Source organism: Balaenoptera ricei, chromosome 5 (assembly GCF_028023285.1).
Source record: "Balaenoptera ricei isolate mBalRic1 chromosome 5, mBalRic1.hap2, whole genome shotgun sequence".
In the NCBI taxonomy this organism is placed as follows: Eukaryota; Metazoa; Chordata; class Mammalia; order Artiodactyla; family Balaenopteridae; genus Balaenoptera; species Balaenoptera ricei.
In genome coordinates, this window is record NC_082643.1 from 142,790,985 (window position 1) to 142,861,895 (window position 70,911).

Below are 70,911 nucleotides of genomic sequence, written 5' to 3' on the forward strand. Positions count from 1 at the left end.
TAACCCTGGGCCCCCTTGCCGCGCCATCCCTGCCGAAGTTCAGCGGGGAGATCTGAGCAGTGGCCCCCTCCTCCCAGCCTGGCACCTTCTCAGCAGGAGACACGCTCTGCTTCAGGTGCCTCAAATGACCCCCGAGGGACCCCCAGTTACCAGGTGCTGCTCGGGGGGCAGCGGTGAGGCTGAAGGGGCCCTGGGGCAGGACTCTGGGATGGAGCTCACGTGGGTGCAGCTCTCCACCAACCCAGGCCCCACCCTGGACCAGCGGCCAGGTGGCAGACACCGCCGGCGGGGTGGGATGTGCACGCAGAACAAGAAGTAGAAACGCTTTTATTCGCGTGTCTTACATTTACATTTTATTAGCTAATCAACATCAACATGCAAAAATAAGCGTTGAATACAAACCTCTACGATACAGTTTCGTGTAAACTACAATGGTTCATTTGATTTGAAAAGTCATCGGTGGTTACTTCAACTGAACTATTGGCTTCTGTAATGAATAGTGTTTAGAGCTAAAGTTACGGAGCCGTCGGCAAGGCCTCTGCAGACCCCGGTCCAGTGGATTTCCACGGATACATTCTCAGGCAGGAGATAAGGCGGCACGAGTGACATGACACTGAGCCTACACACATCCTAACACAGCCCCGTGGGCGCGGTTGCAGGCAGGCGGCGGTCCTGGAGGCCGGCCCCACCCGCGGCGCTGGCGTTTTGGCAGCAGCTCTACAGAGAAGTGACAGGGTCCCTCGTGGCACCGAGTCGCCGCAGGTCAGTCTGGCATGGCCACCAACGCTCCCGGGCCACGGCCGAGGACTAGCCCGTCCCCCGGGGTTCCTCGTTAGCAAAAGGGAGGGAACTGTGAGAACACGGGGAAGGAATCAGTTCCTATGGTGAAAGGTTCTAGCCTCCCTCCGCGTGGTCAGTCTTTAAAGAAGTTTCTCTGAAAGGTGAAAGCGCTTCAGAAGCGTCGAAGAGCTGACTTGTTACAAAATCAAGTACGAGCTTGTTAAATCTTATTTCTTCTCTTCCCAAGAGTGTTTGTCGTTGCTCACTGATCTTTGGTCGCAAGAAACAGAAAGGCAGGCAGGCAGGGGCCCGCAGCCGCCCGGGCGCGGCGACCCGCCTACATGATGTACACCTTCTCGGCCTGGGAGAAGTGGAAGACCTCTTTGGTTCTCGGGCAGACGACTTTATCATCCTGCCGGATAGAGAGCAGGGACTGAAAAGAAAGACCAAGCGCATTAAGACGGGCCAATATGGTTTAAATCAACGTTTCCGTGAGAGAAACCCACACAACCAAGTCTCGGGAAACAAGTCACTGCATTTCGCAAAAGCTACTTCCGGCAGGTACCCCGGCCACGAAGCCCTAAGCCTTCAGGGCCCAGCCCTGCTAGCCCCGCCCCACCCTCTGACCCCGCCCGCTCTGCCTACAGGCCTCGCCCCTCCCTCCGCAGCCCAGGCCCCGCCCTCACGTTGTAGCCGTAGACGTAGCCGTTGGGCAGCATCATGGGCGGGTTGTTCTCGTTCATGACGTCCCCCGAGATCTTGCAGACCAGGCGCGAGTTGGCGCAGTGCGCCATGGGCAGGGGCTGCGCCAACTTGTTCAGGGAGCGGCTGCACACTGGGCAGTCGGGGCTCCGCGAGCTGCCGTCCTCCTTGTAGCACTGCCTGCGCGCGGGTTAAGGAGGGCGGGGGCCGGCCGAGGTTCTAGGGGGTCCCCCGGGCACCACGGGGGAGGCTGTTCCAGATGGCTCGATCCCTGGAGTTTGGGCAGGACCTGGAGGCGGCCCGGCTCAGGGCAGGTTTCCACTGGGCACCCCCTCCCCCAGTCTCAACACCGTGGGGCTGCAGCCCAATTAAGGCACGGCTCTGAAGTCGGGGGATGCAGCGCCCGCTCCAAGGTGGAGGACGAGCGTGCTAAGGAGCGGGGTCTTGGACGCCAGCCCCACACTAAGAGGGGCACACGGGGAGCCACTCCCAGCGCGAAGGATACGGTGTCTTTATGGCCGAGAGGCCGGCCTGCAGGGTGAGGGTGAACACGGAGTTGTTCCCCAGCTGGTGCAGCCGGTAGTTGTCGTACCGGAACTGCTGGATCAGCATCCGCCACCGGGCCGGGTCCAGCAGGTCCTGGAAGAAGCGGGGCAGAGTTGGGGTGACAACGGCAAACAAACGCGAATCTTCTTCTCTACAGATGAAAGGTGACGGGAGGAAGTCCCCCCACTAAGCCGCAGGCGGGCGGCTGGAGGGCAGCCTCGACTTCCGGCCCGCGGCGAGCCCACTGCCGACTCGCTTCCTGGGACACCGACTTGTTGGGAGGGGACTCGGACGCCCTGGAGCATGTGTCCTGTGGCCTCGAGACACGTCAAGGGCGTGGGGCTGAAAGGACAGCTCGCCATGGCGCGAGGTCCAGAGCCTCTTGCTAAGAGCGTTAAGGGCTGAAAGGAGAAGCCTTATTCCAGGAAACCACTTATTAGAAGAGAAGATTAAATCATGTCCATCCCTAAAACCACCCAGGTTTAGACTCAAGAAGAGAGCGCAGGGAGGGAGGGGGAGACACACAAACAAAAGCACAGTCAGAGGTTCTGTGTGAGCTCCTCAAGGGTCCTGGCGTACGGTACACATCACACTCCAACGTTTAAGAGATGCTTTTAATATTTCTTTTATCAAAGTCCACGGAGAATGAGGTCCACACCCAGGGGCTGGCACTGCCCAGTGCCAACTACGAGGCCCTGCGCAGCCTCTGCTACAGCCGCCTCTCAAAGCACTTCGTGCCGTTCCTGCCGTGACCCGTAGGGACACGCCTGTGACTTCCCACCACGAGGGACGAGGGTTTCGCTCCCTTAACCAGGCTGCTCTAGCACGTTTCAGGAGTATCTGGCCCCCTGCTCCTGCTTCCAGGACACTCCACTGTCCCAAGTCTGTTTCTGAGTTTCCCGCATCCGAGATCCCCCGCTTGCTCTGAGCCGAGGTTCTCCTGTGTCATCTCGGTCTTCTCTGTTGTGCTGCTCAATCTGTCTGACCGACCTTCAGAGGTGGGAGGCTGTGTCGGCGCCAGGTGGAGAGCTCTGCCCCGGGGAGGGGTGGCCCGCCCTGGCGGCTGTGGCTTCCGCCCTGGCCCGGAGCCCATTCTGAGGCTCGGCCCCTCCTGTTCCACAAGGCCATGATGGCAGCACTCGCCTGGCTCTTTACAGCCCCTGCAAGGCCGCATCGGGAAGGGAAGGGATGGGATGCGCTCCACGCCCTCCTGAGCTGGACATCTTGCCCCCAACGGCAGGCGGGCCTTTCTTGCACTTCTAACAAATCTCCAGAGCAGGAAGAGCAAACGCTGTGACTTAAAACCTGAGTTTAGACCTGAAGATCTGTGACCTGCTGACTTACATTCCCAAACACTTTAGAAGGTGTGAGTTCAGTCAGGGCGAGAAGCTTCCAGCCACCTCCCGAAGGCCTGCGCCACACACTCTGGGCGGCAGGGGCCGGGTCTGCCAGGGCCCCACAGAACTCTGCGGGCCGGCGGGGCTGCAGGGCAAACACTCAGGGCCTTGGACAGAGACCAGCTTCAAGGCCCGGAGCCCAGGGCTGGTTCACCACACAAAGAAGGGGTTTTACCCTCTCCCTGCACACGCTGAAATGCTGAGGCCCAAGGCGATGGTCAGGGAGGCCCTCTGGGAGGGAATGAGGTCACGAGGGTGGAGCCTCATGAACGGGATTAGTGCCCCTCTAAGAAGAGCTTCCAAGGGGCTCCCGACCCTTCCGCCACGGGAGGACACAGCAGAAGTCGGGAATTGGATGAGGGCCTCACCAGACCCCGCTGGCACCTGATCCTGGACTTCTAGCCTCCAGAACCGTTAGCAATACATTCTGCTGTTCACAAGCCCCCATCTGTGGTGTGTTGTTGCAGCCGCCAGAAGGGACTAAGACACAAACCGGCTACCGGAAGTGGATGCCTTAGGTAACAAATACCTAAACACGGGGGCGTGGCTTTGGAACTGGGCAGTGGGCAGCAGCTAAAAGCTTGGAGGCGATGCCAGACTGAACGGACCATTAAAAGGTGGGCCCAGGAGGAGGAGGGGAGAGCGGCAGGGAGCGCCCCAGGCTCCGCAGAGAGACCTAGGAGCTGTGGACCGTCAAGGCCACTGTGATGAGGCCTCAGACGGAACGAGGATCATGTTAGTGGGAACTGGAGGGGGGGGCTCCTTGTTACGAGGTGTGCCGAGCCTGGCCGAACTGTGCTCGTGGGCGTGGAGCTGTGGGTGACGAGCTGCCTCTGAGCAAAGTGCTGAAGGTGTAGCTTGTCTTCTCTTGAGTGTTTATAACAAAAACCAAGAAGAGAGGAATGACTTAAAGACAGAATCGTTCATCAAAAGGAAGCACAACTTCAGGATTTGCAAAACCCTGTTCACATTGTAAACACTGAGAAAGGCTGTTGAGGAGAGGAGACCAGTGGTGGGCGGCACCCAGAACTCAATGGGCCACCCCCAGGGAAAACAGCCAGTTTGAACCTCAGGGGAAGGAGACAGGAAGGAATGAAGGGGGGCTGTCAGACTTCTTAGGTGTTACAGGACGGGACTTGCGGTGTTTTTCCAAGAGAAGGGTCAAAGGTCATTAGGGCGGCCCCCAGGTTTCAAAAGGACCACAGCTGTGGGGGGTATGCCCCTGCCCAGACCCCACATGGACCCTCAAGGTCAAGGAGAGCCGCCCAAGGGGGAGGGACCAAGGGCAGATGTGCCCAGTGATCCTGGCGCAGGGAAGAGAAGGCAGATCAGGAACAAGCGAGGTCGGGAAAGACACTGGCAGAGCCGCGCAGAGGCCCCGGCCTGTCCAGCCCTGACCAGGCACTCCAGAGAGAGAGGCGCCCCCAGGGAGGGAAAGGGAGCGGTCAGGCACTTGGAGCTGCACTTTGCAGCTTTTCTGATTTAAGTTTTTTTTTTACCAGCATAATGGGAACAAGACGGGAAAAGTGACCCTGGGTCCCACGATCCAGGCCCAAGACGGGAAAGGAACAAGTCGTGCAGGGGCCATGCTCGACTGTGGCAGTGACTGCAGACCAGACCTTACGAGCGCCCAGGGCCCCCAGGCGCACCCTACCTTGTAGGGGGAGATGTGCGTGTCCGGCGGGAACGCCAGCATGCCCATGACCTGGCGGACCTCGTCCAGCTGGCTCCCTTCGGCCTGACTGAAGTGCTTTCTCGCGTGTCTGGAAAAGGACAGCGCGGTCTGTTGAAGTCTGCGCTCCCAGCGCCGGGAAGCTCGGCTCCGCGGGAGCTGCGGGATCCTGGGCCCCGCCCCCACCCAGACACGCGGAAAGCCTCGGTACTCAGGCACCCCCTCCTCAACGGGAAAGGGACGGGCTGCGAGGCACCAAGTACAGAATCCCACCTAGAAAACACCCAGAGGCAGTGCCTGAACGCGAACGGTACCTGCCCGAGCCCTTCCAGGTGACCCTGGGTGCCACGAACCGGGCGCAACGACATCCATGGCACCTGGATCCGACCCGCCCCTCCTCCCGCACAGCCCCTGGGGCTCCAGAGAGGGTCCAGCCTCGCGGCTCTGCAGTGACCCCCAGAACAGCCTCACTCGCGTCCACCGATCAGACCCCGGGCGCTGAGCCCTGGCTGTGCGGGTGGAAACAGCAGGAGGGGGCGGGGACCCCTGCCGCCACGCCTGCACCCCAGCCTCCTTCCCTGAGGCTCCCCGCGGAGAGCAAAACTGGCCCCGCCCACCCTCTAACCACCACATCCTGGGCTGGGAGCCCCCCAGCCCGGCGCCCCATGCCTCCAGGAGACGGAGCTCGGGGCGCGAGGCTGAAGCTGCAGCCGCGGGAGGACCGACACAGCTGCCCAGGGCCCTCTTGCCCTGGGGACGCTGCGCTCCCCGCTGCCCACAGCCTGACCTGGGACGGCCATTTGCTCCAGGAGCCACGACGGGAAGAGTGCGGTGGAGGCCTGGCCCTGTCGGGGGCGCCCGCGGCCTCACCCCCGCTCAGCAATGGGAGAGAAGCGGCCGTGCGTCCCTGGGCAGGGCCCAGCCAGCCAGAGAAGACCTGCCAGACACCCGCCCTGCCTGCCCCAACCCAGACCGGGAGGGGACCCGAAACGCCCGCCCCGGGAGTCAGGAGGAAGGCCTACCTGACGGCATCCAGCCTCTTGTTCTGCCGGATGAGCTCAATGAACTCCTGGATCCTGAGGCTGAACTCCAGGCAGCTCTGAGGGTGAAGACAAGACAATGGGCAGCTTAGACGGGGTCACTGGAGCCACGTGCCAGCTTGAGGCCACGAGCACAGCGACAGCCGCTGCGAGTCGCCATGGAGGCAGGGCTGCCACTGAAACCGCGATCTCAATCCGCAGCCGTGGCTTTCTGGGCTCTGACGGGCTGGGGCCCGGCCCCTCCCAGCGCAGCCTCGGCCAAATGTGCCCCCGAGTGCGTCCCTGGGGCCAGGCCGGGAAGGGCAGGGAGGGCCGGCAGGCGGCGCCGGGGGCGAGAAGCAGCGTGGGCCGTCGGCAGCGCAGGGGGCGGCGGGTAACCGCACAGACACAGCGGCCCGGCTCCTGTAAGTCAGCGAGCGCGCGCCCTCCTCGACCCCCAGCCTCGCCGGCCAGCAGCCCCCGGCCACACGGGGCGCCTTCCACCGCCAGGCGGCTCTGGAGCCAGGCCGCGGTGAGGCCTGGGCGCCAGGTGGGTGGGAGGGAGCGCTGGGCGAGGACCCTCAGGGTGGGGGCTGTGAGAGCTCCGGGAGAACGCTCCAGGCAGAGGGATGAACCAGTTCAGAGGCCCTGGGGGGCGGGGCCGGGCGCCTGGCCAGGACCAGGTGAAGGAGGCAGAGGTGGTGAGAGCCGGTCGGGGGCCGGGTCCTGGAAGAGGCAGGAGCCCCAGCATTTGCCGAGGGTGCGGGGGGGCTGGGGCTGGGGCTGCTGTGCCAGGGGGTGGCCGTCTCCCAAAGGCGTCACCTGGGAGGCGTCAGTCCCAAAGCTCCACGGGAGACTCTGCGGGCGGCTAACAGGGCCCCAACCAGGGGGGTCGCTTGTATGGAAGCCCAGACTAACTTTGAAATCTTAGCGATGTCAATCCAATTGGGGCTAAAACCCCTGCGGTTGGGGGTAGAGGGCGAGCAGGCAAAATGAATTTCGTGACCTAAGGTGAAAAACCTGGATTATTTTACAAAAGAAGTAATTTAGATGATCACATCTTGAACATGGTTTCCACCAGAGACAGAATACGTGGAATTAACAGAATAGGACGCAAACCTCACTGTCACTGCCACAGCGCCCAGGTTGCAAGATGGCGGGAACGGTGCTCTACGCCTGACGCTTCAACTCAAGTCTGCCAACCCCGCGACTCCCCACCCAAGCCCCGGCGTGCACACTGCGTTCTGGGGAAGCGCCTGGGTCGGACCCTGGGAGGACACCCTCCACAGAGCCCCCAGCCCCGCCCCCGGGACACGGGGTGGAGGCCGGGCTGACTTGACCGCCGGACCGCGCTGCCCAGGGCGTCCGAGGCACGGCAGAGATGCAGAGAGCCACTTACCTGGTGCCCACACATCCACCCCACAGGTGCTCAGGGAAGGCGGTCTCCCAGCCCGAGCCCCCCTCCCTGCCCTCTGCACGGGGGACTAAGCCCTGGGCAGCAGTCTGTCCTGACCCCCGACTGGGTGGGGCAGGGCGCGGGCGGCCTGGCAGGTGCCGCACAAACCAGTGAAGAGGACACGGCCCCTTCAGAGGCCAGACCCGCAGGGCCGAGAGGGGGCGCAGCGGGGAGAGGCCCCGCCTGCCTCCGGGGGCCCGGTGACTGCTTCTGCTTGGGGCCGCCGGTGGATGTGCAGCCGAGGAGCGTTACGGGTAAACGCTGGGTCACAGCTTTACACAACTGACACGTGGAAATGTGTTTCGTTATTTACGGTGGCTCTTTGCTCTCCAGGTTAACCTTCAAACAGTCCGCTGAGAGGGAAGCACACACGCAGGCGTTCACACTCGCCGTGGACGGCCGGCTACGATCTGGGTGACGTCATGTGCTGCTGGCTGAACACGCCCCGTGCTGTCTGAGAAAGGCGTGGCGTTCTCCCATTTATGACCCCTTCCGAGTTGGCAGACACGCAGCACACACGCTGCTGCCTCTGTTAGCCTGACGTGTCCAGAGACCCAGGTCAACTCCGGAGACTTTCCTTGCTGCGCCTACCCTTGGAAGTTTTTCTCAACTGCGGGAAACGTGGGTCTGAGTTTCTTTTCTCGTCTAGAATCTCATCACTGATCTGAGGGATCCCTGGCATCTGGCACGGGCACCCCTGACCCCCCGCCCCAGCTCCCTCCCCTCCGCGGCCTGCAAGTGTGATCAAGTGCAGGAGCTCATGTGTGCCCAACACGTGTACGAACTGTACACTGACTGCGTACTGACGTGTTCAGACGCTCTTTTGTACTGAGCACGTTCTGGTGTCGTCAGCTTGTCCTCCAAACGCACTTCTGGACGACTACGTATGCTCCTTCAAGTTACATGGCGAGGTCACAGGCCTGTGCCATCCGTGGATTCGGTCCCTGCCAGCCCACCCCCTGGTAGCTGCAAGGCCCCCGCTTTGACCCGGCCCACGTGGTGTGCCCTGGCCAAGCAGCAGTGTTCTCTGGGAGGGAACAGGGCTTGCAGAAACCGCCTGTCGCGACCGAGGCCTATTTTCCTTCTGCCCGGGTTCCCAGCGAGCGCACAGCCGTGGGGATGGAGCAGGAGAGCGGGCGCGTGTTACATACCAATTCTGGCTTTCCTTTTATGCTTTCCATACCAAGGTCCTCACTCTCTTTAGGGGAGCCACTGGCCACTCTACTTTTCCGTCCCGTCTTCGCGTCGTGCTCGCTTTGGCGGCCCTGAGTGGCAGAGAGTGTCACCCTTGGCTGGTGACTACGCGCACACGACAAGCTCAGCGGGGCGGGGTTAGCGGCACTCAGTTTAGAACACAGAAGACAACGTTTTTCTGACAGAGGCAGGAAAGGTTAATACAATCAAGCATTCCTGCAAGCCCTAAGGCAATGACACCTTTCAGTAGGCATGTTTAAATTCTGCAATTTATGTTTAAGTGCCTGTTTTTGAAGCTGCTTGTGGGTCTCAAGAAAGGCTGTATTGGAGAATACCCCAGCCTGGAACTCTGCACCCTGGCAGGTGGGTACCCGCTCCCACCGGCTTCCCCACGTGTGTGGGGGCCGACCCGGCGCCAACCCCCCGCAGCGGCCACGCGCAGCGCGAGCCCGGTCAACACCTCGTGCCTTTAGAACCTCGTGCTCATAACTTCTGTCCAAACCATAATGCAGAGGGGGTGCACTTTTCAGGGATTTTACCTAAAACCCAAACGCCACCCCCAATGAAACCCCAAGACCCACACCAAACCCAATAACCCTCCACTATGAATCAGAACCCCAGAACTCTGAACCGACAGGTGAAAGAAAGCACTTTGGCTCTACTGCAGGTGGTGAAGCTGCCTCCCCACCCTGCAAGCTCTGCCCAGGCGCGCCCTGCCCCCTCCAAGAGCCCTGTCAGGTGCAGCCCCGCCCCTCCAGGAGCCCCGCCCAGGCGCAGCCCCGCCCAGGTGCAGCCCCGCCCCTCCAGGAGCCCCGCCCAGGCGCAGCCCCGCACACCTTCATCTTTCGCAGCCGGGACTTGTTGTCGTGGCACCAGGCCAGGCAGGTGGCCGTTTCGCGCCTCTCCAGGGACTCCTCCACCTCTTTGGCTGTCAGGAACATCTCAATGTTCACTAAGTCCTGCAGGGAAGGAAGCACTGGCTCAGAGCACGGGACCCTGGACCCGCCCAAGGCCGGCCCGACACAGCACCCGCTGCCCAGCAGTCTCATCTTATAGGAGCACCCCCGCCCCCTGCCGGGGCAGCCCCTCCGCGGGCCGGGTCTGCACAGCAGGCAGGCCTGCGCCCCAGTTAGATGCTGGCTCCCAGGCCCCCCGCGAGCCCAGGCCCTGCCAGAACCTGGGGCCCTGAAGGGCAGAGGTCTGCCCCCCGTCACCTCTCAGGGCAGACACGGAGACCCCAGCAGGCCATACTCTCACTTTCTGTGTTTTGCTCTGCAGATTGATTTCAAGTTTAGATTTTTGAGAAGGGGCTGCAGGGTGGTTAGGGGCTGCAACTCTCTGCCCTCCGTTGTCTGCTCTCCTCTCTCCGTCCCTGAGGCCTGGCAATCTGGGAGGGCAGGCCAAGTGCAGCTGCATCTGCTGGGCTGGAGGATCCCAGTAGGGCCAGGGACCCGCGGCAACGAACCCACCAACTCAAGTGCACACCTGCTGCAGTCAAGGGGGCTCTGTGTGGTGCCAGGAAGTGCAAGGCCCCCAGCAAGAGGCTGGGTTACTGCCAGCAAGAAGGACCTCCCTGGTCACACACGGCAAGGCGAAGAGTGCTGAGACACGACAAAAGGAGGGGGGTCGTTAGAAGAACACGAAAACTTCAAAAGGTAAATCTCTCTTCCATCTGGAACAGACTCGAGCAGAAAACGTCAGTGAAGATCCTTTTCTCAGTTACCAGGTGAAACGCCCAACACAAACACCCCTGGAACCCCGTGTCTCCGGAGTCCCCACTCAGGCCTCACGGGCTGCTGGGCACTGCAGAGCACAGGACAGAGAGCTTTCTCGCCCACACTCTCTCGACCAAGGTCTACCACGGCAAAGCAAGCCAGGAGCTCGCCACCGAACTTCCGTACCCAGGCACCAGGGCCACGTCAAGCTCCCTGCGGGAGCTGTGCTGCAAAAGGACAGAGTCCTACTGGTGGATGCAGCGTTAAGGTGCAAGCTTTTAAGTAAGAGACACCTATTCTATTTCAAGAGAGTCACTGAATGCATACAGCTAATGATGTTGCAGTGAAAACCAGGCACTTACAGCAAAATTAACAAGAAGAAATAATCGAGTACAGTTACTCGGCAACAAGGCGGCGCCCATGGACCAGCTAGCTCCAGAAGCATCTCCTGCGGAACCAAATGGGTCAAGGGCAGAAGAGCAGCTGACCAGAGGGCCCGGGGTGCGCTCCTGTTGGTGGGGGGGGCACACTGGAGATGCCCTGTCAGCTTTCCAGCTCCTGCACAGCCGCTCCAGACAGCGGGCAGGTCAGGGCGGCCACGCAAGGGCGGCTCTACTCGCGTCCTCAGTAGGGACGGCGGCTGGGCCCGCAGGAAGTGCCCCCAACCTCCCCGTCCTGACTGCCGATTACAGAACAGGACCCGGTCAGACAGGGCTGGGAGTGTGGCGGGCCGAGCGCCACGGCCACTGCTCCTCCAGGCTGCCACCTGGCGTTGCCCTCCTGCGGGGAGCTCTGACGAGGAGATGCCCCGTGGCTGCTGCAACCAGGACTCACTAATCCAGTTCTCTGCTCACCGCCCTCACTGGAGAGGTGGGCTGCTTTCTCGTGCCGCTTCCTTGGCCATTTCTCCACTGTCTTCTTTCTCCTGAACCCTTCCGACTGGGCAAAGGCCAGGCCCCCAGACGACATTCTGGTCTTTCTTCTCTCCCATTTCCCATCTTTTCCAGTTCTGCTCTAAATTCCAAGAAGTGGCCTCTCCTGCCTGCACCCCCCGGCATCCCGGGTCTTTCCAGGTCTTTCCTTTCCTGCTGACGGTCCTCTGACATCCTCGGGCCCTCAGTTATGGGAGCCACGGTGAAGATGTTAAACCAGCCGGCGGGAGGTGGGCCAGAGTGAGCGCCACGCACAGTCCGCGCCCGGGAGGCGCAAGCATGCAAGCTGCTGACGCAGGAACCAGCGGACCCCACCGGGCGATCCTCCCTTCTGGGCCGTCTGCGTAGCCCGCACTCCCCCTCCTCGTGGTGTCTTTGGATGAAAAGAAGTTCTTAACATTAAGGAGCCCCAGCTGCAGCCTCTTCCTTGGAGGCCTCGCCCAACCCCAAGGCCACGAGGATGTCCTCCTGCATCTGCTTCTGAAAGAGACTTGGATTTCTGCGCTCTGTGTGAAGCTGGGGGCTCCTGTGGCAACCCCCTTCCAGGACTGTCTCCTCGACGAGGTGCATGCCAACCTTCTGGGGCTGCGACCTTCCTCTGAGGACCGCCAGCCCCTCCCCCGCCGCCCTCCCATCCCTCTTGGCACCTCTGCAGACACGTCACCTTCACCAAATCTCGTCTGGCTTGGTGCTTCTCCCCTCTACGAGGCGCACGTTTGGGGGCCAGGAGGCGTGGGGAGCTCGTGCCTCACCAGCCACCGCAGGTGTGCGTGGCCACACCCTCGCAGGTGCAGGGGAGGGGGCGCGCGGGAGTGAAGCCTGACGCCCGCCGCAGGTGGACGGGCCGGGCCAGGAATGTGAGGCTAGGAGAGCCCAGCGGTCAGAAGCTGGCCGTGCTGGGCAGGGGAGGGAGGGGTGGGGAGAGCAGGCACCAGGGACCACTGGGCACCGAGCTGAGACCGGTGGCCCTGCCGTCCACAGCAGGAGCCTGGGCACGCGGCACACGCAGCTCCAGGGAGCTGCCCGGGGCTGGGGTGCAAGAGTGAGGAGCCCCCGTCCCCAGCCCCGCTGCACGAGTGTGTCAGCCACGTCGAAGGAAAGGCCTGGGGCTGGAACTAGACAGGGACGCGGACACAGCAGGAAGTGGGGCCAGGGCGCACAGCCAGGACCTGCGGATGCCGGCGTGGGGGTGACAGCGCGATGCTGCCAGGGACCCAAGGCCACCTGCCGGGACAGGGGGCATGGCTCAGGCTGGGGTTTCGAGCTGCCAGGGCTGAGCCCCTCGACCCAGGGTGGGAGCCACGCACACACAGGTGACATTTAAGCCATGCCAGGGGATGGGACTGGTGGGGGGGGGGAGCAAGTGGGCCCCAGGTGGCCAGCAGTGCTCAGACTGAGAACTTAAGGGTGAGGAGGGGCAGAACCAGTGGGTCCCGAGCGTGTGGCAGAGGAGCAGGCTGAGACGGGACCCCACGTGGAGACGAGGGAGACACCGCCGTCCACACGGATTCTGCCGCCAGAGGCTCCAGTCAACACAGGACGCGGACAGGGTCGGGTGGCCACGCACTCTGGTCTGAGCAGCCCGAGCAACTGTTCCTTGCCCCCCCGCCCCCCCCAGTGAAGGCTGCCCTCGGGACACCAGGGTACCACTGCCCCCAGCCACGCCGCCCCAAAGGCCAGAGAAAGGTGCAGGCCGACCTGCAGAGGCCCGGCGGGGGGTGGTGACAGCCCCCTTCACCACTGGCCAGCAGCCTAGGGTATTGAGCACTTCCACACCTGCACCCCCGGGGCCACCACACACGGACAGATGGAAAACGTGCCTGACCCCAGAGAAAGGCGTCACCCCCAGGAGAACGGTCACAGGACGCGCCTGGCGGCAGGAAAGCGGGCAGCGGTGGGGGGAGGGGTCCCTGTCCACACTCTTGCTCCTCGCAACGCGTGCAAACCACTGCGGCAGGTGCAACACACCCCTAGAGCCGTCATGGGCAGGAGGGGCCCTCCCGGCTCAGGACGCACGAATGGCCGAGTGGAGCCTCCACGCAGGGCTGGGAAGCCCGTGGCCCTGGGAACCCGCAGCCCCGCGCCCACCTCGATGCCACTCTGGCGCGCCAGCTTCACAGCCGTGTTGTAGTAGCCACAGCGCAGCAAGTGCTCCACCATCATGCGGTCCATGCGCTTCCTCTTCCACACGCTGGCCGCTGCTGGCTGGTCGCTGCTGTGCTCCTTGAGGTGCTCGATCCTGCGCTTGCACAGCTTGGCGCTCTCATCCTCTGCCTGGATGGACTCCACCGCCTGTGACACGCGAACAGAGGGGGCGCTCAGGACGGGCAGCGACCGGGCACCCCACCCTGACCGCCGAGGACCAGGAGGCAGGGAGGTCAGAGGGGAGCTGGGGCCCAGGGCCACGAGCAGCAAGAGTGTGGGGGCTGCTGCTACCGAGGGGACGGCAGGGTCTGTCCACCTCCTCAGGGATGTTACTGCTTTACACACGCTGGGGCTGTGCTGCCAGAGGCGTAGAACTTTAAATTTGTCATAGCTTCCTGCTTAATGAAACTACTTTTCATTGTAACGTGACTTTCTATCTTTTATAATACTTTCCCTTACAGGCAATTTTGCTCAAAATTAAGAAAGCCAAGTGGAAGTGTTCTACACCTGCGTCACATAGCAGCCACTGTCCACCACCTGAAGTGTAGCTCGTGCAGCCCCAGCAGTGAATTCTTGATTTTATTCCATTTAAATGTTAATGGGCACAGGTGGCTGGTGGCTACACACTGGACAGCAGGTCCAGAATTCTGGTCGGCCCTTGTTTCCTTCCAGCACATTCCACTATGGTTTGGCTTCCAACTGCCATCAAGAAGTCAGCTGTCAGGATATTTGCTGCTCCTTGACAAGTGGATTTTCCTCTACCTGCTTTTAAGATTTTTCTGTCTCTCTTTTCTTCAGTCTCACTATGTGAAAATCCTAGTTACGTTTACTTTTATTTAACCTGTTTAGGTCTCCCCGTCATTCTCCCTGCACATCTCTGCTCCCGCCCGCCTCTGCTGGACTCTGGCCCACTGCAGAGGCCCTGCTCTGTTCCCTAATCTCTCACCCTCTCATGTGCTCTCGTCTTTTCATCCCTGTGCTGTATTCTAGGTAATTTCCTCAGACCCACCTTCCAGCTCACTAACTCTCTCTTTAGCTTGGTCTGATTGTTAAGTGTTAAAATGTTTGTTGTAAGCAAACATTTGAGTTTTTCATTTGCTATTTTTCACTTCTTGTATTTTTACTTGGTTCTTTTTAACTTTAAATGACATACTTTCTATTCCCTGCAGATATTTTCAAGCTATTTTTTTCATCCTTTAAGCACAGTAAAGTACGGTATTTGATAGTTTCTGTACCTGAAGTCTGTGCAGATCTCTTTCTAGTCCTGCGGTGTCGCAGTCGTGGTGTCTTGTGTACCTGTGCTGGTTACTGTAGTTGAACAATCTGATGCTCAGCTAGAAGGCATCCTCCACTCAAGAGAACTGCATTTACTCTACCTGGAGCCTGGAGGCAGCACCCGCTGGGACCACTCAGACCAGGTTGAAGGAGGGGGTGGGCGGCAGTGCTTCGCCCGGCAAGTCCACTTCTGGGCACCCTCACCTGAGGTGTAGTGCTGCTGGGTCCTGCCATCAGGCCCCCCACTCTAATGGCCCTGAGTCCCTGGCCAGAGAGGCCCTTGCTGGGGGCTCTCTCTAGGCAGCAGGGGTCCCTTGCCTTCTAGCCCCCCGACACCCTGCTCTCCAATTCTGGTGAATAAAATGTTTTCAAATATTTTATCTCACTTTTTAGGGCCTATCAGTGGGCATACCTACCACTCCCAGAAACAAGATACCCTATGCGCTGTTTTGAGGTGAAATTGTGAAAATAATAAATCAATCTACTACCCATCCTGGCCTCCCCCACCTGGGCTCCCTGGGACATCTGGAGTCAGGATAAGCTGGCCCTACAGGAACAGGAATGTGGGCCGGGAAGCCGGCCTTACAGCTGACATAGACTCCAGAGCGCAGACAACAGGGGAGGGGGGCCCCTCCACCGCAGCTCCCCCAGGAGGCAGCCCCTTCTCAGGACAGCTGGGTGAAGGGTGCGCCCATGGGGTGCGTGCAGCCTGGGGGCAGAGTAGGCAGCATGGCCAGAAGCAGCACTGACCTTCCTCTTGAGGACACTGAGCTTCTCCACCACACCATCCAGGAGGCTGACCACAGAGTCCACGGCCGGACAGCTGCTCAGGGTCTTCTCCAGCTCAGCCACTACCATAGTGACGTGGCTCGTCTCCCGGTCAATGTTCTTCTGTGCGGCACGGAAGCGCTTGTTCAGCGTTTCGTAGGGCACCTGCAGAAGACAGAAGGCCACTGAGTCCACACTGTCGGCGGGTGGGCGCCACCCATCGTCCACGCGGGATGTGCGGGCCTCCTTTGTGGCATTTTTTGAGGCAAGAGGCTTCGGCTTCTCATTCTCTAAAAATGCATCTCCTCTAAAACCTGCCCGAGCCCCACAAAAGGCCCATGTGAGCGAGGGTCACCTGTGTTCCTAGACAAGGACACAAAGGCTGAGATGCACCCTGACCCACATCTAAGATGTAGTGCAGCCTCCACTCTTCCCAGAAGCCTCCACAAGTCAGCGGACAGAAAGATCACCAAGTTCATCTAGAATAACACAGTTAAGGAAATGACCAAAAAGGAGAGCAGTACTGCGGGCTTTAATCGGTTGGACGTGAAAGCCCACGATGTGCAGCAGAGATGCTGATGAGCCTGGCGGGCACCAGGTTGAGGCCGGACAGAAAGCAGCACCTCAGGTGCACCTCAGGGTTAGGAAGGTGACGGCATCAGCACCCATGGGAGATCACAGGCACACATTTAACTGATCTCAACAAGAGGACGCCCATTCCCGAGTCATTAAAAACACACCCATTCCCTCCAGAGCACGGGAAGATAGGAAACCCACAGAGCGTCACTGAGACGTCTGGAGAACTGCTGCTCACACACGCGTCGGCCCCCGAGGTCATCACAGCGCAGCAGGCAGGGTCCCGCACCGCACTCCAGGGACCCCTAGGGAAACCCACCGAAGACGGGGACTCCCTGCTCACACGGCGGGTCTCCGTGGAATTCTGCGATGGCTGCCACAAACCGCCCCTGTGAGCGCTTCGTCTTCAGACCTGCCCAGCAGGGAAGCACCCACTCCCGGGGCACTGCTGGCTCCACCGACACTTGCTAAGCACCAGCCGTGTGCCAGGTACCGTGCCTGGCAGGGAGGAGACCTGGGCCTGGCTCAGAGCCTGGGCTTCCCAGCAGCAGAGACCCCGGGGTGATGGCAGAGATGGGCAGGGCCAGGCTCCAGCCACGGAGGGGCCACCACAGCAGGACTCTTCGCCGGAGACCCAGCAAGGCCAGCACTGTCCTTGCCCTCAGCTACCACTCCCACTCGGCAGTGCGTAAACATGCCTGTCCACGCCTTGGGTCTCATCAGTAGTCTGAGGGGCAGAATGCCACGAGCCGAGCCACATCTGCCATGTGTGATGGGGTGCGCTCGGCGAGGGGTGGTCACCCCGCTGGGACTCGGGCTCGCTGATGACCTGCTGTGGGGTGGCTATCAAAGCACAACCGAGCTAAGAGACCAAGCCCAGCAGGACATGGGAGACGGCCTCACAAGGACATTCGGGGCCACCTGCTGCTGGTGGGCGGCATGGGTTCCCCTGCACGGGCCACCGGACTGGTCTCCGTGGTCCACCCCCCACACTGGCCGCCTCCTCTGGACTCAGTACTTCCTGTAAGAAAAAACGGAGGGACTCCTTCGGTGTCCACTTGGTCAGAAAGTGACCACTGCACACAGCACCCAACACGGTGTCAGGCTTGTGGCAGACAGCAAACCACATGTGGTGAAGGATCCCCCCCAGCTCCTGTGGAGGGTGTGTCCTGCCACAGGATGGGATTTCTGGAGGGTGGAGGCACGACCCAGCCTTCAACCACCACCCGTGGTCTCCACGACCAGGACTGGGGGGGATGGGTCTCTGTAATGGGAGCGGCACGTAGAGCAACCCCAAGATTGTGTGACACCAGCACCGGGCAAGATGCCCCAGGGTCCTCAGCTGCCGTCGGTCTGCCCCCCAACGCCACCGTCCTGACCCGACGACCCCCCCAGGCAGCCTCCATGGTGCGCAGACAGGGAGAGACACCCGCAGGGGGCTGAGGTCAGGGCTGGTGGGGTGTCACTGATGACTGCAAACTCCCTTCCAGTCTGTTGGTTAAACCCAAGTGAGTGTAGGCGTTAATTTTACTGCTTGAAAGAGTGAGCACTCAGTTCCACAACGACTGGGAAGTGGGTCACCGGCTGTGCCCTCAGGACCCAGGGCCAGGAGCGGAGGCAGCCTGCCCGGGTCCCACAGGCCGCCTGCGTGAACACACTGTGTATTTGTAATCTGAGCTGGACCGATACATTCATAAAAGAAAACAAAGTGGAATTACTAGAAAACAAATTGAACAAATCCCACGATGCACAATAAACAAAAGCTCCTAAGTTGTTTTTTATTATCACATCCAGACGTTAAAATTCTATTCCAATAAATGTAATCAAAACAACCACGACACAGAAGAAAAGAGTCACATGCCTGCACAGGCACGGGTGCGATCACGGGCCAGGAGTCCGCGGGTCCCTGTCCCGGGCCAGAGAGCCCGCACGGGCCGGGCACACACCGGTACACCCGTGAGCGTCACCGAGGCAGGGGGATTCCAAAGAAAGCTCCGTGGGCTGGGGATCCGACTTTTAACTCTTATCCAAAAAAGATGCCGGTGACGCTCTCACACTCATCCTCAGTCCACTGTCAGGATCCAGTCCCAACAATTTATACCGTAAGGTGATAGTTCAAGCTTACCTATTTCTCTTCTGAGGAAAGAAGCCGACTCAGGATCTGGCATACGTCCGCAGTGCGGGAACGGAACCATGGCACAGCCCGGCCGGTGGTGGTGGTGGTGGCGGCGGCGAGGGTGCCGCCCCCGCCCATGGCCCACACCCGGCCCCACCTGCGCTCCTGATGGCTCCGGACCCTCCCGTCCCCCAGAGGCGCCCCCTGCACCTGCACCAGCCCCACGCCTCTCCTGGCCCTGGCCATCCTCCCACATCACAGACCGCCGGCCCACATGCTCGGGGCCCACGCCAGCTGGGCCACGCGTTCTGCACGGCTGAGCTTTCGGGTCCCACCCTCTGCTGCCCGTGCCCCCCTCCCCCTGTACGAGCACCTGGAATCGACGTCCTTCCCGGGGCCGCCGGGCCGCCCAGGACTTGCCTCTCCCGCCTTTCCCCAACTGTCCCCTGCTGTTCTGTCACCCACAGCTCCTCAGCCTCCTTCCCAAGGGGCTTTTGCCAAAAGAAGGGGTGGAATTTCAGAAATGCTGAAGACTCTACACCATGCCAAGGTATCACTGAGAACGAGGCAAAATTGAGATGCTTTCAGATAGGCAAGGCTCCAAACCCCTTAGCAGCCAAACCCCTTCTGGGAGGAAAACTACTCAGAGACAGTCCTTGGTGAGACAACAAAATCACAGAGATATGAGAAATGGCAGTGAGGGGGGAAACCAACAAAGAGCCAGACCAAGAGAAAAAATATGTGTTCTTTAATACATTCCTAAAAGCACAGGCAATAAAAACAAGAGTAACAAATGGGACTACATTAAAGTTTAAAACTTCTGCAAAGCAAAGGGAGCAATCATCAGATCGCAACGGCAACCCGGGAACGGGAAGAGATGTTTGCAGACCACACGCCTGATAAAGGGTTACCATCCAGGCTTCATAAGGAGCCCCGAAAGCTCCACGACGGAGAGACAAATAACCCAACTGAGAAACGGGCCACGGACCTCAACTGACATTTCTCCGGAGAAGAGGGACGCGGCCCCGACACGTGTGGGCAGGCGCTCAGCACCACTAAGACTCGGGGAAACGCCAGTCACAACCACGAGGAGAGCAGCGCACACCTCGGGCCGCTCCCAGCGGGAACAGGAAGCAGCTGTGCTGGGGGGTGCCGGCCCCTCCTCTGGGACTCCGCCTCCAGGACCGGCAGGAACAGTGTGTGCTGTGGGGCGTTCTGTCAGAGTGGCCCGAGCTGACTTAAGAGAGTCCTAGGGATCTGAGCGCGACTCAGCACTGCTGGACACTTAGAAATGATGGAGACGGCTCATTTGTTTTCTACCTGGATAAAAAAATATCCTGAATGATACTGGTAACATACGGGCAATGGTGCCTGATTCAAAGCACTGGTCCAGGAAGGCACGGAGACCAAGGAGGGTGGGGGACCTGGGGGTGGACCCGCGTGCACGGTCAGTGTGGCCAGCCAGAGAGACAGGGCAATTCAGGGCCGAGAGGACCAGCCGTCTCCCAACAGAGGCGCCGGGACTGGACCGCACGTCGGAAAAGGACAAACCTCAACCTGTGCCCCATACAATCTGCACAGATTCCCTTGAAATGGACCACACACCTAAACATAAACGCTGAAACTGTAAAAATCCTCGACGTAAACATAGGAGAGAATCTTCACAACCTTGAAATAGGCAAAGATTTCTTGCAGGTATACAAAATGCACTAACTGTAAAAGAGGAATCAGTAAATTAGTCTTTATCAAAACTAAAACCTTCGCCCTTTGAAAGATAATTTAAGGTAAGCTGCACCACTTTTTTTTTTTTAAACCACACCCCCCTTTTTAAATTTTATTTTTGGCTGCATTGGGTCTTCGTTGCTGCGTGTGGGCTTTTCTCTAGTTGCGGCAAGCGGGGGCTACTCTTCGTGGTGGTGCGCAGGCTTCTCACTGCGGTGGCTTCTCTTGTTGCGGAGCACGGGCTCTAGGCACGTGGGCTTCAGTAGCTGTGGCTCACAGGCTCTGGAGTGCAGGCTCAGTAGTTGTGGCGCACGGGCTTAGTTGCTCCATGGCATGTGGGATCTTCCCGGACCAGGGCTCAAACCCGTGTCCCCTGCATTGACAGGCGGATTCTTAACCACTGTGCCACCAGGCAAGTCCCCCTGTATCACTTTTTATTTTACCAATTTCTAATTGAGATATAATTCAGATACTATAAAATTCACCCTTTTAATTCAAGTAAACAACTTAGTGGTGTTTAGTACAATCACAAGGCTGTGCAACCATCAGCACCATCTACTTCCAGAACATTTTCATCACCCCAAAAAGAAACCCGTTGCCTACAGAAGTACTCCCCATAGCCAAGCAACCAGCCACTAATCTACTGTCTACTTGAATGGACCTGCCTATTCTGGACATTGCATATCAATGGAATCATACATTCTGTGGCCTTTTGTGTGTGGCTTTTTTTTAAACTTAGCATAATGCTTCCAAGGCTCATCCGTGATGTAGCGTGTACTTCATTCCTTTTTCTGGCTGAATAGTATTCCATTATGCGAATACCACATTTGTTTATGCACTCATAAGTTGATGGACATTTTAGTTGCTTCCACTTTGGAGCTATTATGAATAATAAGGCTATAAATTCCTGCACAGGTGTTTGTATGGGCACGTTTTCACTTCTCCTGGGTAGATTATCTAGGAGTGGAACTGCTGGGTCATATGGTAACTGTGTGTAACTTTCTGAAGAACTACCAGACTGCTCTCCACCGCAGCTGCGCCATTTTACATTCCTCAGCGCCTGTCAGGATTGTAGCTTCTCCACACCCTCCTCCAGCACTTGTTACTGCCCATCTTTCTGCTCACAGTCATTCCCATGGGCATAAAGCAGTGCCTCATCACGCTTTCGTTACTTCACTCATGACGAATTATGTCGTGCATCTCCTCTTACGCTCATTAGCCATTTGTATCTCTTCTTCAGAGGAGTCTCCTCAAACCATTTGCTCGTTTTTACATTGGGTTATTTGTCTTTATATTATTGAACTGTAAGAGTTCTTTACATATTCTGGATAATAGATCCTTATCAAAAATGATCTGCAAATATTTTCTCTCTCTTCTGTTAGTCTTTTCACTTTCTTAACAGCATACCTTTGAAACACAAGCTTCTTCCCTTTAATGAAATCCAATTTATCAGTGTTATTGTAAATAAAACTTTTCTTCATTTCCCTTTTCACTGTTCATTTCTAGGATACAGAAATACAAATTATTTCTATTATATAAACTGATCTTGTATCCTGCAACCTTGCTGAACCAGATTATTAGTTCTAACAGGTTTGTGTGTGTGTGTTGTATACATGTGTATTCCTTAGGACTTTCCATACACAAGATGATTTCATCTGCAAATTGAGTTTTACTTCTTCCTCTCCAATCTGAATGCCTGCTATTTATTTTTCTTGCCCAGCTGCCCCAATCAGAACCTCCAGGACAATGCTGAACGGAAATGGTGAGTGGACGTCCTTGTCTTTTTGCTGACCTTAGGGGAAAGCTTTTGGTGTTTCACCACGAAGCACGATGTCGGCTGTGGTTTTCTCAGAGATGCCCTTTATCAGGTAGAGGAAGTTCTCTCCTATTCCTAGTTTGTTGAGTGTTTTTATCATGAAAGGGTGATGGATTTTGTCAAGTGTTTTTATCTGTGTCTACTGAGGTGATCATGTGGTTTTTGTCCTTTATACTATTAGTATGGCATTATGTTGGCTTTTACATGTTGAACCAACCTTGCATTCCTGGGGTAAATCCCACTTAGTCATGGTACATAATCCTTTTCATATGTTGTCAGATTCAGTTTGCTGGCATGCTGTTGAGGATTTTAGCACCTATATTCATTCATAAGGACTGGTGTGTAGTTTTCTTGTGGTATTGTTTGTCTGGTTCTGGTATCAGGGTAAAACTGACCTCACAGAACAAGCTGGGAAACTTCCTTCCGCTTCCATTTTTTGGCTGTTTGTGAGGGAGCAATGTTAACTCTTTTTTAAACATTTAATAGAATTCACCAGTGAAGCCATCATGTCCTGGGTTTTTCTTTATGGGAAGTTTTTTTTTTTTTTTTAATCTTTTTACATGGTATAGGCTACTCAGCCATCATTTTTACAAAAGGGTGATTTTATGCGGTTCAACTCAACACATTTTTCCTTCTACATATTTTCTGTTTGTATTCCTCACCCAATACTCAACAAGGAAGAGGGTATTGGAGCTTTCTCATCAATCTGAACCAGCTTTTTATGGTTCACATTTGGTGGATTTTTTTAAGGTTTGTTACTTGCTTTTAAATTCTGGTTTTATCTTATCTGGTTATACCAAAAAATTAAATTTGTATTAATCAAATCTACTTAATGTTTCCTTGGTAATTTGTTTCACTACAGCTTTTAAGATCATAGAATTTCTCCATTTAATTAGTTGAATGTTAAATTATATTTCCTCCAGTACCTCTTTCCCCTTCAGTGACTCGCAAGAAGTAATCCTTCCTGTTTTCCTAACTGAAACAGAATCTGGCGAACACCCTAATCGAGACCTGTACGAAACATCTGTACTCTCACCCAGTTCCACAGCAGCCCTCCCACACCGTGCCACCTGCTTTGGTGCGTGTTTCTTCAAACCTTCTCCAGCGTTTGCTGTGGGTTTTCTCACAGTATTTGCTGACAAAGAGATGCATTTTAGTTTGTTCTCATAATGTTTTCAGCCATTTTTACCAGCACAGGAAGGAAGTATTTCCCCAATGGCGTGAGGCCTTTCATCTTTCACAATTAAGAAACCTCAGCAGAGGTTTCTGAATATTTATCACAAAGCTAACAACATCTTGTAAAGTGCTGGACTGAGCCCTGAATGGCAGCAGACGCCCCTGCCTGGCCTGGAGAGCCGCGCCTCGTGTTCCGGCGTGTGGCACGCGAGTCTCACGAGTCACAGTGGCCCCACGCTCCCCTGGGCTGACCTCCCCGGGCACAGCACACACCTGAGGGAGGCTCACGAAGGACAGCAGTGCTTCAAGCCCCCTCTCTCAAATAGGCTTCTTGAAAAGTGACATGTCGCTGGTCCACCTCTAGGGGGATGCGATGAGATGGACTTTTCACTCCGTGAAGTGCGGACAAAGCTGGAGGCGGGAAGGGCACTGCCAGCACCTCCATATTCTCCCTCCTGGGGGCAGGGTCCTCTCACCCGCGACTGCTGGTTACTCACAGGCATCCTTTCGTGCCACTGGTCCATCTCAGCAAGGGCAGTATGAGCAGAACAGTGCACGCTGCAAATGCTCAGTTCGCCGGCGTAAACACAGGCAGCCTGGCACCAGGCCTCCACAGGAGCGTCTCCAGGCCCGGGACGGCTCACTCACCAAACACGGCACGCAGAGCCCGAGCAGGCACCAGTGCCGACTGTATGCATAACGCCAGGGAAACACTGTCTCACCTTTTCCATACAACGTATAACCAAAGCCAGCAATTTTGCAACAAGGCTGTTACTTCCGCAGTTTCATAGCAAACCCTGGTGTCCCGCAGAGACACCCTTCTTGGAGCTTCCCTCGTGATAAATAAGAAAGGTCTGATCGAGCACACAGAGAAGTCAGATGGCGTCTTTACGGCTGCTGCTAGCACCTGCAAACAGAAACCCAGCCCCCGCTGCCGCTGCCAGCCACGGCGCCTCCACTGGCGCCCACTGCTGGCGTGCTGCGGTCACCCTAACGTTTTACCCCTCCTGGCATTTTCCCAGGAGATGTTCTACTGGTTATTGCTGGGATGCAGAAAAGTGACTGACTTTTGTCTATTTTTCATGTACCCAGTTACTGTGTTGACCTTTATAATTAATTGCAGTCATTTTCTGGTTAGTTTGCTTGTGTTTCTGGGTACATAAACATATTCTGTCTCATTCGTTCTAATAGCTACATTTACTTGTTTCAATCTTACTTCACTGGATAGAATTGCCAAAATAATATTTAATAATTCATCTGTTATTTGAAGAGTTATTTCTTCTATGCCCTCCAAAGAGCTTATAATCCCAGTGGTTAGAAACAAAGAAGCAAAACACAGTTAAGTCAAATGGCAGCGGCAGCTAAGGAGAAAAACAGAGCAGAAGAGGGGATGGTGGGCCTCCCAGTCTAAATAAGGTGGTCGCACTGAGAAGGTGGTTACCTGAGCAGAGACCAGGGAAGGTGAGGGAATAAGCCAGACTGACATCTGGGGGAAAGGATTCTGGACAAAGTAAACAAGAGCAAAGACTCTGAGGCCCCCCATGCTGGCACATCCTGTAGCAGCGGGGAGGCCACTGTGGCTCAGTGTCCAAAGGAGTGGAGGTGGCGGGGAGGGAGGGGGAGGGGGAGGCGAGGAGGTGGGGGAGGAGGGGGAGGAGGACGATGTGGGGGAGGAGGAAGAGGGGGCCAAGTCATGAGGCCCTGGAGGGCCACTCTAGCAACCCTGGACTTTACCCCGAGTAAGACGGAGGCAGCCAGGAAGAAGCACGGGCAGTGCCGGGGACAGCCGGGGGCTCCTTCAACCACCCGGAGAGGGACTGGTTCAGGCCACGGTGGCAGAGTGAAAAGGATGTGAGGACAGGCTGGATGTGAGCTCTGAGGACGGCGGGGTCAAGGCTGCCTCCAGGGTCCCAGCCTGAGCCAAATGGGATGGAAGCGCTGTCCCCCAGTGAGACCGGGAAGATGGGGGAGCGGGTTTGCGAAGGAGCTGGGTAAGACAACGAGTTCAGACTTCCACATGCTGGGACACCTTACAGACCCAAGAGGGGACGTCTGACAGGCTCCCAGGTCCAAGGCTCTGGGGCTGGCGAGGGGATCCAGCTGGGAGTCATCGGTACACACGGCGGTCCTCAAACAAGGTCACCAAGGCAGCGAGCAGTCCCAACAAGGAGGATGAGGGGCGGCTGTGAGCCTGGGAGGAGCCAGGTGTGGGTGGCGTCACGGAAGCCGCCTGGGACCCTACGCCGGGAAGGAAGGGCGGCCTGTGGCACACGTGGTGAGAGGTGGGGGCGAGCACCAGACGCTGTCAGGGGCTCAGGCAGCACCATGGGGTCACCTGGAGATCCTGGCCAGAGCCCTGCCAGGGAGTGATGGGGCAAAACCAGCCCGGAGGCCGCTCATGAGACCGGGAGGTGGCCATCTCGAAGGGGGTGCCCCGAGGGTGCTGTCCAGTTGTCACCTAGAAGGCCACGGCATGCACACCGTGAGTGCACAGAGGGGCAGGGCGCAGACACTCCTCCCCGGCAGCTGAGCCTTGAAGGAAGGAGAGAGGGGTGCGGGCCGGGGTGGGGGGTGAGAAAGGAAACTCCGAAGGCTGCCCCACCCGGAATGCCGCTCATGGACAAGAGTGGGATGTGACTGTTTAAGGGATTTCCCCCCAGACAGAGGCGACGCTCCCTCGGCCAACAGCTACCGCCGGTGCCCCCCACGGGCAGGAGCTCTTCCAGGCGCTGGGAGGGCGACAACCGCCCAGACACGGCCCCTCACTGAGGACCAGCATCCCAAGGGGGCATCTGACAGAAAAAGCGCCAGAGGGTGACCGAAGCCAGAAAGAAAACACCAGGGTGAGGGCCAGAGCGCAGGGGCCGCAGGGCCGGATCCGGCTCAGGGTGGTGGCCTGGGGCCACGTGGGCAACGTCACGTCGGCAGAGCCCTGGCCCAGCCGGCTGGTGGAGCGCTAGGACGCCGGCTCCCACGTGCAGAGACCTGGGCGGGACACAGGATGGGGCGGGGAGCTGGGGGAGGTCTGGCTCAGATGGGGCAGGGCAGGGGGGCCGCTGTCATGACGGGAAAGGGGACGAGGCCAGGCCCCAGGGGCTGTGCGTGGTGGCAGGGGAAGGCTGGCTCTGTGGACAGCGAGGCCATCGGCCCAGCTGGGGCTTTTCTCCCCTCGGCCATATTCTGCGCCATAGTCCAGTTATCAAACTACTCAGCAATATTTAGTTGTTAACTATTGGTTAGTAGTGATTGAAACAGTGCATAATTCTGGTTTTCAAAAGGTTGTAAGAAACGTACACCTGAAAATAACCAACTGTTACCCCGGCGGAAGCTGCTTGGCCAGGTTCAGGTCAGCATCAAACATCCCGCCTCAGCCCGCCCGCCTCTTCCCGGCCCGTCTTCCCGCCCCGCCGCGTCCCCGCCCCCGGGCCCGTGTCGCCAGCCAGGCGCTCAGTGGCCCCTGCCCCCTTTGCAGGGCTCTGGGGACGTCCGAGCTGCCTCGCTCCAGTGGGACCGTGAGCCTTCGGTGTCAGGGTTGCCAAGACTTAAACTCAGCGCACATGGCTCCTCTCCAAAACACGCCTCCTCGGCCACCCCCAAACCGGTGCGCTGAAACTCTGTGTCCCTCGTTTAATGCCTCCTGCCACCAAGTATGTGACCAGGACGGGGCCTCACCCGTCTCTCCCTGAGGCCGCCCCGCTGTCGTGCACCATCGGGTCCCCCTCTCCCAGGTTTGTTCCGAGAGTTCCAAGAGCGCAGATGTCACGTGCTCAGGGATCATGGTTGTTACAGACCCGGCCGGAAGCCAGGCGCCTGAGGCGTGTGCAGCCACACGGCTCCCCCAACAGCTCTGCCAGGGCTGGGGGTCAGCACCGGCTCCAACAGCCCACTCCTTACAGAGAAATGGAGATTAGAAAGCCCTTTCTTTTCCAGACTTGAAATCTGTTTAAAACACTAACAACACTTAAAAACACAAGCAGTGAGCAGGGACCCCTCACGACAACCCACGTCTCTCCGGGAGGGCCCGGCGCGGAGGACGCAAGGACAGGACACGCCACCAGGTCGCCTTCGTGTGGTCAAACATCCCGCCAGTGACAGTGAGAGACAGGGGAGCGCGAAGCCAGGAGGACGCGCGGGGCAGGCACACGCTTCAGAGAGGGGCACGCAGCCGAGCTCTGGGTGTGTGGGGCTCTGGAAGCCAAGGCCACGTGCGGGCTCTTTCAGCTGAGAACAAACACTGCCCTGAAGGTGTGACAAGGTTGCAGCCTGAGAAGGCAATCATGATGCAAGCAGCTGCGGACCAGAGACGGCCAGCGTCGGAGGGAGGGACTGGCTCACTCGGGAAATCACAAAACCTAAAGTAAAAAGAGGTCAGGCCCCAGCCACGGCCACCACCTGGGACACAGCATAATCAGATACTTGTCTCAAAAGTCTGAACACTTTATGCTACCAGCGTTTCTCAAACTTGAGAACACGTGATCCCCCAAGCCCGGCTGAGACCAAGTTTGGAAAACCGCACTGAAAGTTATAACTTTAGCATGTAATTGGCACACAAACTTTCTACAAGTACAAAGCCAGGATTTGAAATTGCAGGGCAGTACTTGGTCAACAAAACCGTCACCACATTAAAAGCAGCAGATTTTTTCAAAGACACAGGAGAATCTGCCTCCAGACCCAGGTGGGAGCAACGGCCACACTCCCAGCCTGTCACATGTGACGAGGAGGGGACAGCTGGGAGAGGGGCTGGGGAGCCAGCATGAGGCTCCAGGTGAGCCCAGAGGTGGGCCCAGGTGAGCTCAAGGGGAGGAGTCAGGGTCCAAAGCAGGTTTCCAGAGATGATGCCAGGTCCCTCCCCTGGGCTGAGCGAACTCCCACCTGATCTGGACGGTGACAAAGAAGGCCTCCAAAATATGATTTTCCTTCAGTTATCCAAAGGAAAAAAACAGAAGTAAAAACTCCAAAAACTAATGGGATAATTAGCAAAGTAATTTGGAGAATAAACACAAATTGCTTTTATAATCAGAAAAAACTTCTAAAAACATAATTAGAACAGGGTTTCCAGTTGACGATGGTGGGTCATGCCCTGGAGTTTCCACTTCTCCTTCCCTGAGGCCTGAGGGGCACGACCCACAACCCGACACACTGCAGGGAAAGGTGCCAGCCAGGGCCGGAGCACAGGGCGCCCGGGAACGCCCGCTGCGGTAAGAACAAGTTCCCCACAGCAAGGTCCAGACCAGTGGTTCTCATGGGGACCACCCGCGCCCCCGGCCCAGGACAGGCGGCAAAGCTAGAGGCATCCCAGAGGCGTGCTCCTCACATCTGGGGGCCGAGGCCAAGACGCACCCAAACGTCCACAGGCTTGGGCCGCCCCGCCCCGGGGGGAGCAGGGGCTCCGGGAGGGGAGGGCCGCTCCGCCCTCCAACAGGGAGGAAGCCCCGTACTGTCTGAAGGGCACTCGCCCGCTGCACGCTCGGCCCTGCCACCCTGCGCGAGAAGCTGCCTTTGGGCTAGAGAAGCACAACCGACGCCTTCCAGAACGCCCACCCTCAGCCGTCACCCCTGCCCCCTGCCCTGTCCCCCCGCCCCCTCTCCCCGCACCCCCTGCCTCTGGACTCTCTCCAGACCATGAACAGCACAGCTCCCGAGCCAACAGCCCTTCCCATGTTCCTCGTGAAACCTCCTCATTATCCAGTAGGAATTACTCCTGACAAAAATGTTAACTCAGCAGTGACACACATGTCAAGAGAACAGAGGAATTATCCTGTGGGATCTAAATAATCTGTGAGGGAAAATGGAGAGAGTACCTTGCAAAAATTCTACTTTTTAAAATCATTCCAGAAAAGAAGTGAAATGTCTTTATTTGGCAAGCTCACTTGAAATGATACTATAATATTTCTTGGGACTTCCCTGGTGGTGCAGTGGTTAAGAATCTGCCTGCCAATGCAAGGGACACGGGTTCGAGCCCTGGTCCGGGAAGATCCCACATGCCGCAGAGCAACTAAGCCCATGCGCCACAACTACTGAGCCTGCGCTCTAGAGCCCGCGAGCCACAACTACTGAGCCCACGTGCCACAACTACTGAAGCCCACGCGCCTAGAGCCCGTGCTCTGCAACAAGAGAAGCCACCGCAATAAAGAATAGCCCCCACTCGCCGCAACTAGAGAAAGCCCACGTGCAGCAACGAAGACCCAATGCAGCCAAAAAAGAACCAAAAACAAAATCCTTTACCTCTAGGAGTATCTGCCTAACTACGTTAATCAAAGCCTGTTTGATAAGTCTGCAACTCAGACTCCGTTCACGATTATGAAACGAGAGAGAAGGACTCGGAGGAGGGATCCTGCCTGTCTGGTGTTCCCCACATTCACCACCACGGTTTTCATCTCTGAACCTTCTTGTCTGTCAGTCAAGAGGCAGGCCTGGCAGGGGCTGAGTGAGACCAAAGCTCACAGTCAGCGGTTCCCACTCACGCCCCTTGGTTTTGGTTGGGTGCCCCGGGCAGCAGAGAATCGTGGCCTACGAGCCGCAGGGTCTTGCGGGAGTGGAATGTCAAAACAGCACGCCCTACACCTGCGGTCCAGCGAACAGGCATCTGGCTCAGGCCAGCAGCGCTTCCCTTCCTTCCCTTCAGCTACCTTCCCACAGCCACAGCCCTCTCTTCACCCTGAGCCCACCCAGGCGTGCTCGTCTGACAGGAGTAAACAACCTCAGAGGCGGTGAGGACCCTCCCGAGGTCTCCGAGGAAGTGAACACAGGGCTCACAGCAAGCTGGCCACACCGCACCCACCCTCTGCCACCACTGACGTGGACAGGCATGCTGGGTCCTCCGGGAGGAGAGATGCGACGTGGCCCCCGGGAAAGGAATTCAGACGCACGCAGGCTCGGCCGCAGCTCTCCTGGGAATGTTATAACCTTGAGCGTTGAAGGAATTTACTCCCAGGTGCTTCACTGTAGTCAATCACCATCGAATCCTCTACTAACTAGGTAAGAACTAGCACCGACCCCTCTCCCGGGAACACCGATTTCATCCCAGCGTAAGTCGACTTGCCTCAGCGACCATCCAAGGTCACCCAACTGGCGACCGAGTGGCAAGGGCTGTATTTCAGGTTTGGTGACGCCCCGCAAATGGGTTCCCATTGGGTCGTGAGGTCTCTCCTCACAGGTTCCCTAATTAGAGGCTGGAAGCCATCCATCAACACCGTCTGACACGAGCTTCCGGGAGGAGAGCTGGACACCAACCGCCAGTCACGGTGGGCACTCTGGCTGGGCGCCCGCGACCCCACAGCCCTGAGATCCCAGCCTCCAAAGTCACCAGCCTGTCTACGACCAGGACTGTCGCTGATGCAGTTCACGGTATTGTAGAACGAAGGGGCCACAATCGGGCTCCGGAGGGAGAAGCGGGGCGCCAGGCAGACGCGCTCCCCGCCCTGTCACGAAGGCAGGCGGGAGCATGGATGGCCACACGCCACACCCGCCCGGCCCTCAGGTCCCCTGCCCCCGGGAAGCCCGGCCGCCAGCCCCGGCCCCCAGAGAGACGGGCCCCCAGCCCCTGGGGAGCCCGGCCCCCAGAGTCCGGCACCCGGGGAGCCCAGCCCCCAGACCCCCGGCCCCGGGGAAGTCCGGCCCCCAGACCCCCGGCCTCCGCCCGGCGCCCCATGCCGCGCCCTGGCCTTCGCCCCGCCCCTCCCCCTCCCCCCCGACGCCGCCCGGCCAGGCGCGGGCGCCCCCCGGCCGCAGACCCCACCTTGAGGGTCGGGTACTCCTGCACCTTCAGGGTCATGGAGAGCTGAGCCGCGGACTCTTGCACCGCCATCTTGGACCGGCCAAAACATTAGCGGGCGGAGCGGAAGCGCGGCGCGCGGCACGCCGGGTAGTGACGTCGCGGGGCGGGGCGCGCCGATGCCTGCACCAATCACATCCGCCCCCACCCCGTGGCGGAGAATGGGCGCCGAGGGGCGTCCGCTCCACCCAATCATCGCCGGCCTTTCTCTCGTTCAGCCAATCAGAGGGAAGCACGGCTGGGCGCGGTCTCTCCTTGAACTTGAGGCGGGGCGGGGCGGCTTCTCTCCACCCGTCGCTCGCTTGCTGCCTTAGCCCCAGTGCTGGCTTCCCAGAGCGCCCCCGTGGGTGGGGGTGGGGGGTCGGGGTCCCGCGAGGAGCGCGGCTATGGGGATGACTGGGCTCGCGTGGGGGCCCCTGGAGGCAATGACCCCTCCCTCCTGATTAGGACCCCTCCTTGCAGTGACCCCGCGTGGTAGTCGTGGCCAGAATGTCTGCAGGCCACGGGTGCCTGTCAGCCGGCTACTTTCCATGGGCCTCTCTCCGCAGAGGAATGCGTCTGGAGCCTGACACGGAGCCGCAGGTTCCCGCTGGGGAGGAGGAGAACTGAAATGGTTAAGGAAAGAGGCTCCCACAGTGTAACAAGGACCCGGTGCGGGGAGAGCATCCAGCATCCCTGGCATCCACACCGACTCTAGTTTCCTTTCAACCACTTCACATTCTTATTCCCTTTAATTCCTTTTAAAAATAGAAATTAAATTAGGTTTCACTAGTTAAGAGAAGACTTTCAAATTAAGCCACATCTCACACTCATTTCTGAAACGATTTTTTAAAGAAATATTAAGTTTAGCATTGAAAAAAAAACCTAACGTGACACAAGAAAGCCACTGTCGCAATGGGAGCCACTCGACTCTCTACCCTCACCTCCACCAGCCCCCATGCCCTGCGATAACAGAACCACGGGAGGATGAGAAGCTTCCTGTCCTGGATAAAACCAAGTTCCTGGAACCTGATCACATCAGCCAGAGTAACAGCATCAAGGCAATCAAAACCTGTGCAGCTCAAGGCTAAGCTCAAGCCTCTGTCAACTGTAATAATATGACAGCCAGTTATTTCACCAACAAAAGTGAGTTTACTCAGGAGTAGTGGAGGAACTGTGATTCGGAATATGCAAACAAGGACAGACCACAGGCAAACCCAGAGAACAAGAAATGGGGACTTGCTTTTATAGGGAAAAGGAGGAGTTGGGAGGGGCTGTGATAACGGAAGAGTCCATTGGAGGAGCTGGGGGGGGGGCAAAGCATGGAGGCTTCCCATTGGCTGAGCTGCTGCAGTCTCTGATTGGCTGGACTGCTGGGGGGTGGGGTTGGAGGGAAGTTTTCTTCTTCCTGCTGGATAGTAGGTAGAGGCATCTTCCTGTTTGGGGTAATTGACATGCATGGTGGGTGTGAGAGCACCCCCTACGGGCCTGTCCTGACTCCAAAGGTTAGTGGACTGCTCCTTAATTAATTCTACATTTTCCCCTTTTGCTCAAGATCTTTCCTTGAAAGCATCACTGATCAAGAGTCAGGATCTCCTCACCTAGTGGTTTGCCCCAGTTAACTTAAAAGCAGTAATTAGGGTCAGCATTTGGATCTTCAGAGGCTCTCATTTTAAAGAGGCAGGTTTTCATGGAGGAGGAGAGAGGAAGGTGGTGTTGGGGGCAGGGCCTGAGCACAAGATAGTTTCTAGGGGCAGAATCTGAGGCAAAGGGAGTGGGAAGACACACAAGACCCTACTTGAGACAAAGAAATTGGGGGCAGGGGGGGACACAAGAAGCACAAGGCTTTGGAAGCCATTTTGTTCTCCTTTCTTTCTTTCTTTCTTTCTTTTTTTTGGTTGTTTGAGCCAATTTAGAAATGGTATCTTGCAAAGAGGCAATTTTACAGTTTCGTGCATGTTTGGAAGCTTCCAGTTACCAGTGAAAACAAATATGCCATTCATTTTGTTTAATTTTAGAACCACAGTCCTCCAATTTAATCTTAAGGAAAACAAGTTTAGGGAGACTGAACGTTCCCCATAATGGCCACTGTAATTCCAGATTACTTTTGGTTTGTTCAGCCCACTTAGCTAAAAATGTGCATGTGGGGGATCCATAGTTGTTTTTTTTTTTTTTTTTTTTTAATTAATTTTTGACTGCGTTGGGTCTTTGTCGCTGTGTGCGGGCTTTCTCTAGTTGCAGGGAGCAGGGGGTACTCTTCATTGTGGTGCACAGGCTTCTCATTGTGGCAGCTTCTCTTGTTGCGGAGCACGGACTCTAGGGCACGCGGGCTTCAGTAGTTGTGGCATGTGGGCTCAGTGGTTGTGGCTTGCTGGCTCTAGAGCGCAGGCTCAGTAGTTGTGACGCATGGGCTTAGTTGCTCCGTGGCATGTGGGATCTTCCTAGACCAGGGCTCGAACCCATGTACCTTGCATTGGCAGGTGAATTCTTAACCACTGTGCCACCAGGGAAGCCCGGATCCATAGTTTTTAAACATGAAACTGGCTGGAGTCCCTGAAGGAGGACTGCCCTCAAAACATTTAGGTGACTGGGATCCCATTTCCCTTAGTTCTCCTGGAAACCCAATAAAGTTGCTAGAGTCCTAGCCCAGATTCCAAAAGGAATAAAACGAATTCCTAGATCACAGCTCAATCCCCCAAAAAGAATCTTGTCACTCCATGCTCCAGACAACAACTGAGTACTCACCAAAGATAAAGTCTTGAACTGGAATGGACAAAACTTTCCCCCTGAAACGACAAAGACTTTCCAGATCCCAAATAAAGTTGGAGAGCTCAAAACGCAAAAAGAGCAAAACTTGAAGTCTAAGAAGAGATTCACCAAAACAGAAGCAGGTGGCAATTCATGGAAGTGATGAGCACAAGGGGCTCAGTGTGAGTACCTTGCTCAATTCCGGGGGCCATTGCCTCTCGGGATTTGATGCCTTCAGATCCCACTTCTGACACCCTGTTCCTGCTGGTGAACAGACACAGAATGGTGAGCTTGTCCATACTAATTTCTGGAGTGTGTGAAAGTGAGAAGGATAGAGATGGATTCCTGTGTATGGTACGTGCCTCTCAGGAGACATTTGGAATGAAATTGTTGGTGTAAGCCTAGAAAAATGCATCTGTTCTAGAATTTGTTAAACACTTGCCAAGGGAAAAAAGGGATGTTACCAACTGAAATTGATCAGTTCATCTAATCACAGATCATAAGAACAGTAGTGTTCCTGCTTAGGAGCTTTAGGAAATTATTTTTGTACTTCAAGCAGAAAAACTCTTCACATCAACAGTATGAAATGAGCACATGCAGCTTTGGAAAACTGTATTGTTTAACCTAGGCTGTCTTGTTTACAAATTTCAGAAGTATAAAAATAAAATACTCCGGGGACTTCCCTGGTGGCACTGTGGTTAAGAATCCGCCTGCCAATGAAGGGGACACAGGTTCGATCCCTGGTCTGGGAAGATCCCACATGCCGCAAAGCAACTAAGCCCATGAACCACAACTACTGAGCCTGCGCTCTAGAGCCCATGTGCCACAACTACGGAAGCCCACGCCCCTAGAGCCCATGCTCTGCAACAAGAGAAGCCACTGCAATGAGAAGCCCATGCACCACAACAAAGAGTAGCCCCTGCTCGATGCAACTAGAGAAAGCCTGTTGCACAAGGTTTCCCTTTTCTCCACATCCTCACCAACAATTGTGATCTTTTATCTTTTTCATAAGAGCCATTATAACAGGTGTGAGGTGGTATCTAATTGTGCTTTTGATTTGCATTTCCATGATAATTAGTGATGTTGAGCATCTTTTCATGTATCTGTTGGTCATTTGGGTGTCTTCTTTGCAAAAATGCCTGTTTAGTCTTTCTGCCCATTTTAAATGGGTTTTTTTGTTTTGTTATTGAGTGGTATTAATTTTTTTAAATAGATTTTGGATATTAACCCCTTATCTATGTTTTGCAAACATTTCCTCCCCGTCCATAGGTTGCCTTTTCATTTTGTTGATGGTTCCTTTGCTGTGCAGAAACTTTAAGTTTGATATAGTCCCACTTGTTGGTTTTTTTCCTCTGTTGTCTGTGGTTTTGGTGCCATACCAAAAAAAAAAAAATCATTGCCAAAACCAATGTCAAGGAGCTTCTTCCCTATGTTTTCTACTAAGAATTTTAGGGTTTTGGGTCTTACGTTTACATCTGATGCATTTTGAGTTAACTTTTTTGAGTGGTGTAAGACAGGAGTCCAATATCATGGTCCGCATGTGGTTTTCCAGTTTTCCCAGCACTGTTTGTTGAGGAGACTATCCTTTCCCCACTGGATGTTCCTGGCTCCTTATCAAATATTAGTTGACTGTATAAGCAGGGGTTTAATTCTGGGCTCTCTATTCTGTTCCGTTGGTCTATGTGTCTATTTTTATGCCAAGACCATGTTGTTTTAATTACTATAGCTTTATAGTATAGCTTCAAATCACGGCCAACTCTTTCTAGAAGGGTTTCTACTCAACCAGAGAAGGTCTTTAAGCCTAATTTGTTGAACATGCCTGCCCCCCAAACACACTGGCCATAATAGTTGGCAAAAAAGCAAGGTGAATGGGGGTGTATAAGAACACTCTGAACTGCTGTTCAAGGTTCCTGATTCCTAATGAGTGAAGGCGGGGTCAACACTGTCACAACATTAGGGGGTTCTTTTGGGTTTGTTCTCTAGACAGTTACACACAGAAAAACACCACTGCTCAACATGAACCTTGAATAATTTATAAATTTGGCCTACTTTCTTAAAAGGCCCAGAGAAAAAATTGAGTGACATTTCTTCTGTTTTGGATTTTCTCTGATCTAAGAGTTCAAACTAGTTCCTGCTTTGATAAAGTTGTCTTAGTTTCATTCCTTAGGACAATGGTAGGAACTACAGAACACTGAACCTAAAAGCACTGATGTTCAGATGCACTCCCTCTACCTTTTGATCTAAAGCTATAGATGATCCACGTTTTATGTTAACTGGGTGACTAAAATATGTTATTAAAATTCTTATGTGTTTAAGAGTATTTCAGTTATCACCTTTAGGACAAACAACCATCAACTGGTTGTCAATTGTGCATGTCAATAGTGAAGAAGACAGAGCAAAAGGAGAAATAGGCTCTTTACAAGTATTAATGTTCAGGTAAACACCCTCCAAGTCCAACCTGGGATAAATGATTGATGCTTCCTACTACCTGCATGGGGTTCATTATTTACTATTTTTGTGGGAGTATCACAGAAACAGCATAGTGAGAACACTTTGCACATGTGGCAGGTCATACTTTACTCCTGTGTATTCAGATGTTTGTGGAATATCTATGTGTTACTGGAAGGTATTTACTATGATGGAGGGGAAGCAATCTTACTGCACACGGTCCTTCAACCCTAACCTCCCGTCACCTACTCTTGCTGCAGGCATCTGTCTATACACATGGCTAAGTTTCAATATGTATATTTTCCCACTATGGAAAATTTGAATTGGTCTGTCTTGTTTAGATTGCATAGGTCATTATGTCTGACATTCTTGTAATTACCGTGTGATCAATAAGAAATAATGCTTTTAAACATACACACACACACAGAGGTGTGACACATCCCGCATTTCAGTGGATGTTCATGTTATTTATAGGGTCCTTATAACAAGTACTTTTTAAAGAGAGGATTCAGGGAAGATGGCAGAGTAGGAAGCACCTGTGAGGTGAGACTCTATCTCCCACCTGGACAATAAATGCAGGGGCAGAATCTTCCCCGTAACCATCTGGGTACTCTGGAGTCTGTTGAAGGCTTGAAATATCCAGGAAAAGCCTTGGATGGTAAATTGTGGTTAATCTTGGTCAATTTTAGTTTTTAACACAGTAGCAGCTACCTACACTGGACCCCCTATGCTCATGGAAGACAGCTGTGCATTTGTTTCTGGAGCAGCCTACACACAGCTTGGGGAAACCAGGGTGGGGAAAAAAGACCCTGTGCAGATATTGGGGATCTGTGCTCTGATCACTGATTGCTGTTTCTGATCACAGAGGTGCAGATGAACAGGCTGGTGGCCCTTGTTGCACCTCCCCCATTGTTGCAAGACCCTCCCCCTCCAGCTGAAGTGACTTCCAGGGGCTTTAAAAGGCTGGCAGCCTTCATCCCTGTTCACTTTTTTCTTTTTCCTCTTTTGGGAGCCAGACATTCAAAAACAAATGCATATATGGGGAAATCAGAAAGTGACCATGCATGCCCAGGGAAAGGATCAGAAATGATCTGAGAAGACCTTAAGTTTATACCTTAGGCTTATCCTCAGCACAGAGACAGCCTATAACGATAAACAACAACAATAACACAAAGTAGCAAACCCAAGGGAAGGGGGATAATCTAATTTCCAGAGTTATCACATTATTAGATTCAAATGTCCAGTGTTAAATGTTCAACAACAACAACAAATCACAAGGCACACAGAGAAACAGGAAAGCATTGCTTATTCAAAGGAAAAAATAAATCAACATAAACTACCAATGAAAAGACCTGATGGTAGATCTTCTAGATGAAGACTTTAAAACAACCACCTTAAAGATCCTCAAAGAACTGAAAGAACCTGTGGAGAAAGTCAAGACAGCAATGTACAAATAAAATAGAAATATGAATAAAGAGATAGAAAACCTAAAAAAGAAACCAAAAAGATATTCTGGAGCTGAAAAATACAATAACTAAAATAAAAATTCAACACATGGATTCAAAGGCAGATTTGAGCTGGCAGAAGAAAGAATCAGTGAACTTGAAGATAAGACAATGGAAATTAGTGAGTATGTGGGACAGAAAGAAAAAGATTGAAGAAAAGTGAACAGAGCCTAAGGGACATGTGGGACACCATCAAGCAGAGCAACATTCACACTGTGGGAGTCCCAGGAGGAGACGAGAGAGAAAAAAGGTCAGGGAGAATATTTGAAGAAATAGTGGCTGAACACGTCCCAAATTTGATGAAAGACATGAATATAAATATCCAAGAAGCTCAACAAAATCCACATAAGATGCACTCAAAGAAACCCACACTGAGACACACTATAATCAAACATTTCAAAAGACAAAGACAGAGAATCTTGGAAGCAACAAGTGAGAAGCAAATCATCATACACAATCCTGAATGAGATTATCGACAGATTTCTTACCAGAAATTTTAGATGCCAGAAAACATTCTCTAACATAAATCAGAGAATTTTTGTTTTCTTAGGTCACTATCCCAAGGCAATAGAAATAAAAGCAAAAATAACAAATGGGACCTAATCAAACCTAGAAGCATTTGCACAGCAAAGGAAACCATAAACAAACTGAAAAGGCAACCTACAGAATGGGAGAAAATATTTGCAAAGGATGCAACCAATAAGGGCTTAATTTCCAAAATATACAAACAGCTCATACAACTCAATAACAAAAAGCCAAACAACCCAATCAAAAAATGGGCATAAGGCCTAAATAGACATTTCTCCAAAAAAGATATACAGATGGCCAAGAGGCACATGAAATGATGCTCAACACTGCTAATTATCAGAGAAATGCAAATCAAAACTACCATGAGGTATCACCTCACACCTCACAGTCAGAATGGCTATCCTCAAAAAGTCTACAAATAATAAATGCTGGAGAGGGTGTGGAGAAAAGGGAACCCTCCTCCACTGTTTGTGGGAAAGTAAATTGGTGCAGTCACTATGGAAAACAGTATGGAAGTTCCTTAAAAGCTAAAAGTAGAGTTGCCATATGATCCAGCAATCCCACTCCTGGGCATGTATCCAGAGAAAACTATGACTTGAAAAGATACATGGACCCCAGCGTTCATAGCAGTGCTATTTACAGTAGCCAAGATACGGAAACAACCTAAATGTCCATCTACAGATGAATGGATGAAGAAGATGTGGTGTATATATACACAGTGGACTACTACTCAGTGATTAAAAAAAAGAATGAAATAATGCCATTTGCAGCAACATGGTTGGACTCAGATTATCATACTAAGTGAAGTAAGTTGGAAAGACAAAGACAAACGCCATATGATATCACTTATATGTGGAATCTAAAATATGACACAAATGAACTTATTTAGGAAACAGAAACAGACTCACAGATATAGAAAACAAACTTATGGTTACCAAATAGGAAAGGCAGTGAGGGAGGGATAAATTAGGAGTTTAGGATTAGCAGATACAAACTACTATATATAAAGTAGGGAAACAACAAGGACCTACTGTATAGCATAGGGAACTATATTCAATATCCTGTAATAAACTATAATGAAAATGAATATGAAAAGGAGTATGTATATACGTATAACTGACTCACTTTGCTGTACACCAGAAACTAACACAACATTGTAAATCAACTATACTTCAATTTAAAAAAGGTAAATGTGGAGAAATAAACATTTGTGTGTAAAGTGAAAAAAAAAAAAAGAAATTAGAGGCCAGAAAGCAGTGGGCTGACATGTTAAAAGTGATAAAGGAAAAAAAAAAAAGCCAACCAAGAACACTATACCTGCCAAAACTCCTTCAAAAGTGAGGGAGAAATAAGACCTTCCCAGATGAACAAGCTGTGGAAGGTCATGACCACTAGAAATGCTCAAGGGAGTCATGCAAGTGAAATGAAAGGACATTAGACAAAAAACATATGGAGAAATAAAGATCTCAAGAAAGGTAAATATATGGGCAATTATAAAAGCTAGTGTTATTGAAACAATGGCTTGTTATTGCACTTTTTGTTTTCTATATTATTTAAGACATGAATACATTTAAAAAATTATTAGTTTAAAAGCTAGTATTATTGTAATTTTGATATATAATTCCAAATCTTGTTTTCTACATAATTTAAGAGAATGATGCATTTAAAAGAATGTTTAGTTTATGTTTTGTGCACACAATGTGCAAAGATGTCATTTTGTAACATCAACAACCAAAAGGGGTGGATATGGAGTTGTAAAGGAGCAGAGGTCTTGTTGTCCTTGAAGTTAACCTGGTAGAAATTCAAATTAGAGTGTTATAGCTTTAGGGTATTAAATGTAACCCCCATGGGAACCACAAATAAAACAGCTATAGAATATATACAAAAGGAAATGAGAAAGGAATTTAAACATTTCACTACAAAAAAATCAAATAAACACAAAAAAGACAGTAATGCAGGAAATGAGCAGGGAAAGCTATAAGAAAACAAATAGCACAATGACAGATGTAAGTCCCTCCCTATCAGTAATTACTTTATATGTAAATGGATTAATTTTTCTAATAAAAAGACAGATTGACAGAATGGATAAAAACACATGCTCCAACTATACACTGTCTGCAAGAGACTTGCTATAAATCCAAAGACTCAAATAGATTGAAATTGAAAGGATAGAAAAGATATTCCTTGCAAACAGTAACCAAAAGAGAGCTGGGATGGCTATATTAATATCAGAAAAAAATAGACTTTAAATCAAAAAAGGACATTAAATATTAATAAAAGGATCAATACAGCAAGAACTTATAACAAATATAAACATTTACACACCTAATGACAGAACATCAAAATATATGAGGCAAAAACTGGACAACTACATGTAAAAGAATGAAATTAGAACACTACCTAACACCATACACAAAAATAAACTCAAAATGGATTAAGGACCTAAATGTAAGGCTGGACACTATAAAATTCTTAGAGGTAAACATAGGAAAAACACTCTTTGACATAAACCACAGCAAGATCTTTTTTGACCCACCTCCTAGGGTAATGAAAATAAAAACAAAAATAAACAAATGTGACCTAATTAAACAAAAAGCTTTTGCACAACAAAGGAAACCATAAACAAGACAAAAAGACAACCCTCAGAATGGGAGAAAATATTTGCAAATGAAGCATCTGACAAAGGATTAAATCTCCAAAATATATAAACAGCTCATGGAGCTCAATATCAAAAAAACAAACAACCCAATTAAAAAATGGGAGGAAGACCTAAATAGACATTTCACCAAAGAAGACATACAGATGGTCAAGAGGCACATGAAAAGATGCTCAACAGCACTAATTATTAGAGAAATGCAAATCAAAACTATAATGAGGCGTCACCTCACACCAGAGTGGCCATCATCAGAAAATCTACAAACAATAAATGCTGGAGAGGGTGTGGAGAGAAGGGAACCCTTTTGCACAGTTGGTGGGAATGTAAACTGATACAGCCACTGTAGAGAACAGTATGGAGGTTCCTTACAAAACTAAAAATAGAACTACCATATGACCCAGCAATCCCACTACTGGGCATATACCTTGAGAAAACCATAATTCAAAATTACACATGTACCCCAATGTTCATTGCAGCACTATTTACAATAGCCAGGACATGGAAACAACCTAAATGTCCAACAACAGATGAATGGATAAAGAAGATGTGGTACGTATATACAATGGAATATTACTCAGCCATAAAAAGGAATGAAATTGGGTCATTTGTAGAGATGTGGATGGGACTAAAGTCTGTCATACAGAGTGAAGTAAGCCAGAATGAGAAAAACAAGTATCATATATTAACACATATATGTGGCATCTAGAAAAATGGTACAGATGAACTTATTTGCAGGGCAGGAATAGAGATGTAGAGAATGGGCATGTGGACACGGGGGGAAGGGGAGGCTGGGACAAACTGGGAGATTAGGATTGACATCTATACACTACCATGCGTAAAATAGATAGCTAGCAAGAACATGCTATAAAGCACAGGAAGCTCAGCTCGGTGCTCTGTGACAACCTAGATGCGTGGGGTGGGGGGTGAGAGGGAGGTCCGAGAGGGAGGGGATATAGGTATACATATAGCTGATTCACTTCTTTGTACAGCAGAAACGAACACAACATTGTAAAGCAACTATACTCCAATAAAAAATATATATGAGGCAAAAACTGACAACATTGATGGGAGAAATAGAGAGTTCTAAAATAATAGTTGTAGAACCCCACTCATAATATTGGCTAGAACAACCAGACAGAAGACACATAAGGAAACAGAGGACATAAGCAACCAACCAGATCTAACAGATGTGCACAGAACACTCCACCCAATGACAACAACATACACATCCTTCTCAAGTGCACATGAGGCACTTCCCAGGATAGATCATATGTTAAACCACAAATTAAGTCTCAATAGATTTAAAAACTAGATACCATAAAAAAGTATCTCCTGGGCTTCCCTGGTGGCGCAGTGGTTGAGAATCCGCCTGCCAATGCAGGGGACACGGGTTCGAGCCCTGGTCCGGGAAGATACCACATGCCGTGGAGCAACTAAGCCCGTGCACCACAACTACTGAGCCTGCGCTCTAGAGCCCGAGAGCCACAACTGCTGAAGCCCGCACGCCTAGAGGCTGTGCTCCGCAATAAGAGAAGCCACCGCAATGAGAAGCCCGCGCACTGCAACGAAGAGTAGCCCCCACTCGCCGCGACTAGAGAAAGGCCACGCCCAGCAACAAAGACCCAACACAGCCAACAATAAATAAATAAATAAATTCATATATAAAAAAAGATTAGAGCAGAAATAAATGAAATAAGGAATAGGAAAACAATAGAGAAAATCAGTAAAGCCAAAAGTTGGTGATTTGGAAACATCAACATAATTAATCTTATCTAGATGAACAAAGAAAAATAGACAGCTCAAATTACTAAAATCAGAAATGAAAGTGGAAACATTAAAACTAATGCTACAGAAATAAAAAGGATTATAAGAGAGCACTATGAACAACTGTACACCAACAAAGTTGATAATTTAGGTGAAATGGACAAATTCCTGGAAATACAATACCTACCAGGACTGGATCATGAAGAAATAGAAAATAAGAATAGAAATATGACTCGTAAGGAGATTGAATCAGTTATAACAACAATAATAAACCTCTCAACAAAGAAACTGGACCCGATGGCTTCACTGGTGAATTCTACCAAACATTTAAAGAGGAACTAACACCAATCCTTCTCAAACTTTTCAAAAAATTTTAAGAGGGGGGAAACACTTCCTAACACATTCTTTGAGGCCAGCATTACCCTAAACCAAAGCTGCACAAAGACACTACAAGGAAACTACAGACCAGTATCCTTTATGCGCTCACTGGGCACACACCAGGCTCACAAGGGCACACAGGGAGTATTGGCTCCCTGCCCCTTCCCAGTCTGTGCCCCCGAGGGCTGCCCTCCTCCCGACCCTTCACCCCATAAATCAGCTTCCTCAAGCTTCATGGAAGTGGACTTGCACAGACCTGACCTTGCGTGTTGGCACGATAATGTGGATAGACTTCCTCCCACGCTCGTCCCCTCCTTTCTTTCCTTTTTTCAGCTTGTGGGATCTTAGTACCCCAACCAGGCATTGAACCCGGGCCCCCTGCGGTGTCTTAGCCACTGGACCCCCAGGGAAGTCCCAACTTGCTCCCTCTTCTTGAGACGGCACTGGTCTGGTCTCGGGGGGCGCTGCCCGCAGCACCCAAGCCCTTCCCAGGGGCCCCACCTCCAATTACCCCCAAATACAGGAGGTAGGATGTCAACATAAGAGTTTGGGGACGCAAACACTCAGCCCAGAGTTTTGCATGTCACAGAAGCGCGTAAACCCTCACAGTTCATCTGCGGCATTCATTCTCGGAATCCACGTATTTGAAGATAAAACTGCATTTGAATTACTCGGTCCTTTCTGAATAACCTTCATTAGTATAAAAACGTTATTTACTCTGTGTCCCTTGCCGTAAAGGTGACTCATGCCCCAACCCCAGCTTCTGGAACCACGTTGGTCACGTGGGTGTGTGGATGGTTGGCCAGGCCTTGGGCTGGTGCTCTGGCCGGTCAGCTCCATGGGAATGGCCACCCCTTCATCTCTGAGGGCCCTGGGGCTGCACAACCCCATTCTTTGAGGCAACCAAGTTACTGCCTCTTTTAAACGCTTTTCACTTACCATCTGTTTTGTGAGCGCCCTGGACTTGAGGGACGTTCTTACCCCTTTTGCTTTAGCAGAGTGCGTGGCGCTCATGTAACACAGACGTCAGGGCTGGGGGGCTGGGGGGGGGCCTCCTCTGTTCTTGCCCCAGGACCAGGCATCGCTGTGCTGCCCTCGGATGCAGCTTCCCCGGCAGATCTTCCCTCTGGGACGCCGGCGGTGCCCGGCGCCCGGGGGGCCCACAGCACACAGCCCACAGCGTCCTGCCCGTGGCGCCCCTGACTCGGGGGCACAGCCATGCTTTTGGAAGTTGGTTCTGGAAGGTTTAGCCTCAACAAAAGTAGAATCAAAGTGGAAAGTCTGTGTCACAGGCGGAGGCTGGGTGAGGGGGACCGTTGTCTGCGGGCGAGCCCGGCTCACCCTGCGGGGTTGCACTGGGGTCAGAGTGAGGAGGGTGCCTGATCTTGGCGGGCTTAAGGTCAAGTTGAAAGGCCGCACTTTCCCGCTAACCCAGATGCTATGAGCCAGCAAGACTCGGCATCTGGGCCCTGGACACAGAGACGAGTGGGTTCCCGGCCGCCACTGCGCCCCGTCCCCACCTCCCGCCGGGTCCCCGCGTGGCCCTGGCATCAAGTGACCCGAGGGCCCAGCCACGCGGAGTCGCTCGGGCATCCGGGATCACAGGTGAGGGAACCGTCTCGGGGGAGGCGGCTTGTCTCTGGCCCGTCTGTGTTCACCAGACGCTCTGGAGCCTGTGGGAACCCGTGGGCACGTGTGGCTGAAGAGCTTTTCATAAGACGTGTATCTTTCTGTATGTTACACCTCTTATTAAAATCTATGTGTTTGTACACTTACCTTTGTCGACGTGGGAGCAGCGTTCGCACGCCCAGTTTTCTCTCTGACGCTTCCTTGCGGGCCGTGCAAAGCCTCTGCCCCCTCTGTGTTCTGGAAGCACATCTGGGACAAACATCCGGAGCAGTGTTTTCGGCGGATGCCCGCCCGCTGTCGGGGGGGCGGGGCTGGGGGGGCGGGTCCTCCGGCTCAGGTGAGCCACACCTTCGCATCCTGGAAACGCCTCGGGCTGCTGGGCCGAGGGCCGCACCCAGGGTCCCTCCTGCCTGCGGGGGGCTGCCTGCGGGTCCCCTCACTCTGCAGCTCCTGAGGGCACCGTCGGCAGGGCCCGGCACAGGACCGGGCACGGGGCGGGGGCTCTGGGGGCGGGGCAGGCTGGGGCCTGACCAAGCCGCAAAGCAAGACGCGCTCGAGCTCCAGAGCAGAGGGGTAAAAAGGACCCTAGTCCTGAGTAATGGGAGTTAATTCAAGCCCCCTGTGAACGGGAGAGACAGGAGAGAGGGAGAGACACAGAGAGAGACAGAGATAGAGATGGAAAGAGGCTGCGAGAGACACAGAGAGAGGTGGAGACGGGGCGTGGAGGCTGGGCATCGCTTGGGGGAGACCAGGGGCTCCCGGAAGCCGGGCTTCCCTCCCAGACCCCACCAGTCACGTGCCCGGCGCGTCCTCCACCATCTGGATGCCCCTCCCCGCGAGTCAGCGCCGCCCACAGTAGGGCTGAGTCCCGCGGGGCTGCCCCCTCCAGCGCCACCTGTACGTGGGCCCCCGCTACCACGTGGGACTTCTTCCTGGCAGTGACAAATTCGGTGGTTCCCACCCTTCCTCTGGTTCACCGATTCACTAGAACGATTCACAGATCTCAGGAAAATGTATTTACTTGTTAATGATAAAGGACGCAGCTCAGGACCAGTGGAAGAGCCCAGTATGGGGCGGGGGTTTGCCGGGGAGGGATGGAGGGGCTTCCTTCCACTCTCTCTCGGCCGTGACCCTCCCAGCGTCCCCTCGCGTTCACCAACCTGGTGCTCTCCCGTCTCACCATTCAAGAGCTCTGACCCTGTCTCCAGCCCCGTCCCCTCCCCGGAGGTCCGGGGGTGGGGGGCTGAGGGTTCCCACCCTGGTCACTTGGCTTTTCTAGTGACCGACCCCTGTCCTGACGCTGTCGCAGGCCCCAGCGGCGTCGCCTCATTGGCATAAACTCAGCTGCGCTCGGAAGGAGCTGGTTATGAGTCACAGAAGACACTCATCACCCAAGAAATCCCGGGGGTTTGAGGAGCAAAGGCCAAATCTGTTTTTGTTATTACATAGCGCCCACCAGCTGCCAGGTCCTCTCCATTCAAACTTCCAGCATCTTAGGATCCGAACTCATCAGCTGTGCTGGGGGCGGAGGGTGGGTCATGCGTGAGTACCAAGACCCCCTTCCCGGTGGGTCAGGGGGATCTAGAGAAGAGAGGCTGGCGGCTCCCGGACAGGTCAGTGGGAGGACGTCCCGGCGGGGCTGTGCAGATGAGGGTGGGAGGCTGTTTGTTACAGGATGGGGGCTGCCCTGTCCGGCCCCGGGGGCCCTTCTTTCATCTCAGCCGCCCACAGGACAGCCAGGGCGTCAGTAACCCCCCAGGGCTCAGGGACGCTGCCCAGGCCACTGTCCAACGAGAACTGACCTCCGGTGATTTTGATCTGCATTTTGATCTCGCAGGACGCGGCTGACACCTGCCAATTCTGTTTAAAATACTGATTGTTGAATAAAACACGTGCCCCACACAGGATGATAAGACTTTACACACAGTTAGCTGGCTTATTGGTAAGAAAATAACATTTTTTGGTTTTCTCCTGAAATCATTTAGTAAAACAACCTATAATTAGTTTCTATGATCAGCCGTAGAGATTGAATCCACCCAGACTACATGACTGTCATTTCACAACACCCGCCGATAAACTCTCTTACAATGCTGGGCCCTCCCTGGTCCTGAGTGGGGCTCAAACGTGTGCTCGGTGTTCAAGAGCGCTCCCGTCAGGGCCCAGCGTTGTAAGCGTTCCTTCGGAAAGGTGCTATGAGCCTGAAAATAAGAAGGCTGGGACACAGGACAGAGTTAAGACCTAGCTGGTGTGTGTCGCTCGCTGGTAGAGGTGCAGCCCGGCAGGGACTCAAGACCTGAGGAAGCTACAGGGAGAGGGGCCGGCCACCTGGGTCCAGGTGTCCCTGTGACTCTCGCTAAAGCAATCAGGCACCTGTGTGCACGTGCGTGTGTGCACGTGTGTGTGTGTGTACGGCCCCTCCTCCCCAATGTGAGGCCCCCCCCTGAAAGGACGCAGTTGGTGTCTTGGGAGATCTGCCTGGAGACACCCCTACCCCCATGGTTTAATTTTGGAAATGGGTGCTGGGAAGGAAAAAACAGTAACCGGGGCGGAGAGTAGATCGTCTGTGGCATGAGGCCGCCCAGGCAGTGTAACGAGTTTTCTTCTTACTTGGGGTCACGTTAGTGAAATGGACCCACCCTGTTCCTAACTGAGCAAGTTGAGTAAGGCAAAAAAAACCAAAAAACAAAAACGGAGCCCAGAAGATAATCCAGAAGATAATCCCAGAAAATAATCAACAACCGAGCCCAGAAGATAATCCAGGCACTCACAGGAGAGGTGCTAAGACGGCCCACCCAGCAGGCCGCAAAGGAGACAGCAGGGCACTGCAGAGCAGAAACAGGACAAGCGACTTTCTTGATCACGTTGCACCCAAACTAGGAGAAAAAAGTGTTTCCGCCCAGAAATGGCAAAGCCTCTCTCTGGAGCCAAAGAGAAGCTAGGTACAGAGCACAGAATTTCTAGAGAACAGGAAAAATAGAAGAGTGCAGTAAAATTCACAGCTTTAAAAAGTTGCATTAAAATCAAAACCACAATGAGATATCACAGCACACCTGTCAGAATGGCTGTTATGAAAAAGAACACAGACATTGGTGAGGATGTGGAGAAAAGGGAACCCTTGTGCACTGTTGGTGGGAATGTAAATTGGTGCAGCCACTGTGGAAAACAGTATGGAGGGTCCTTAAGAAACTAAAAATAGAACTACCATATGACCCAGCCATCCCACTCCTGAGTATATATCTGAAAAAAACAAACACACTAAGTCGAAAAGATATGTGCACCCCAATGTTCATAGCAACATTATTCACAATAGCCAAGACATGGAAGCAACCTAAGTGTCGATCAACAGATGAAGAGATAAAGAAGATGTGGTATATATACACAATGGAATATTACTCAGCCATAAAAAAGAATGAAATTTTGCTGTTTGCAGCAACATGGATGGACTTGAAGGGCATTATGCTGATAAGTCAGACAGAGAAAGACAAATATATGATATCACTTATATGTGGAATCTACAAACTAGAACAAGCAAATATATATAACAAAACAGAACCAGACACACAGATATAGAGAACAAACTAGCTGTTACTAGTGGGGAGAGGGAAGGGGGAGGGGCAAGATAGGGGCAGGGGGAAAAAAGGGTTATTATGGGATTATATGAAATCATGTGTGGGGAAATTGTGAAAATTGTGAAGTACTATAGAATTTAAAGAATCTTTCATTCAATAAAAAAGTTGCATTAATTATAGAAGAAAGAAATAATAACCTACATACTCTATTTTTTTAATTTATGGAGATAACAGTAAAAGGAAGCAGAAAGAAGAAATAATAAAGATAAAAATAAAAAATTAAAAGGTGAGAAACTTTTACAATGGTAGAAGAAATATATAAATGCAGAATATGGTTGTTCAAAAAATAAAATAGATAATCCCACTAGCTGATCAATTTTTTCTTAAAAAGCAAGATGACAGAAGTAAGGAAAGTAACAAATTACAACTGCTAATTGTAATTTACAATTACAAGGGAAACCGCTAAGAAATAAAAGGAGTTGCAGGACCATAAAAGAGAAGAAGCTTCCGGAAATGAGCAGAGCCCTGCCTTGTACCCGGTCGGTCCATTAGATGGGCTCACACGACACGTGGACTTTCTCACCCAGCTTCTCCCATTAAACAAGCCAGTGAGGTCCACCCCGTTTATCAGTCAGCACGTCATTCTTTTCCACTGCGAGTGGGCGGCTCGTGCCGATGCCCTGGTTTGTCCGTCCATCCTGGCGGGGCGGGTGTTTGGGCCGTTTCCAGTTGGACATCCCTGCCGAGCACTGCTGTGGCCCAGCCCTCTGTTCTCTGGGAATGTGTCTGGGATGGAACTGCTGGGTGATGGCTGGGGTTGGGGGGGGGGGGCGGTTAACTTTATCTGAAACTGCTAAACTGCTTTCCAAAGCGGCTGTCCTGACGTCCACTCCCACCAGCCGGAGACAGTTCCCATTCCCAACATCCTGCCTTTTCAATTTTAGCTGTTTTAGTGCATGTGGTTTCAATTTACATTTCACCTGACTAGTGATATTGAGCATCTGTCCATGTGATGATTGGTTATTCATATAGGTACTTCTGTGAATTGTCTGCTTAAATGGTTTGCTTCTGTTTAAATTGTGCTGTTCGGCTTTTCCTCGTTGATTTCACGAGTTCTTTTGAGCTCTTCCTATATTCTGGATACAAGTCTTTTCCCAGATACATGTTTTGTGATATTTTCCTCCCAATCTGCTTAGCTTTTTATTTACTGAATTTGCCTTTCGGTGAGCAGATAATGTTAATTTTAATGAAGTCTAATGTATCCATTTTTTTCTAGTATGGGGCGTGGTTTTTGTTTCTTATCTAGAAACCTCTGACTACCTGGGAGATAAAACTCTCTCCCTCTGGAAGTTTGATAACTTTAGTTTTGACATCAAGGCCTATGTTCCACCTTGAATTAATTTGCAAACTGTGAGGTGGCAGCCAGGGCTCATTTCCATACAGATCCCAGTGGGTCCTGCACTGTGTGTTTAAAATGTTTCCCTTTCCCCATTGAATTGCGTTGGCAGCTTATGTAATATCAATTGATTTGCTTTTGCGTTGGTCTATTTCTGGACTCTTGATTGAGTTCCCTACAGCAAACCACGCTGTCCTAATTTCTGTAGCTTTATAATAAATAAGTCCTGAAAGCACAGAGTGTAGGCCCTCCGACTTTCCTCCTTTTTTCTTTAAGATTGACTTGGCTATTTTAGATCCTTTTCGTTTCCATTTAAATTTTAGAGTCAGTTTGTCAATTTCTAAAAAAAAAATGGTCCTGTCGGGGGTTTGATTTAGATGGCATTGAATTTATAGATCAGTTTGGGGGATAATTGACATCTTAACAATACCGAGTCTTCTAAACCATGAATATGATATAGCTTTCCCAATTTTCAGGTCTTCTTTAATTTCTCTCCGAAGTTTTGCGGGTGCTATAGACTCAATGTTTGTGTCCTGGGCTGACGGTGGGGGCGGGGTTGGGGGGGGAGGGGCCGGGTCCCACATCCGTCTCCAGAAATCTCCTGACCTGCCACTCCTGCCTCAGGTCAGTCCGCCTCAGGGCCACAGAACATCACCCCTGCCCCTTCGCGTGGCCTGCTGGTGTCTCGCTGCCCCGGGGTGGGTGGCCTTGCTGTGCCCAGCCCAGGTGGAGACTCAGAGTCTCTCGGGCACACTCCATCCCAGAGGCCTGCTTTCCTAGACAGTCACTCCCTTAATCTGCTTCCAGAACAAGACGGACACGAGTGCTCACAGAACCCCTCACAATCCGTAACTACTGTTAACGCTCTTCTCATTCCAAATAGTTATTGTTCGCGTTTTTCATTAAGACAAACAAACAAACAGAAATGGACAGACTTGCCAGAAGCTTGTGTATTTTTTTTAAAGACCAAACTATTTTAATCGGTTAAATTATATGAATCTACTGCTTTTATAGATCAAAAATTGAAAAATATTAATAATTTCCTTGGGAGTTCAACCTAACATCACTTTTACTTTAAAAAAGTACTTTTTTTTTTTTAGAGCAGCTTTAGGTTCACAGCAAAATTGAGAGGAAGGAAGAGGCTCTTCCATCTACGCCCTGTCTTCCCCGCCGTCAACACCCCGCACCAGGGGGTACGTTTGTTACAACTCACGAGCCTCCGCTGACACGTCATCACCACCCCAGGTTTATACTGCGGTTCAGTCTCGGTGCTGTACATTCTGTGGGTCTGGATGAATGTATGATGACGTGTGTCCTCCATTATAGCGTCAACACAGAGTAGTTTCGCTGCCCTAACAATCCCCTGTGTTCCACCTGTTCATCCTTCCTACCCTCCAACCACTGATCTTTTTCTGTCTCCATAGTTTTTCCTTTTCCAGAATGTCATATAGTTGGAATCACACAATCTGCAGCCTTTTCAAATCGGCCTCTTTCACTCAGTTATATGCATTTAAGGTTCTTCCATGTCTTTTCATGGCTTGATAGCTCATTTCTTTTTAGGGCTGAGTAATATTCCATTGTCTGGAGGTACACAGTTAATTTATCCATTCACTTTCTGAAGGACACCTTGGTTGCTTCCAAGCTCTGGAAATTATGAATAAAGCTGCTCTAAATCTCTGCGCGCAGGACATAAGTTTCAAACTCCTTTGCACGATTACCAAGGAGCATGATTGCTGGGTTGTATGGTGAGAGCATGTTTAGTTTTGTGAGAAGCCACCAACCTGTCTTCCATCGTGGCTGCAGCATTCTGCGTTCCCAGCGGCAGCGATGCGGGTTCCTCCTGCTCCGCCTCCTCGCCAGCACGTGGCGCTGTCAGCGTTGTGGATTCTGGCCGTTCTGACAGGTGTGGAGTGGGATCTTGTGTTAATTTGCATTTTTCTGATGACATATGATGTAGAGCATCTTTTCATGTGCTTATTTGCCATCCGTATGTCTTCTTCAGTGAGGTGTCTGTTAAGGTCTTTGGCCCATTTTTTAATTGGGTTGTTTCTTATCGTTGAGTTTTAAGAGTTCTTTCTGTGTTTTGGATAACAGTCCTTTATCAGATGTGTGATTTGCAAATATTTCCTCCCAGTCTGTAGCTTGTCTTTTCATTCTCTTGACAGTGTCTTTCAAAGAAATGAAATGTTTAATTTTCAAAAAAGCAATCTGATTAAAAATGCGCAGAGGAACTGAACAGACATTTTTCTAAAGAAGATATACAGATGGTCAACAGTTACATGAAAAGGTGCTCAACATCACTGATCATCAGGGAAATGCAAATCAAAACCGCAATGAGGGACTTCCCTGGCGGTCCAGTGGTTAAGACTCTGCACTTCCACTGTAGGGGACACGGATTCAATCCCTGGTCGGGGAACTAAGATCCCACGTACTGCACAGCACGACCCCCCCCCCCCAAAAAGGATTGGTGAGGATATGGAGAAATTGGAATCCTTGTACCCCATTGGTGTGAATGTAAATTAGTGCAGCCACTATGGAGAACAGTATGGAGGTTCCTCAAAAAATTAAAAATAGAACTATCATATGATCCAGCAATTCTATCTCTGGGTATTTATCTGAAGAAAACGAAAACACTAATTTGAAAAGACACATGCACCCTTATGTTCACTGCAGCATTATTTATAATAGCCAAGACATGGAAACAACCTAAATGCCCATCAATAGATAAATGGGAAAAGAACATGTGGTGTGTACACACACACATACACACACACACTGGAATATTATTCAGCCATGAAAAATGAAACCCTTCCATTTGGAGCAACATGGATGGACTCTGAGGGCATTATGCTAAAGGGAAATAAGTCAGACAGGGAAAGACAAGTGCTGTGTGATCTCACTTATGTGTGGAATCTAAAACACTGAACTCATAGAAACAGAACAGATTGGTGGTTGCCAGAGGTTGGGGGGAGGAGTTGGGGGAAACAGGTGAAAATGGTCAAAAGAAAAAAAAGTTTGATTTTAATGAAGTCCAACCATCGATTCTTTCTTTCATGGCTGGTGCCTTTAGTTTTACTTTTTCACTTTCCAGTTACTCTATTGGATATTATCTATAGTAACTATTCCTTCCTACTTTACCAGTAACAGCTGAACCTGTAGGCGTCGATACCCTTTGCCCCACGGACACGCTTTCCGGCTCTTTCCGCAGCTGCGCCCCACGGGTTCACAGAGAAACGTGGACAAGAGCGCCAACTGCGGGGTCGCTGGTCACCCTGCCACTCGCGTGAAGGGGGTGCCCAAATTGGGGGTGGTGTTCAGAACCTGCAGAGAAATATGGTAGAGATGCAGGTGCTGGCACAAAAAACTATCCAAAATATATTAGCAGGTGGGAGGAAGGTGCTTGTCATTCTGCCCAGTGTGTGCAGTGGGCTGAACGGGTCCCCAGAAGGACTCGTTCAGCCCGGACCCCCTACACCTGTGGACGCGGCCCTGCTTGGAAATAGGGTGGAAGCGAGTGGCCGGAGCCCGGGAGGCCGGGCTGCAGGGACCCCGGGCTTGGGGGTGCCAGACGTGACATGCCCTTCATGACGTGGGGGCTCAGAGGAGAGAATAACCACGGCGGTGGCCGCTGGGAGGACGTGGGACCAGGCGAGGGACGGCGCAGAGACCCAGCCTGCCGGAAGGCGTCCACAGCGAGCGGGGCGAAGGGCAGGGTGGCGGTTGGCCCGGGGTCCCCGGAGGCAGGCGGAGGGGCGGCCCTTCCCTCGCGAGGGGACCTGGGCTTCTCCCGCCCTCAGCAGAAGCAGGTGGGCCAGGGGCGCGGGTCCCCGGAGACATCTGGCAGGGACGACACGCCGGGAAGCCTCGTCCCCCGCAGGACGCGGGAGCCGGGCCCAGGCCTCACGGCCACTCCCCTCCAGAAGGCTGTCCCTCCGCCCGCCGTCCGTGTCCTTCGCAGACACCAGCGGCCCTGGAAAGCGGGGGTCGCGGGAGGTCATGCGGAGGTGGCGGGGCTCCTGGAAAGACGCCACTTCCCCGGGGCCAGGACGGACCTGACACGAGTGCCTCTGTCACACTATCAATGCTCCCGGACACGACCGCCCCGCCGCCAGCTGCTTCTCATATGACTCAGCTCCAGGACATGCCAAGTCCAAGAAGGATGTTGCCCGAAGCTGCAGTTCTTGCGAAAAACGACCGGAGGGAAATAAAAGGGAAGACTTTCCCTTGCAGTCAGGACAAAGACGCAGACTCAGCGACACCTCCCGGGGAGACGAAGAAAGTCAGAAAACGCGGCCAAATCTCTGAGCCGCAGCCAGTCCTGGCTGTGCTGAGAGCTGGGGCGGGGCTCAGCTCGGGGCCAGGGGACTGGCTGCAGACGTCCCCGATGTCCCCGTCCCCCGTCGGAGGCCTGCAGCGCAGATGGCTGACCAGGTCATCTTCTGTGGCTGAGCCCAGGCGGGCAGTTCTGACCGTCCTGCGGGGCCGCCGGACCCTTTACACGGGATCATTTTCCTCTAGGTGCCTGGGCCGCTGAGGGGTGGGCAGGGCTGCTGCCCTTGGCCTGGCCTGGCTCAGGGGTCCCCTCGGTGACTGGGTGGGCCGGTGTCCGAGGACGTGCTGCCCCCAGAGCCTGGAGGCCACCCCTGTCTCAGGGCGGGAAGTGTGAGCGGCACGTTACTCCTTCTCTCTGAAGGGGACACCACCGCTTGCCCCGGGCCCCGGGGACCTCTCTGACGCGGTGGCCCTGGTCTCCGTGAGTTTGTCTCTGCTCTGAAGCTCGTGTTTCTTACCAAGGCTCCCAATCCCTACCCTCACTTCCTCGTCCTAAATCACCTGCTGTGAGTTGGACTGTGTCCTCCCCCAACTCGCATGTTGGGGTCCTAACACCAAGTACCGCATAACATGACCTGATTTGGAAACAGAGCCTTTGCTGACGAGCAAGTTAAGTCGCGGTCATCAGGGCGGGCCCTCATCGACTACAGCCGGTGTCCTTATAAAGGGGACATTTGGACACAGCCCTGCACGTGTGAAGACAAAGGCAGGGACGGGGTGATGTGTCTACAAGCCAAGGAGCCCCAAGGAGGGCCGGCAACCCCGGAATCCGGGAGGCCTGGAGCAGCTCCTTGCTCGCAGCCCCCAGAGGAAACCAATCCCGCTGATGCCTGGCTCGCAGGCTTCTGGCCCCCAGAGCCAGGGTTTAAGCCCCCCAGTTTGTGGTATTTTGCTGGCAGCCCTAGAAAGCTAGCGCATCATCCGCAGAGGGCCAGTCTGAGGTTCCGGGGAGAGGGCAACAGCGTGCGCCCCGCCCCGGGCAAGACTCCCCCCGAACGGCAACTCTGTCCTCCTGGAGAGGCTCCAGGGCTGCACAGCGTCGTGTCCGCAGCAAACACACCCCCGCGGTGGGCGCGGCGCCGTTCAGCGACGCCTGTGGTAGTTTCACGGCCGCCCGCAGGACCCGCCGGCTCCATCAGGGGAACTTGAGGCACGGGCCGTGGCCTCCTGGGTCAGCACAACGGCGGGGACAGATCCCGATCTGAGTGGCTAGCGCTCAAATCCCTCTTAGATGCTTGGAATGGCAGTGCATTTTGATACGCTGTAAAAATGAATACACATTCGGCATGTGGGTCACAAGTATGGATTCTCTACTTTAAAATGTTTCCAATTCTGTAGATACTATAGAAAAAGCTACTTAAACCCACAATAATGTATCTTCAGGAAGTCAAAATGGGGGTTTAACTGTTGTGTAATAATTCCCTATGATATGAATTATAATAAAGATGAGATTCCAGCGTGAGCAGCAGACCCATTAGTGAAAATCGCTTCTTGCCCGCAGAGGGTCTAAGAAGGCGGGGGTTTGGGTGAAGGCACAGATCCCGTTCGCGCCGCCGTCTCCACTACTTGGTGGCTCTAAAGCCCTGGACACTCCGTCCTTGCGGTCCTTCACGGCACCAGGGGGAAAAAGCCCAATTTCACAGTTGACCACAAAGGCGGATCTGCTCAGCGGCAGCTCTGTCTTACGCTTGCAGGCTTGCACGTTACTTGCTTATCACAAAACTTTTCTCCAATAAAAACGTATGCTCTGTTTTCTTAATTTGGTACATCGTCTCACCCGTCACCACGGATGCCAGGAATGTCATTTGCCACAGTTGTCGGCCGGCACCGGCATTTGGTCACCTCGTGGCACAGATCTTAACCTGGACCTCACAGAAACGTGCGTCTTGGAATACAGAGGAAAATACCTGGAACTGCCAGTTAACGACGGTGTCATCAGCATGTATCAACGTGTAAATAATTGTAATGAGACATCTTTGCAGACAAGTGCCTTCGGTCCTGGGATAATTCACAGGGGGTCATCTGGCCCCCAGCAGGGGCGCCCCCAGTGGGGAGACCCGCCGGGGAGCAGCGCCTGCCTCCCGGTGGAAGGGCGAGTCAGGGCTGTCTGAGCAAACTCGGTTTCCGTGTTCACCGGCTGGGGCTCCATGTGTGCTGTCTCGAGGGCGGACCGAATTCTGCACGAGCTGAGCCCTGCGGTTCTGAAAGATCAGCTTCTACCTTTTTGGCTCAAAAGAGACGGTGGATTCGAAAGTGAAATTCTTTTGTTTGAATTTCTGGCCTTGTTTCTGTAATGCAATGAACGAGGGATCCTGGATGTTCCTGCAGCAGTAACGTAACTGTTTACCCACCGAATTCATGGTGATGTGCCTTTAGCCACAGGACGGCCTGGAAAAGGCTGGGCACGCACAGACCATTGCTCACGGCACAGGCGTCCTCGCACTGTTGGCCAAACTGCCCACAGAACAGGCTGCTTCTCCCCCGGTGTCGTATCCCAGTTCCCTCCCCGCCACCCTGGTGGTTCCTGCGGTGGGCGGGCCCGGCGGGGGGTGGTGCAGAGGGGGCAGCAGGGTGACAGTGGGCTCCTCCACCCACCCAGGTGAGGGGGTCCTGGGGAAAGTGGGGAGGCCTGGGCTGTGGCTCCTGTTCTCTGCACCCACTGGTGTGGCGACGGGGGCTCCAGACCCACTGAGACACCCGGGGGTGGTAGGAAGGGACCCCAACTCCTATCCCACGTCCCCAAGAAGAGGCTGTACCTGGGACCTGGGCTCTGGCCACGGACAGCGACCCTGGGCCTGGCCTTGACATCTCTCCACTCAGGGCGTCGGAAACTAAAGAACGATGCTCTGTTTGCGGGCCATTTGTAGTACAGCCAGAACTTGAAAATCGACTGTATTTCTTATATTTGAGCAACGGGTACTGGGACCAAAAACTTTAAAACGCCATCACAGTAGACGTGCAGGACCTCACCACTGAGAGCTCAAAACTTCCGGAGATTAATCACGACGTGGGCCGGGGGCTGCTGGAATTGGTGGGTTTGGTTTGGGTTTTAGTATTCACACTAAACACAACATAACACAACAAGAATTTATGGAGGAAGTTGCCTTTAATCCCTCCCCATCCTTCATGCTTGTCATCCTTTTTTTCCCCATTTTATTACACTATAAACCCAACAGAACATTGTTATTACCTGTGCTCTAAGCTGTCAGAGAAAAAAGTCTTTCTTGATAGATAGAGATAATCTCTCGCCACCTGTAGAGAAAGATGTTATGACTATATATTCACCACATGTTTGGCCTTTCAGCCTCTCGTCCCTTCATACAAGTCCAGACTTCCAAGTACTGAGTTTCTTTCACTGAAGAGCTCCTTGTGACATTTCTTGTGCTGCAGGTCAGCTGGGAATGAACACTTAGCTGAGTGTCCTTATTCAGCTGAAATTTCCCATCTGTTGATGCATACTATACTATCCACCTTTTCTTTTCTTTCTTTCTTTCTTTTTTTTGGCTGCGCTAAGCAGCACGCAGGATCTTAGTTCCCCAACCAGGGATCGAACCCATTCTCCCTGCAGTGGAATCATGGAATCCTAACCACTGAACCACCAGGGAATTCCCTACCCACCTTTTCTACTACATTGTCTAACACATTCATCATAGTTTCTTGGATATGACACCAAAGGCACAGGCAACAAAAGAAAAAACAGTCAAATTGGACTTCATCAAAATTTTAAAAATTTATGCATCAAAAGACACTATCAACAGAGTAAAAAGGCAACCCACAATGGGAGAAAATATTTGCAAACCATATACCCAATAAAGGATTAATATCCAGAATATACAGAGACCTCCTAAAACTCAACCACAAAAAAACAAACAACCCGATTCAAGAATGAGCAAAACTTGAATAGACATTTCTCTGAAGAAGATATAAGAATAGCTAATACATCACTAATTATTAGAGAAACACAAAGCAAAACCACCATGAGATACCACCTCACCCCCATTAGGATGACTACTATCAAAAAACCTTGTTGACAGGGATGTGGGGAAATTAGAACCCTGTGCACTATTGGTGGGAATGTAAATTGGTGCAGCTACTATGGAAAACACTATGGAGGTTCCTCAAAAAATTAAAAATGGAGCTACCATATGATCCAGCAATCCCACCTCTGGGTATATTCTTAAATGAATTGAAAGCAGGATCTCAAAGAGCTACTTGCACACTTGTACTCACAGCACCATGTCCACAACAGCTAAAGCATGAGCAACCCAAGTGTCCCTTGACAAATGAACGGATAAGCAAAATGTGGTCCATCCGTGCAATGGAATATGATTCAGCCTTAACCAGGAAGGAGATTCTGACACCTGCTACGCCATGGATGAACCTTGAGGACATTATGCTGAGTGAAATAAGCCAGTCACAAAAGACAGATACTTCACGATTCCACTTACATGAGGTCCCGAGAGCCGTCAGAATCATGGAGACAGAAAGTAGAAGGGTGGGCGCCAGGGGCTGGGGGAGAGAGATAGGGAGCGAGTGTTTAATGGGACCGAGTTTCACTTTTACTGGACGAAAGCTTTCTGGAGATGGATGGTGGTCATGGTAGCACAACTTTGTGAATGTATTTAATACCGCTTACCACTGAACTGTGCATTTAAAATGATGAAGATGGTAAAGTTTATGTTACGTGTATTTTACAGTAAAGAAGGGCAGTCTCCCTCTTTGGTCAAGCACTTGTGTGGAGGGTGATCTAGTCTAATCCGCAGCTGAGCTGAGTCTGAGTTCTCTCGTAACTTGAATCAGACTCAGTTCACAGCAGCTTTCAATATTTTGGAAGTGAGGACGTGGGTTGGCAGAAGGACCTGCGGTCTGAGCCCTGCTGAGCTTTTCCAGGTCCAGGCTTTAAGCCTGGTGCCAGCTTTCCTGTCCATGGGATGTCCCTCTCTGCCCCGCGTCCCGTCCCCAACTCCGGGAGCTGCCGCCTGCGCTCAGCAAAGATCACAGTCACCAGGCCACGAGCAGTGGTAAGCTCTCACCAAAGTCCCACCAGTGTCGTCCTCCCTGGGGGGCGGCATGTCCCTCCTCTTGCGTCTGTGGGAGAGAAAGCAGCAGTGCTCTTTTTTCTCCAGGGAAGGCCCATTAGTTTTTGGAATTTGGTTTATCCCTCCCATCCTTAGCGCTCTGACGAAGTGGAAAAAAACAAACAAAACAAGGATGATGTCACGGCAAACCCAGTGACCTCTCAGTGACAGGCTGAGCGATGGTGCCCGTCCGCGGCAGCAGGAGCTCCCCCCCCCCCGCCGCCCCCACCGAAGGTCGATGTGAATGCCAAGGAGACGCACAGGGTGAAGGGCTCGGACCCGGGATTCCCTCCACTGGGAGCTGTGATGCCGGAGCCCTGCCCCGTTCGACACGTTTAGAAAGAATAATATTCTGCTTGGTTCTTTCAGAGACTTTGGTTTTAATAATTTTTAATACAATAAAAAATAATAGGTTTATTATCATCTGCAGTTGGGTGCCCCTTTTGCTTTCTAAGGATAATTATTCATTCTGGATTTTCCACATTTCACACTGTAACTCCTTGATTTCTTTTTTTTTTTAAATTAATTTAATTAATTAATTAATTTATTTTTGGCTGTGTTGGGTCTTTGTCTCTGCGCGAGGGCTTTCTCTAGTTGCGGCAAGCGGGGGCCACTCTTCATCGCGGTGAGCGGGCCTCTCACTATCGCGGCCTCTCTTGTTGCGGAGCACAGGCTCCAGACGCGCAGGCTCAGTAGTTGTGGCTCACGAGCCTAGTTGCTCCGCGGCATGTGGGATCTTCCCAGACCAGGGCTCGAACCCGAGTCCGCTGCATTGGCAGGCAGATTCTCAACCACTGCGCCACCAGGGAACCCCAACTCCTTGATTTCTGATGACACTTTCATGCTAAATCGCCAATGCCCTCTGACACAGGTTTGTTTTATTTTATTCACTTAAGCTCACAGGAAGAATTTTACTGAGAAAATCCCTTTAGAGCACTAATAGTAGTTTTAAATTCCTTTGTAGAAAATATAATCAGGAAGAATTTTACTGAGAAAATCCCTTTAGAGCACTAATAGTAGTTTTAAATTCCTTTGTAGAAAATATAATGTAACAAAGTAGGAAAGAGTTGAGTTGACGAACTAAGTCTCCCAGGACTCCCTCTCTCGCGGAGGTGTAAGCCCTCCTATACTTGTGGTTAATTTCCGCAAATAAAGCCCTTTTCCTAAGGGGAGGGCGACACTGTGTCCAGCGTGGTTTGCACATCAGAAGCAGCGCTGTGCTTGGTGTCCAGCTCAGGCCGCACCCACCCCTGCCCCTTCCCCCTCCCTGGACCCTACAAGCTGCAGGGACGGCTGAGAGGCAGGCGGTGGAGGAGGAGTGCAGGGGTGGCCATGTAACCGGAACCAGGAAGAAAGGATGCAGGTGCGCGGTTGCCGGGCGTCAGGGTGCCCGCCGCATGACAGCGCACATAGACACCAGGGTGCAGCACGAGCAGGGAGAGGAGGGGACGGAGGCCAGGGCAAAACTGCCCTCAAGAAACCTAGGGCTCAGTTTGGTAATGGCTTCTGAGATATGACACCAAAAGCACAAGCAGCAAAATTTTTGTGCATCAAAGGACACCATCAAGAAAGTGAGAAGAAGGACGTCCCTGCTGGTCCAGGGGTTAGGACTCCGCGCTTCCACTGCAGGGGGCGCAAGTTCCATCCCTGGTTGGGGAACTAAGATCCCGCATGCCTCTCAGCGTGGCCAAAAAAAGAAAGAAAGAAAGTGAGAAAACAACCAACAGGATGGGAGAAGATATCTGCAAACCATGTATCGGATAAGGATCTAGTACCTAGAATACAAAAGAACTCTTGCAACTCAACAACAAAAAGACAGACGACCCTATTTAAAAATGGACAAAGGGCTTCCCTGGTGGCGCAGTGGTTGAGAATCTGCCTGCTAATTGCAGGGGACACGGGTTCGAGCCCTGGTCTGGGAAGATCCCACATGCCACGGAGCAACTAGGCCCGTGAGCCACAATTACTGAGCCTGCGCGTCTGGAGCCTGTGCCCCGCAACGGGAGGGGCCACGATAGTGAGAGGCCTGCGCACCGCGATGAAGAATGGCCTCCACTCTCCGCAACTGGAGAAAGCCCTCGCACAGAAACGAAGACCCAACACAGCCAAAAATAAATAAATAAATAAATAAATAAAGTAGCTAAAAAAAAAAAAATGGACAAAGCACCTGAACAGACATTTCCCCACAGAACACACGAATGGCGATAAGCTCGTGAAAGGATGCTCAGCTTTGCTAGGGCAGGGGCCCAGGACGTGCCGCTCCGTGCTGTGCTGCTTTGGCATATTAGTTACTTTGTGTTAAAGGCGCTTGAAAAACAGCAGGTGCAGGAAAGACGCTCTGACCTCCCCTTTTCCTCCTGACAGCAGAGGTGAGACTCGACGTGGAGGACGTCCTCCTGCACCAAGAAGAAACACTTGTCACCAGAGGCGGGTTGCCCGCAGACCTCGTTAAATCTCTCGTATTTTCCTTCCATCCCCCCAGATAGTCCCCCTTCTGTCCCACAATTGCCACTCTTTGTTCAACCTACTTTATAAACACCTGGTCCTCACCACCTCTCGGGGCGTCCTTGTCCTGTGAGGACTCCCACGTACACATAAAATTTTATTAAATAAAATGTGTCTGCTTTTCTCCCGCTGAAGAAGGAGAAGGGGATAAAGGAGAAGTCTTACCTCCCACCTCAGGCACTAGGAAAACGCAAATCAAAACCACAGTGAGATGCCACTTCAAACAACAAAATAATCCCCAAACAGAAAATAGCAAGTGTTAGTGAGGGTGTGGAGAAGCGGGGACCCTCCCACTTTGCAAGTAGGGATGGAAACGGTGACACTGCTGTGGACACCATGCTGGTGGCTCCTGGGAAAGTGACACCCGGGACCCAGAGTCCCACTCCTAGGGAGAAACCCCGGAGAACTTACAGCAGGCGTTCAGACGAACGCTTCCTGGAGAACGCGCTTCAGCTTGGTCCCGGTGAGCCGTGTTGTAGCAGATGAGACCTGGAGGGTTGCCGGGCCGGACGGCGGGGTAACCAGACCTCCCGGCCCCTTCTCGGCAAGTCGGAACCTGGTGCACAAAATGACAATTCAACACGTCAAGACGCTTTGCTGTTGCTGCCAAGATGGTCACAGTCATAACTCATTTGTTCTGGAAAATAAATGGAAGCCACAGGCATGCAGGCCCTGTGCCTCCAGCACAGAGACCCCTCGGCGGAGGGCGAGCCCTCAGGCCGAGGAGCGCCACGCTCCTTCTCCACGTGGACGCCAGGCCTGGGGCTCTGCTCCAGCTGCGCCCCGAGGGCGCCACAGGCTCCTGGGCACCTTCGAGCCCAGGCATGGAGGCTCCGGGCCAAGTGGACGGGTCAGCTGCTGCCACCACCCTCCATCTCCAAACCTGCTCTGAGGGCCGGACACCCCCAGCTGCTGTGCCCGAGTCCCGGCCGCGCTGACGCGGAGGCCCTGGGGCTCCAGGGGTCCCACAGCTCTGCTCAGGGGCGGGAAGGTGGAGGGGCGCCTCCACCACCACCAGCCAGGCCCTCGGTGTGTGAGCCTCTGACTTCCGCCGAGACCCCGTCCTTCCAGCAGCGGGACAAGTAGGGGTGCAGAGGCAGCAGTGGGACCCCACGGCAGGGCGGTGGAAGAGGTCAGTGATCCCCCCGAAGGCAGACACACACCACAGTCAAGATGTCTCGTCTCCCAGACTGATCTCCTGGTTTAACACATTCCTACAGAAATCTCAGAAAGTTTTATTTTATAGACACTGACAAGATTATTCTAAAGTTTATATGGAAATGCAGAGGAACTAGGACAGCCAAAACAACTTGAAAAGGAACAAAATGGGAGAATGAAGTCAGTACACTCCATCTCAAGACTGGTATGGGTGGAGGCAAAGACCCAGGACCAACGAGCAGAACAGAGGACCCAGAAGTAGACCACACTCACGTGGCGGATTTTTGACAAAGATGAAAAGTCGATTTAACATAGAAGGATGGTCTTTGCAACAAATGGTACCAGAGCAACTAGACATCCACAGGCCATGAAACAAGGACAAAACAAATGAACAAAAATACCACGACCTAAGCTTCACCCCTTATACAAAAGTGGACATAGATTTAAAAGTAAGATGTAAAACTATCAGAAGGAAGCACAGGAGAAAATCTTCAGGACCTTAAACATGACACTAAAAGCACAATCCATAAAATAAAACACTTGCTAATTTTTTCTCTACTAAAGATCCTATTAGGATGAAAAGACAAGCTACAGACTAGGAGGACATACTTGCAAACCGCACATCTGACAAAGGAACTCTCAAACTCAACGGTAAAAAAACACAAGCTACCTAAATAGAAAATGGGCAAAAGACATGAACAGACATTCACCAAAGAGACTATACAGGTGGCAAATAAGCACATGAAAAAATGTTCGGTATCACTAGTCCCAAGGCAAATGCAAAGGAAAACCTGAAGGACACCACTGCCCACCTGCCAGAAGACAACAGACTGGAAGAAACGCAGGTCTCACACGGCTGGTGGGAAGGTGAGTGCTAAGACACACTGCTAAGACAGCTTGACAGGTTCCTGAAAAGCTAGACAGAAGCCCGACCAGTATCTCACAAGGCCACGGCCGCGGGCGGGAGGGGTGGGGGCAGGGCGACAGGACAGACCCTATGCGCACGCCACACTGACACCGGCTCCCTAGGGAATGTTGTCTTACGGTGATGTAAGATGTCACCACCGGGGCAAAATGGGTGAAGTGTGCCCGGGACCTTTCGGCCCTATCTGCACCTTCCTGTGAACCTATACATATTTCAGAACATATACGTATGTTCTAATGCCACATCTGTCAACACTGCCTCAAGCCAGCCGTCCCAGCCCAGCTCCCTGGAGCTCAAAGCTTCCCTGCGCGCCCCGAGCCCCGAGGTGAGGGGCGGCGGCGAGCGGCAGCGGGGAGGTAAGAGGGTTCTGGGCAGTGCAGGTGCTGGGCTGCAGCCTGTGGCCGAGGGGGGGAGAGGGAGAAAGCAGCACCGCCCTGCGTCCCAGCTCACCTGAGCTCCCCCCAGCCGCCGGCATCCAGCGCATTCTCAGCTCTGCCTCGTGGAAGCGGCCACCTCCCTCATCTCCCAGATGCACCTCTTCCCACCTGCCCCCCTGGCTCCGCGCACGCAGCCCACCAGCCCAGACCCCTCTCCAGTCTGCCACCTGCCGCCCTCACCCCTCACCCCTCACCCCACGCCCCTGGCCTCTCTCCACCCTGCTCTCACCCCTCACATTCGCTCACCAGAGGCCTGCATCAGACCGGCACCTGCTGCCGTAACGCCAAGGTCCAAACCCAAGTTTTGCCACAAACTGGCTGGGAGGCCTTGGGCCAGAAACGGTCTTTGTTGGAACACCTGGATGCGGCCCCTCTGCTTGGTCTGCTTCCCCTCAGAACAGCACCCGGCTCGGCGCTGGCTTTGAGTGTTGGTGGGTCTGCAGTTCAGACCCAGTTGGGACCCAACCAGCTGGAGGCTGTGAGCACGCGTGTGGGCGGAGCAACCGCGACCCCTGGTGTCCCAATCACCAGGAACACTTGCGTCACCTTCCAACACGATTTGTTCAAAACTCCTATACATGGTGAAGCACCTCTACCCCCCTTCTAGGCCCCCTCCCAGGGGCCCTAGCATCTTGAGGAAGAAGCTCTCCAGCTCTCAGACCTCGGCCTCCTTCCGACCCCAACGCTCGGCTTGTTCTTGTAATGCCTCCCTCTCCCCTTCCAGGCGGGAGAACCTGTCCTGGACCTGGAGGAGCTCAGCCAAGGACCCCTCTGTGCTCAGGGCCCGGGGCGCCCCCTGGGACGTGCTCGCAGGCTCTCTCATCTCCAGCCACGTCCAGGGACGCCTGTTCTTCTGGCGAGTTCTTTAAATGGTGTCCTTCTGTGACAAGTGAAATAGATTTTTCCTCCTTTGGTTTTCTTCAGACATTCCGAGCAATTCCTTCAGTTCAGACACTTTCTTGGATAGATTTTTATTAATTTCCCTCTTTCTGTGAAAAACTGTCTTCATAAAGTTAAGCTTTCTGTCAAATTCCTCCAAAGCTTTATCCACGAGTTTCCTGCCTGTGGACAGCAATCCTGTCCTTGTCCTGTTCTAAGCCCTCCCCAGAAGACGAAGACTCCCCAGGTGATATACCACCAGAACAGTGGCTTGAATCTGGTTCCAGGCCAGGGGCCCATCAGCACCTCGGCACAGTGACCCTTCCAGGGAACCACGCCATGCACGGCTCCAAGCGCCACCACCTCTGGGAGACCACGGCCGCGCCGGGCTTTTATAGCAGCCCCGTGCATCACAATGCCTCCCTGTGACGTCCCGCAGCGCCCCCGGCCAATCGCCAGGCGTCTCTCACCGTATCCTTCGTGACTTCCGGCCCAGACGCCATCCCTCATCCCGGAGCAGGCTGATCGCAGAGCCAGTAAGTGGCGGGTATTCCTTCCGCTGTGCGGGTCCGCCCGCCCCGCCCCTCGAGTAAGCTCCGCCCAGGGGTTTCCATGGTGACAGTAAACCTGCCTGGATCCTGACGCTGCAACTGCTCGCTTTTGTTCCTCAGCTTCTGCCGTCTGACAGCTGGTTCAGAAGACAGGCCCTCAGAGAAAGGGAGATGGAGTATGGGGCAGATGGGCTGCAGGTGGCGTGGGGCAAGGACAGGGGAGGTGAGACTCTAAGAAGAAGAAGGGCCTTCATACAGCAGGGTCCAGGACAACAGAGGGAGTGGGCCACCCATGTGGTAAGGTGGATGTATCCTTCCTAGATAGCACCCCATCACTCCTGTGCAGTTGTTACCAAACACAAGTCCGTGTGCCTGATGCACAGTGAGGCCAGACAACACAAAAACATCAGAGTTTGGAACAGAGAGAGGTTTATTGCAGGGCCATGCAAGGAGACGGGTGGCTCATGCCTTAAAAACCCCAAACTCCCCGAAAGCTTTCAGCAAAGCCCTTTTATGGGAAAGGTGAGGGAGAGGCGTGGTTAGTTGCTGCAAACTTCTTGGTGTCAGAGCCTTTGTTCTTGAGGTCAGGTCATGGTCAGGTCACAATGTTCCTGTAAACCTCCACCAAATAAATGTTATTCTCTCTTCTGACAGGAAAGGGCAAGGTCCCAAGGCACAACTGTCACCCTCTGAGGTCCAGGTCCTGGCTAAGAGGAGGGGGTCCCTGCGGGGGGCCAGTTACCCTGCTTGGGGGTGTTCATCCAGCACCCAGGCTGCGTCCTCCCGCCAGTGCCCAGGCCCAGCTAAAGAGGCAGATCTCAGCTGGTGGTGCCCTCAGGGCCAGGTTCCCAGACCCTGCCCAGCCGTCATCACTGAGGGAGCCAGGCACCGAGGACCCACCTGGTCCTCAGGCTCCTCAGGCCACCTAAGCAGTGGGGGCCTGGTCCCATGGACTGCCACACTTGCAGATTGCCGCTGCCATTAGGTCACAGAGGCGGGGACGGGGCAGAGGTTCACTGCTGCCTCAGGGCCTGGGCCTGGCCAGTGGGCAGCCTTGGTGAGGGCTCTGGAGCCCTGCAGGACACAGCCCCCCAGCCTGTTTCCTGGGCACCCCCAGCTCACCCGCTGGCCCGAGGCTGGGTGAGTTGGAGGGCCCTGGGGAGAAGGCCGGGATCCGCCTCTTACCTCACTCTCCACCTGACGACCACCACTCCCCCGACCGTTAGCCTAATGGGACCCTTAACTGCCTAGTGGTCTCGCTGTAACTGTCGGGTATTGGCGGTCTCGCATAATAGTTGCCTCATAACGGTTGCCTGGTACACAGTTGTTTGTCCCTTCTCTGTCATTGTGTTCATCATTGAAGACAGCCCCACTTGCTGCTGGTACCGCTATACCCCTGTCTTTTTTTTTTAATGAATTTATTTATTTTTGGCTGCATTGGGTCTTCGTTGCTGCACGTGGGCTTTCTCTAGTTGTGGCGAACGGGGGCTACTCTTTGTTGCTGTGCACAGGTTTCTCATTACGGTGGCTTCTCTTGTTGCAGAGCACGGGCTCTACGCACGTGGGCTCAGTAGTTGTGGCACACGGGCTTGGTTGCTCCGTGGCACCTGGGGTCTTCCTGCACCAGGGCTCAAACCCATGTCCCCTGCATTGGCAGGTGGATTCTTAGCCACTGCACCACCAGGGAAGTCCTACACCCCTGTCTTTATTTTTGGTAACTTCTACATCCACAAGGACCATCTGTTCTATACCTGGACTTCTGGTCCTTGACCTCCTTGCCTCCTGTTGTGAACATTGTTGGTATTTTCCCTAGCAGCCATTTCTTCTGTGCCAAATACAATAAATACTAATAAATAAAATGTAAGTTGTTCTGGTCTCCTGATGCAATGGGCTCACAGAAAGTAGGCCCATTCCCAGGGAATGAATCATGACTGGAGGAAACCAATCATGCTCCTCCCCTTCCTCTTTGCTAGGATTGGTTGGGGGTGGGGAGGGCATTTGACACAGTTCTGGCCACTAGGGCCCAAGAGGGTGCCTGATTAGGAGTCAGGTGGTGTTTGGGAAAGGCTTATTTCTTTAACTAAAGAAAGGCAGGTGGTAGACATCAGTCATCACATTTTGCCTTTGACCTGGTAGGGTGAATGTGTGATGTTAGGAGCTGTAGTAGTCAAAGTGAGACCATGAGGAAAGAGGTGAAGAGAATCCCAGAGGAGCTGATGCAAAGGCCTGCCCTTGGGACCAGATGAATTAATCAACCCTGGAGCTTCCTGACTCTGGACTCCTCGTTGGTGAGATCATAACCACCTGCACTGAAGCTAAAAATTCTGTTATATGAAATTGAAGGCACTCTAGCTGATCCATTTCATTCCCAGAATTATCTAAATATCTTATCAAATATTTCTTGTGCTGATTCCACTTTCTAATCAGCAAAATCTGATGTGGGCAGAGATGACTGAGGGCAAGTGGAGAGGATGAAGTAGCAAGGAAGAGGTTCCCGAGTGGGACAAGCCATAGGCAGAGCCCAAGGATATGCAGACCCAGGGGAACCATGAGGGGCCTGAGGTCTACCCCAGTTGGCTTGCCCACAGCTAGCCAGTGGGTGGGGGAGACAGCAGGGATTGGTAGGTGGCCTCAAATGCTGCTGGTGTGGGTGCACCCTAGGAGACAGACTGGCGAGGGTCACTGGGCAGCGCTGGAGGGGCTGGGTACAAGCCCTGGGATTCAGCTGGGACCAGCCAAAGGCAGAAGAGGGGCAGCCTCAAGGGCCAAGCATTCAGGGCATAGGTGAGGCTCTCCTCGGTATTAAGCCCTTTCCAAGTCTGCCCTGTAAATACTCCTGCTGATATTTCACACCCCAATGCAGGCAGCCCTCCTCCCTGTCCTCCCAATGCTGTGCCTTCTGAGTATGTCAATCCGGTCCTGTGTAGACCCCACTTCGGGCCTTGTGGGGTCAACTCACCACATTCTGTTCATTACTGCCGCCCCCTGGCTGTGTAGGGAGAGGCAGGGGTCATAACCTCCATTTTCCTTCAACCCCCACCCCCCCACCATCTCCTTCACCCAAGAGGAAAGCAGCATAATCCGCGTTGCCATAACCTCCATTTTCCATCAACAATTTCACCCAGCCCCCCTGGGGAAGAGTTTGTGAGGTGCTCCATTTCCCATCAACCCACTTTAACCTTCCAACCAACCAAAAGAAGGCCTTTTCAAATACCCATATTCTCTCAACCCTCTTTATCCTCCCAACAACCATTGAAGAGGAGACGTCCCTGGCGGTCCAGTGGTTAGGACTCCACGCTTCCACTGCAGGGGGCACGGGTTCCATCCCTGGTCGGGGAACTAAGATCCTGCATGCTGCGCATAGCGTAGAGCAGCCAAAAACAAATAAACAAACAAACAACAACAACAAAAACCCTCAAAGAGGTATGTCATAATCTCCACTTTCCATCCACATGTGTCATCTTCCCAACCTCCCAGACAGCAAGTTATAATTCCATCACCCCATCCATCTAGTTTAACCTGCCAACCTCACACAGGGCAGGTATACCACAATCTCAGTTACCCATCAACCTATTTCTTCCACCCAAGCACTCACAGAAAATACACGTAATAATCTCAACTTTCCATCAACCATTTCCTCCTCCCGTTCCCCCATGGGAAGCCATGGTAATCATCTCATTTTCCATCAATCCGCTTTACTCTCCCAATTATCTGTGGGAAAGAGATTGTCATAATCTCCATTTCTCATCAACTGATTTCACCCTCCCAATCACCCATGAAGAAGGCATATCATAATCTCAGTTTAAATCAACACTATCCCACCTCTCAAAATCCCTGAGGAAGGCAGAGCATGGTCTCCAGTTTACATCAATTCTCTTCATTTCTAGCTGCCCATGCGGAAGGTGCTATCCAGTCTACATTTGCCAAGTGAGGAAAAGCAGGCTCAGAGAAGATGAACTCCTGGCCATGGGAGCCCTGCTGGTGAGTAGCGGCTCAAGGACCAAACCTGGCATTGAGCCCTGGGATCCATGTCCCACAGCCTCGTGATGACAGCAGTTCTCCGTGTGACTAAAGGAAATGGACATCTGGGGACTTCCCTGGTGGTCCAGTGGTTAAGAATCAGTCTTGCAATGCAGGGGACGCCGGTTCGATCCCTGGTCGGGGAACCAAGATCCCACATGCTGTGGGGCAACTAAATCCATGCGCCACAACTAGAGAGCCCACGTGCCGCAACTACAGAGCCCACGTGCTCTGGAGCCCATGTACCACAACTAGAGAGAAGCCCACGCACCGCAACGAAAGATCCTGCATGCCACAACTAAGACCCAACGCAGCCAATAAATAAGTAAATAAATAAAGTTAAAAAAAAAAAAGAAAACAGACATCAATGTGCTGTCAAAAATATCTAATGATAATCTGGACAAGAAAGTGGAAGTTTATCTGAGCAAAACCTAGGAGCTGGGAGCAGAGATCGGAAGTAACAGTTTAAAGACCTCATGGCCAAGTGGGGAACATACAGAGGAGAGCGCTTTCCAAGGGTTTCATTTGATGTGGGCTCTGGTGTGAGAGGCTCGTGGACCCTGGCTCATCTGTTGAAGGTGGGCCCCGGGGTTGGCTACGTCCCCATCAGCCCTGGACCCTTAAGTCCACCCAAGGCAGATACCCTCTCCTAAGCCCCACTGCTCACTGGTGGCCACACCCCTCCAGGGCCTTTCTTTGGAGATTTTGGCATCATCAGCGCTCCCTGTATTTAAGCATCCTTTTTGGTGACCTTGGTAGCATTGGTACTCACTACTGCACAGAAGGCTCAGATATTATCTCACTTAACAATCTAAGCTTGAAATGGGAAAGTGAGGATTTAAGCGGCCTGGGGAAGCTTCTTCAACACTTCCAGCAGGTTTTTATGGGCTGGAGACATCGTCTCTCCTGAGTCTGTGGATTCACTTCTTTGCCTGACGTCGGGGAACCCAGGGCTGTCTGCTTCCTGTTCAGACCGGTAACCATGGCCACAGCCATTCGCACGCACTGCTTCCCCACACTTCTTGTTGGAGGGTGAGCAGCGATTTTTGCTCAGTGAGAAAGGGCTTCCCCGACCCCCTTATCCTCCACCAGCACAACCTCAGTGGCACCCAGAGGTCCTGGAGGCCCCCTCCACCCTCTTCTATTTCGGCCAAATCCTGATCTGCCATCCACCAGGCTCCAGAAGTTGGCTCTCCACTGGGCAGTGCCACTGTGTCCTCAACCCTGTGCTTCTCAGCCCGTCTGGGCCCCCGCTCTGAAAGGACTGTATCAGGAAAGAGGATGGTCCATTTTCTGTGAAGCGCCAACTCCAAGGAAGACCAGGAAGCCAACAGAAACTGCAGAGGGAGACCACTATAAGGAGGCAAAGCCCAGAATCGTGTGAGTCAGCCAAGGCGGTGGGGGCAGCTCAGAGGGTGTCTGTGCCAGGGGTGGGCGAAGGTGGAGCCTGGAGCAGGAAGGGCCTGAGGAAGGTCAGGGTCACCGACCGAGAGCCAGGTCAGCTGATCTCTGTGTGCCTTCCCCCAGCTGAGACCAGCAGTGAGGGATCTCCCTTCAAGGGGCCAGAAGGAGCCAGGGTTGGAGGGATGGTCAGAACGCAGCAGCTGGGGACCCTTGGGGTCGTGGGGGCACCCGTGCCACAAGG

The 70,911-nt window shown here is 52.9% G+C and overlaps 1 protein-coding gene across 5 annotated transcripts; it reads right to left on the bottom strand.

Annotated features, from left to right (window-relative positions):
* Positions 1-325: 325 nt before the first annotated feature.
* On the bottom strand, positions 326-30,853 carry MAEA (macrophage erythroblast attacher, E3 ubiquitin ligase). Of its 5 annotated transcripts, XM_059923774.1 has the most exons (10): positions 30,746-30,853; positions 15,584-15,766; positions 13,502-13,705; positions 9,603-9,725; positions 8,724-8,837; positions 6,120-6,196; positions 5,080-5,188; positions 1,988-2,121; positions 1,467-1,662; positions 326-1,213 (listed from the first exon to the last, which is right to left on the bottom strand). In XM_059923774.1, exons 1-10 carry the CDS (start codon positions 30,812-30,814, stop codon positions 1,118-1,120), a joined length of 1,305 nt encoding a protein of 434 aa, XP_059779757.1. In that variant the 5' UTR covers positions 30,815-30,853; the 3' UTR covers positions 326-1,117. The 5 variants fall into 5 exon arrangements, with proteins under 5 accessions (XP_059779757.1, XP_059779758.1, XP_059779760.1 ...); XM_059923775.1 differs by lacking the exon at positions 8,724-8,837; XM_059923777.1 differs by lacking the exons at positions 8,724-8,837; positions 30,746-30,853 and adding an exon at positions 29,789-30,042.
* Between the last annotated feature and the right edge of the window lie 40,058 nt (positions 30,854-70,911).

Excerpts from the sequence above, each read along its gene's own strand:
- MAEA (XM_059923774.1), bottom strand. The coding sequence starts at position 30,814 with ATGGCGGTGCAAGAGTCCGCGGCTCAGCTCTCCATGACCCTGAAGGTG. Across the intron at positions 15,767-30,745 it reads AGGAGTACCCGACCCTCAAG|GTGCCCTACGAAACGCTGAA; the intron begins GTGGGGTCTGCG and ends TGTCTTCTGCAG. Across the intron at positions 1,663-1,987 it reads CTCTCGGCCATAAAGACACC|GCAGTGCTACAAGGAGGACG; the intron begins GTATCCTTCGCG and ends ACCCGCGCGCAG.